The following is a 60,948-nucleotide window of genomic DNA, read 5'->3' as shown; positions in this document are numbered from 1 at the left end:
GCGCCTCACCCTCGCCGGGTCTTTGTGCAGGGCGCCGGCGGCCATTGTGTCCGTGCGGGGAATGGAGGACCCGGCAATCCCCCACCGCCACCGCCACGACCAGGGCCTTTGGGGAATTCAAAGAAAGCCAGCGGCGTTTCTGGGGGGTCTCCGGCTTTCAGCCTCCCAGAAAGGCCCGGGGATGGCCTTTCCAAACTCAGACCGCAGATCCAAGGCAGTGTTCCCCTCCCTCTGTTTCTCATCGAAACCTTGAGCCCCATCGAGAAGTCCCTTCAAGGTTTCTTCGGAAGCCTCACCCAGGGCTGATACTGAAATAGAAAAAAAAAAACACAAAAACTAAAGCTCACACCAGCCACCTCCGAGAGAGTTCTCCTAGCTCCCAGTAGGAGGCGGAGAGCCAAGGGGCGTGCAAGAGCGAGGGGGCTGGGCTCCCGGGTGGCAGGAGGCCGCGGCAGCGGCCGCCCTCGATCGGGGCGATGGAGGAGGAAGCAAGCGAGGGGGCCGGTTCTTGAGCTTCGTAATTCCTGTGTCGCCTCCTGAGCTCTCAGTCCGCCGGGTCGCATGATCCCTCCAGCCGGAGCTGCTTTTTTTGCCAGCCGCCGCCGCGAGGCCGGTTGACTTACCGGCATCCCCGCTGCCACCTCCTCTCCCACCTATGATACAAAAGATCTTCCGGGGGCTGCACCTGCCTGCCGTCGCCTGAGACGGATTTGAATGTAGGTGGTGAGGGGTTATGGGGGTGGGGGGCAGACTGCCCATGGGGGTGACTTTTCGAGGAAGATATTTCAGAGAAAAGGGGGTGGCTGGGATAAAAGGGGAGGAAAAAAAGGCCGGTGTGATGATTCAGAGCCCACTGGTGCTTTCAAATTGACTTCATCGAAGTACCTGGGAAGCTAGACCCAGATCTTCAGAAGAGCGGCAAAGAACCCAGTTCAAGTACCTGGAGTGGGGAATGGGATATTGTAGGTAAATGGCTTGCATATTCATTTTTTCCCCCCTGAAGCTCTTTCTCTCCCTTCAGAACCTTGTCTTGGCTTTGGATCTTCGAAGAGAACCACTAAGCAGAGACCAGACCCAGTGAGTGAGCAGGTGTTTTGGACAATGGACTGGTGGAGCCCATCCTTATTATAAAAATGTCTCAGAGCAACCGGGAGCTGGTGGTTGACTTTCTCTCTTACAAGCTTTCCCAGAAGGGATACAGCTGGAGTCAGTTTAGTGATGTGGAAGAGAACAGAACTGAGGCCCCAGAAGGAACAGAATCAGATATGGAAACCCCCAGTGCCATCAATGGCAACCCATCTTGGCACCTGGCGGATAGCCCTGCGGTGAATGGAGCCACTGGCCACAGCAGAAGCTTGGATGCCCGGGAAGTGATCCCCATGGCAGCGGTGAAGCAAGCCCTGAGGGAGGCAGGCGATGAGTTTGAACTGAGGTACCGACGGGCGTTCAGCGACCTGACGTCCCAGCTCCACATCACCCCAGGGACAGCATATCAGAGCTTTGAACAAGTAGTGAATGAACTCTTCCGGGACGGGGTGAACTGGGGTCGCATTGTGGCCTTTTTCTCCTTCGGTGGGGCACTGTGCGTGGAAAGCGTAGACAAGGAGATGCAGGTATTGGTGAGTCGGATCGCAACTTGGATGGCCACTTACCTGAATGACCACCTAGAGCCTTGGATCCAGGAGAACGGCGGCTGGGTAAGAACCACGCCCCTTATGTATTCCTTTTCCTTGGCTTCTGGTCAAATCCCCAACCTTTCCCCTGTGTCTGTTGTGCTGGGTGATTATTATTGTTTGTTAGGGAGACGTAACTGGCCTCATTGTATACAGAGGTTAACTTCTGAAATATAGATGACCTAGTTCTGTGAGGACCAGACATCTTCATTCTGGTCTTCCTCGTGACCCTGCTCTGTCATACTTGTGTTCCAGTTTCTCTGCAGAAGATAACATAGCCTGTGTGTTCATTTGGCCCCAAACCTTTGAGAATGCAAAGGTAACAGGTTACCCTGACATAATGGCTCACAATGTTAAGGGGTGATGAGTGGAATGCCTGGAGAAGATAGTGAATATCAGTGACCCACCAGCCCCTTCAGTCTTACTCCCTTGAGCTGTCAATCCTGTCCTGGGCTTCCCTCCTCCAAACCAAGTTCCCTTTATTTCAGAGTTTGCATGGCCTGGCTTTGCATCCCTCTGGCTTGGATGGCTGAGGATTGTCTGATTTTAGGTTGTAAGCTGCGCCAATGGGCCAGTTGTGTTTGTGCTATGCCCCATATCTATTGGCTCTAAAGTATGCGACTTTTCTGTGTGGTTGGCCAGTTTGCGGAGCGCTTACTATCAGCCCAGGGACTTTGCACCTCACTGCCTGGGTTGGTTGGGGAGCTCCAGCTGTTATGCTTGTCACTTTTCTGCCATGGCCCTGGGGCCTCTTCACTGAGCACTGTTTGCTGGCAATGCAAGAACCTGATCTTTGGGGCTCCTTGGGACATTGAGATTCAGTGACAGACTTCAGAAACAAACTGACACGGATGTGAGTCCCAGCCCTGTCACTTAACTAGGTGTGTGACCTTGGACAGGCCAGTTTACCTTGAGCCTCAGGTTCTTCCACTAAAAAAATGTGGCCAACCCTCTTGCCTTGCAGTCCTTGTAAATCTTGGAGCTGATGTGAGCATAGTGACAGGAAGTTTGCTCTAGTAGTTATTGTCGGATCCAGGTACACTTTCTGAACCTGAGTCGTGTCTCATTCCTTTGTCAGGGAAGAGAATTCTCTTGCCCTGATATCACCAAGTCAGAATGAGCTGGTGTGGAGGGATTCTTTACCTGTGGTCACTGTCAGCAGCTTTTGCTCTCTTGCAGTGAACTCAGTCATATCTCCTCACTTATCTCCCTGCCTCAGGGAGGTGAAGGGCTTAAGAGAGGTATTCATTCTGTCCTTCAGAAAATTGAGCAGGCTGTGGAAAATAAGTCATCTATTGAAGGAGCTGAGGTGGAAAGGGCCACGCACCATGGACTCAGGAATGTTAAGAATGCAATTATCCAGAGGCTGGGCCTAGGGTGTGGCAGCCACTTCAGTTTACCACTGAGCAAGGGACCTCCAGGTACACCACCCCCTGTCTTATTTCCCATTTCTTTGCAACTTCATCAACTCTTCCCACTGCCAGTTCTTGTAAAGAGCAGAGTAGAGGTCAGATGACCGGGGTGGGGCTGGGAAGGTAAAGGTGGAGGGCTTTCTTTGGCTCAGACTGACCCAACTTGAAAGCCTTTCAGTAAATGAACTCCCCGGGGGAATAAATGATTAAATAGTTCCTGTTGGTTTGTGTGATGACCTCTCTTTTTCCCTCCTGCTTTGATTTTCTTTAGGGGCAAATATTTGTTTAACTTACTACAGGAGGGACAGGATTCCAGTGTTTCTGACACACCCTCTGAGGCCTAAGTAGAGACTTGGGCCATTTGCCCCTCACTGTTATCTCTGGCTGGTGGTCCTAATTCCATGTGGGTTGTGGCCAGCTGTTAACAAAAGGCAACATGGGAGAGGTTCCTGGCCTGCCAGCCAGTTGTCTAAGAGGGCCACCTGGACCAGAGAGTTGTTAGTCACCCAGTGTTGCGTGTGGAAAGAGGTCTTTGACACAGCAACACTGGGCAAGATCATTAGATCACCACTGGATTGACATTCCATCTTCTGCTGTCTCTTTGCCCAACAGCATACCATGTGTTACTTCCTCTTGGTGGACAGAGGGGATGTGTGCTGAAGAGCCAGTTATATCAGAACCATTTCTGGGCATGTGTTCTTCCCGAGGCCAGGAGATAGAGAACATGTGACACTGGGATCCTTTGGGTAGAAGGTACCCGCCCACTTCCTCTCAGGGACCATTCTGTTTGAGCTGCACACTGGCTGCTGCAGTGGCATCTCATAACCTTCCTGGAGGCTGTGCCTGGGGGATCCATGAATGTAAGAATTACGGGCCATTCCACTCGGAGATGCTCTAAATTTAGCATCCTGGCAGGAAAGGAAAAGGAAATGTGCTCATACGGAGTATATCTTATGCGTGAGGCATTGTATTAGGTCTTTTACTTATGCAGCCAAAATTCACTGAGCATCTTCTGTGAAGCAGGCATGTGCTGGGTATTGGCTATAAGCCAGATATGGTACTTTATCTCATGGCAATGACATGCTATTTCATATACTCCACACAATAACTTTCTAAGATAGGTAGGTTTATTCTCAGTTTATATGTGAAGCTCCTGGTAGCTTAAATGACTGGCCCCAGGTATTCCTCAGCCAGTTAAGTGACTGAGTGAGAATTTACCCCAGGTGGGCCTGATTCCAAAGCCTATAATCTCTTCCCCTCCACATCACATTGTCTTAGGAGTAATAATGTGAGCCAGAGATGCTGTTGGGCCAAGCAAAACATGCCTGTGGAGGTGCACTTGAGTCTGTGATGCTGGCCTTGTTCAGGAACTGCAGGAAGAACAGCACCAGTGTTGGCAGTAGCAGGCTGCCAGAGGCATGTATGTAGCCTCTAGATTCTGTCACTGGTAAAACTCAAGTCAGTATCAGGATTTTGCCCAGTGAGAGTGGGCTTCTTGTTAATTTTTTGTTAAAACCTTCTCTGGCTCTCCCGGCAGGTAAGAATTGTGTGCATAAAGGGAGAAGATGGCCTGCTCCAGGTGTGTGTACTTGATTGTGGGGGATGCCCCAAGGACTGGCGTTCCTCATCTATACAGCCACACCACTGCCTGCCTAGAGTCCCCTGGCAGGATGCTGAACCTGTTTGTCTCTCTTGTCCATTCATCCCTCCCACCTGTAAAATGAACTAATGATAGCCACCTGCCATAGCTTGACTCTAGTAAATGATGTAGAACAAAGGCTCTCCTGGGCCTTAATTGTATGGTGGAGGCACTTCTTTTAATGAGTGGGCTACCTGCCTCCAAAAACTGAACTTTGCCCCCAGAGTTTCTTGAGACACAAAGCCAGTCCTTGAGATACCCCACCAGAATAGTAGAGACTGAATGTTTCGGGGGCTTTCCGGTGGGAATGTGTACAGTTAGGTGGGAGGACCCAGGTGGGCCAGGCCATTTTGGGATCACTGTCCCTGGGAAACCCCTTTGCTTGATGGAAACACCATTGTTGAACAGTTTTGGGGGGGTGGGGGGAAGAAAACATCATTTGGCCTTTCCCCAGGCTGCATGGCTCTGTGGTCTTCTAGTTTCTGTAGGTTTCTTCTTGACTGTTCTGCCTTCATTGGCACTGATGTATGCTTTGCTGAAGCACCTCAGCGACCTTTGCAGATCTCAGCAGCTGTTGGCAATTCTGCGGTTTTCTTGGGGAAACCCCATTAGAAACCCCAAACGTGGAAATTTTTAGTAATCTCATTCAGGTCCCAAAGTGAGGTAGAAGTGTCTCAGGGGCTCCCCGTCAAAACACCCGGTTCTTCTGGAGGTACATTTGAAGTTGCCCTTAAAACTCCATCACCATCACAGGGTTTTCCAGGCTTCCTAGGATTGATTTCCGCAGTAGCCCCACAGAGCCCTTCAGCTTCTGTAGAAAATCACCCCAGGTTTTTTTCAGGGGCCTTCAATGGAACCTGCAGGGTTTTCTTGGTTTTTGTGTGGGCTACCGGAAGGCACAGTTATTAGTTGTCCCTTCCCCAGCAGGTTATCTGTCCTGAGGCTACAGGCTTGAGCATCCTTCCTGTTTTTTTCTGGTGCCCTCAGCCTTCCATCACAGGGCTTGCTTTCAGTAGCCATGATTTTGTCTGGGTTTACCATGGATAGATTTAGGGATAATTCCCAGTGAGCTGTTCTTCTACGGAAACATAATCTCCTACTGCCTTAATTAGCAGGGCTCTGTCCCCACCCCCAACCTCCAGCCTGATTCCGTGGAGTCCTCCCCAAGGACTCCCTCTTTTCTTTGAAGGAGGCAGTCTGCTCCTGGATCCGCTTCTCTTCTGTCTCCCTGGCCAACAGTCTGTTCCCAGATGGCAGATCTGAGTCAGACAGTCCCAGTGGGTTTTTTTGTTTAGCCTGGGGACAAGAAGACCCAGGAGACCATGATCACTGGTTTCAAATATCTGCAGGAAGAGGGGCTAAGCTTTTTTTATTAGTATATTACAGGAGAACTTGGATGGGTTAATCACATTGATAGAGTTTAAAGTAGTATAAAGACATTTCTAACACTACCATGCCTCTATTAGGTTTAGGAGTTTCCTGAGAGTAGAGTTCCACGTGTTGTCAATACTTGTTTAATTGGCATGGAGCAGAGGCCTTAGGCATAGCAGGTATGTAATGAAAGAGAAGCCCACTACATTTCTGAAACAGACAGTTATCAAACCAGAATAATAGTAATAGGAATTGTCCTTTATCTAATTATTCATGCATTGATTCAGATAGCATTAATTGAGCTCCTATTGTGTGTCAGGCTGTCCTAGGCACTCGTGGCACAGCATTAAATAAAATTACGTTTCTGTGTCGGGAGCTCATATTCTAATGGGGAGAAACAGACAACATGTAATTGTTACTGTTTAGTCTCTAAGCTGTGTCCAACTCTTTGCGACTCTGTGGACTGTAACCCTCCAGGCTCCCCTGTCCATGGGATTTCCCAGGCAAGAATACTGGAGTGGGTTGCCATTTCCTTCTCCAGGGTGTCTTCCTAACCCAGGGATCCAACCCAGATCCCCTGCATTGGCAGGCAGATTCTTTACTTCTCAGCTACCTGGGAAGCCGCAATTATATACATATGTAACATATATCGGTTGAGACTAAGTGCTATGAAGAAAATAAAGTACATTGAGGTACAAGGCATGCCTAGCAAAGGAGATAAGGCTGCAGTTTTAAAAGAGTGCCTAGGGAAGGCATCACTGAAAGGTAATATTTGAACCAAGACTTGAAGAAGGTAAGTTGGTGGTTGATGTGGGTACCTTTAGAGAGTGTGTTATAAGCAGAGGGAGTGTGCTGGCCAGGCTCAGGGATGAAAGAGAAGGCCAGTGCAGCTAGAGAGGATATAGCAAGAGGGCGAGTGGTCAGAGGTGAGGGGAGAGCGGGTGGAATTGAGGGGGCAGAGTAGCCAGGGCCCAATCTCATAGCGTATTACAGGCTGTGATGAGGGCTCGACTTTGGTTGACTGAGAGGCTAGGAAAAGATAGGCGCAGAGCTGAGTTCCACAAGTTCTGAATTCCACAGGGGAGCCCAGCGAAGAGGCTGGCGCAGCAAAGTGAGAAAGAAGAGTGGCTTGAATCAGGAGATAGAGGTGGAAATGGTGAAAAGGGTCTAAGGAACAGGACCAGACTCACATGGCGCACTGATGGGTCCGACCACCTTGAAAGCCACATTTTTCAACCACTTAGCTTAGCAATCATAGAATCAGGTTTAAGTATGCTAGATATTCTTTGGAGATAGCCTCTTCAAATATGGTATCCTGAATGGTCCTTCCCTCTAGCACTCTTGCTTCTGAATAAGTGCATCGTGTCTGGATTGAGGTCCCAAATCACCTGTGTCTAGCTCTGTGACCTTGGGCAAGCTTCTTGAACTCTCTGAACCTTAGGGCAGGTATTACCTGCTTCACAAAGACCTAATGAGATCTGCCTGAGATGCATAGAGTCTGGCAGTAGTTGGTATCGTAATTCTGACCATCCTTGCACAGAGCTCATGTCAGAGACCTATTCACAGAATCTATAGTATCTGTTCTCCCTTGTTTGGACTCCACAGTGACCTTCTGGCACACACTTAGGGCAGGCAGGCAGGCCTGGCAGTGTTCCTGTCCTGCCAGGAGCTCTGTAGTGCTCCTTTGCCATGTTAGTCAAATGCTGGCCTTTGTTAGGATCCCAGTTCTGGTCTCAAATCTGCCTCAGCTCACTGTTTCACCTCGGCCACATCACTTCTAGGCGCCCCCGTCTATAAGATGGAGGTTTGAAGTTGAGTCTAGGAATCCCGCTTCTCAGTGGCCCTAGGCCTTGTGGTGGGTTCCACCATTGTGGCATATTTCATGATAGTTACGCTATAGGATGGCTCTTTCCAGGGATCGAACCCATGCCCCCTGCGGTGGAAGCTCGGGGTCCTAACCACTGGACTGCCAGTAATTCCCCCCACCTTGCTTTTTTGATGCTTATAACCAACAACCCGGGAGGTGAGCAGAGGGAAATCAGGCTGAGAAAGATGAAGTGACCTGCCCATCAGGAGGAAGATGCAGGGTTTGGGCTTTCAGATCTAGATTTGACCATTTGTGTGCTGCGTGACCTAGGGCAAGTCTTTTACCTTGTAAACGGCTGTAATAATGGTGCCTTGTTCTGAAGAGTCAGTGAGTTAATTCCTGTCGTATGGCTCTGCTTAGTGACGGTTAGTATCAGCAGTCACATCCTAGGGTTCCTTCAGTCATATCACCTGGCTTCCCATTTATTACATACTGATTTTTGTAAATAGTATTTTTGCAGAAAGAAACTGCCTTTGGGACCTTCTGCTACATGGTTTCACCCCTGATGAGACTCAGGCCAAGCCAGAGCTTTGAGACTGGCTCCACGCTACAGGACTTTTTGGTCAGACTCCAGAGCTCCCCTCGGAACTAGAGGTTTTTTTCTCCCTCTTCAGGAAATGCCATTGCAGTGACTTCCATGGACTGCTTCCTGTCCCAGCCCTGCAGCCGGATTCTTGCTGGCTAGAGTGTGGAAATTGGAAAGTAATATTCCTAAAGTCTCTCCCCATGCACAGACTCCTTTTTTGCCCATGTCTCTCCCTTTCCTCTTGTCAGTTTCTTTGTTCCCTCCCCTTTGACCCTTTACCTGTCTTCTCTCTCCAGCTCATGATCATCCCTTTTGGATTTAGAAAATGCATTTCCACTGAGTTCTGTCACACCTTTCCACCCACCCTACAAGGGAGGTTGTCCAAACTCCTGGATTCTCTCCTGGCTCCACACTAGCAGTTTTAGTCTTGGACTTCCCCTAGAGGGACATGAAACCTGTCACTTGCGGTGCCCTCTGTCATCCATTAACCCTCAGGGGTCCCCACCCCACCCCCTGCACAGGCCTGGGACTCCTCAGAGGTTTGGCATGTAGAAATCCTACCTCTTAGAGACGATTGATAGAGGGTCGAGTGGAGCCTGCCACCCCCTCCCCGCGGTCACCTTTCAGGAGGAAACTAAAAGATTGAAAACCTTGTTGGACAATCATCTGAGGAATGGGAGCTAGCCTGGGAGGGAATTGGAACGCACTCAACTATGCCTCAGATCCTTTGTTCCGCTCTTGAAAGGGAAACATTCCCCTCCCTCCTCCCTGGCCACACACACGTGCCTTTGTTCCCCCGAGTCAGGCGGGGCCGGGAACACTGTGTCCTTCCAAGGAGCCTGACTGGCCTCCCCAGAGGCTGGCCTCTTGGTCAGCAGGACTGAAGTTTTTGCTCAGGAACCCTCAGCCTCATGTCCTTTCTATAGAAGTCTTTCTGCCAGAGGCTGAGAACTTGCCTACAAACAGCTGCCCAGGGACTTCCCTGGAACTCTTCCACAGGATGCCCGTGTCCCAGGAATATACAGTCCCTCCCTCTTGTTCCACTTGGTGATTAATATTATTGTTAATGTTACTATTAATAGCACCTAACATTTATCAAGTGCTTATTGTATGCCAGGCATTGTTCACAATGCTTTACACATATTAATTTATTCTATTCGTAGACAATATTCTGAAGTTGTTGCTATTATTATCCCTGTTTTTCAAACAAGGCAACTGAGGTACAGAGATGTTAAGCAGCTTATGCGGGTAGCACGGTTAGTAAGTGGCAGAGCCTGTGAGGGTAACTTCCAAGCTCCCCCTTTTAAACACTACACTGCACCCCCTTCCCCGAGTGCGTCTGAATGGTTGTTGGCATTTATCCAGTGCTTACTATGTGGCAGGGCTTTCCCCAGCTTCATTTTTGTGTTACTGTCCAACAACCTCAGCATTATTGGACAATGAGATTTGAGGGGACTCAGCTAGTAAGAAGCAGAGTTAAGATTTGAAACCACGTCTGTCTTACTCCAAGCCTGCGTTCTTTATCTCTGCTGCTGCTGCTGCTAAGTCGCTTCAGTTGTGTCCGACTCTGTGTGACCCCATAGACGGAAGCCCACCAGGCTCCCCCGTCCCTGGGATTCTCCAGGCAAGAACACTGGAGTGGGTTGCCATTTCCTTCTCCAATGCATGAAAGTGAAAAGTGAAAGTGAAGTCGCTCAGTCGTGTCCGACCGACTCTTCGCGACCCCATGAACTGCAGCCTACCAGGCTCCTCCGCCCATGGGATTTTCCAGGCAAGAGTACTGGAGTGGGGTGCCATTGCCTTCTCCGGTTCTTTATCTCTAAACCATCTTAAAAACCCTGCAAGGTAGGTGGTGTCATCTTCATGGTAGAGTCGAGAAGACTGAGTCTCAGAGAAAAGTGGCATGCTTGGAGCCTCGCAGACTAGTACCAGGACGACCCGGGATTCAAACCTGAGGTGCTTGTCTTCACGACACTGTACTGCCTTAGTGGTCTGTAGCATGATGACAACTGTTTTTATGTGCATGATAACACTTTATAATTTACATCTTTATACACATCATTTCATAATGAACTGAGTGATGTGGGTGTGTTCAGTCCCATTTCAGGGAGGAAACTACGGCAGGGGTCTTATCCCACAGTAAATGGCTTAGAATTCTTTTAACTCACTCTTAGCGGTGTTGCTTTTAGAAAGTCTGGATTCATTGCTCAGAGCTGTCCTGAGTCTTGTTTCATTTGTTAAATCAGCAAATACTGGTGCCTGCTTTATTTGTGCTGAGTGCTGGGGATGCTGTGGGTACTGCAGTGAGGGGGCCTGGGTGCCCTTCCTCAATGATCTGTTTCCATGCCCCACACCTTGGGCCGTGCTGGTGTTCTTCTGCCATCTGAGTCAGGCTGTGTGCAGCGCCCAGCCATTCCCTCAGCTCCCAGACACACCAGGCAAGGCTCGTTACAGGATGTATTAATCACTTTCTACAAAACCTTAGATAAAACTCTGCACTCAGATTTGAAGCGTAGCTTAATTTCTCACTGGTGATGCTGCTGCACTATGCGAATCAGCTTTCAGCCTCAGCCACATATCTGAGAGAATAGTACCAGCCCCGCAGAGTAAGCAAAGCTCAAATGAGAAAGTGAAACGCAAAAGTGTTCCTTAGTAATAACGACAGATGCTGTGTGTTGAGTGCTTGCTCTGTGCCAGGTGCTATGTTTATGTCCCTGACATAATCATCCTCTTTGGTCCTCACAACTGCTTTGGCGTGAAGATGGAGAATTCAGAGCTTCAAGAGGCTCTGTAACATGTCCAAAGTGACACACCTTGTAAGAGGCAGAGCTGGGTCTTGCACTCAGCTGTATCTGATACCAAAGCCTACCCTCAAACCACAGCATCATTGTTTCTTTGCAGGCCCAGACTGGCTTATTTCACCCCGAGTACCTGGCACAGGGCCTAGGGTTGGGCACAAGCTCGGCCAGGATTTGCTCAATGAACATGAAGGGTTGTTATTATTAGATGCAGGTTAGGCTACAAACGGAGAAGGCAATGGCAACCCACTCCAGTACTCTTGCCTGGAAAATCCCATGGACGGTAGGCTGCAGTCCATGGGGTCGCTAGGAGTCAGACACGACTGAGCAGCTTCACTTTCCTTTTTCATTTTCATTCATTGGAGAAGGAAATGGCAACCCACTCCAGTGTTCTTGCCTGGAGAATCCCAGGGACGGGGGAGCCTGGTAGGCTGCCATCTATGGGGTCGCACAGAGTCGGACACGACTGAAGCGACTTAGCAACAGGCTATAAAAATGTCTCTGTCCTTAAGGGAGCAAACTCATTTAAAGCAGTAGGAATGTACTCATAGCCCTTGGAGAACGGCTCCAGGCAAACTGTGCCAAACCTGTAGTGTAGACTGCAGAAATGGAAGAGGACAGACCTGCTGGCCATATTCCACGGGTACCCGGACCTCTGCCAAACCAGCCCACTTCCACCATCAGCTACTCAGTTGGTGCCTCGGCCCAGTGGCCTCCACCCTCAGCCTGCATCATCCTGTGCACCTTCTCCGTCGCCAGCTGCACCGCCAGCTCAGACCCTCTTCTGTGCCAGTAGTGGAAACTGTCAGGAAGGAGAAAGTTCACTAGAGGCTTGAATGATAGCTTTCCCAGCAGTAGGGCTTTTGTGCAGTTCACACCAAGTCCTCAATTTCCTCATCCATAAAATGAAAGGTAGTAGTCATCCCTTCGGAGAAGGCAATGGCACCCCACTCCAGTACTCTTGCCTAGAAAATCCCATGGATGGAGGAGCCTGGTGGGCTGCAGTCCATGGGGTCGCTAAGAGTTGGACACGACTGAGTGAATTCACTTTCACTTTTCACTTTCATGCATTGGAGAAGGAAATGGCAACCCACTCCAGTGTTCTTGCCTGGAGAATCCCAGGGATGGGGGAGCCTGGTGGGCTTCCGTCTATGGGGTCGCACAGAGTCAGACACAACTGAAACGACTTAGCAGCAGCAGCAGCAGTCATCCCTTAATGAAGATAGCATTGGTGATCTTTTTTGTTTAGGCTTGTGTGGATCACTCTTTCCCTAGATCTGATCAGGGCTGTCTTAGCATTTAGGTCTCAACTCAAATATCACCTCTCCAGAGGCCACCTGTGTTTACCTCCTTACTGTCTCTCCTTTTGTAAAACCTAAGCTACCAGAGTGCAGGAGTTTTGTCTCATGTTTCCTTCATCCCCAGCATCTCTCATAATGCTTGGCACAGGGGATCCACTCAGCAAATTCTTACTGAAGGAGTGACTGACTCTAGCTCACCTAGTACGGTGCCCGAATACAGTATGCTCAGTTAGGCATCATTACTACCTCCGAGGAAGATGTGGAGCATGAAGGCTTACAGTCGGTGAAAAGAATGTGGCAAGGGCAGCTTTGGTAGGTAAGAGCAGTCCAGACAGAGCTGGAGGCTGAAATGTGTAGGAAGCATTTGGGCCACAGTGAGGGGGCAGACCAGCAGAAGAGGGTCTGGGTTGTCCTAAAGCCGGTCAGGGAGAAGGGAATGGTGACTGATGGTGGGGGCCTGTGGACAGAGGGACGGGATAGTTGGCAGTAGAGGTGGGCCAGCTGGGGAGAGGCCCAGCACCAGAGTGATGCAGCCAGGTCCCTAGTCATCACTGGAACAGGATCCCTTGCCATCCAGGGCTCAGCAGACAGAGCTGCAGGGAGAGAAAAAGCCAGAGGCACCTGCGACCTGTGGATCAGGTAGGCAGTGCTGGTTGTTATTTTGGGGCTCTGGGCCAGGTGCGGATTCAAAGGCTTGATTGAAGCCTTTTGGCAACTCTGGTCTTAGAAGGGTAAACATCACCTGTCTTCTGCCACCTGTGGCAGCAATGCCAGGAACCCTGGGCAGGCCCAAAGGGGCCCAGCTTTCTTACTGCCCTTGTGGCGTAAGAAATCCCCCCCAGGAGAGGCCACTCCTTCCCTGCCCCATAGCTTCCTTTCCGAAGGGCTCAGGTAGCAATAAGGTACCTCCTGTCCAAGAGGCCCCTGTGGTTCCGGCCCCTGGAAGGCAGGGGTGGGGCATTGGGAGCCGTTGACAGCTGGGCCCAGCTGGGGGGAGGGGTCAGTTTGGGAGCAGGTGCAGATTTCAGGGAGGGTGGGGCCTGAAGGGAAGTAGGGATCTTGGTAGGCTGCAAAATTTCCCTCCCATCCCCCACCTCCCAGTCACAGCTGGCTTCTCCAGGAACCTGATGACCTAGTTACAATGCTTAGAAATTGTTAGCTTAGCTTGCAGTTCAGAGCTGTGCCAGTCTCTCCTCTCTGAGGCTTCTTGGGTCCAAAAGGTACCCTGGCATTTCCCCTGAGGGGTGTCCATGTGCAAGACATGCACCATATCATGTGTGCAGACTTCTTGTCCAGGAGAGGAAAGAACCAGTCAGGCCTCTTCCCAGGTGGGCCTCACCCCTCCCCAAGCCAGGGGAAAGACTCCCCTGCCCCTTCCTCCCCACCACCTCTGCTTCTGTCTCTCTCTCAGGGGTTAGTGGGTGGCAAATGAAGGTCACAGACTTCTTCCCTGGAGGTTCAGCAGAGACTCTTGTTGCCCTAGGGATAGCTTGGGCATACCTAACCGTTGCCTCCTTACCTTTCCTCCTCGTGCTGATGTTCAGACCTGATAAGAGGGTGAGGAAGAATCTGTTGGGGGTTCTTGAGGCCCCAGCCCTTCTAGAAGCAGCTGCTCTTGGTATTCTTGACGTTTGCCTTTCCAGTGCTTCCCTAGGAGAAATTCTATCCCTGTTAAGAGCCAGATACAACATTTGACAAACCAGTGCTGCATCCTACTTGCTCTGTAATGAGTTACCCTTGGACAAATTACTTAATCTCTCTCAGCCTTAGTTTTTTCATCTATAAAGAGGCTAAAATAATGTAGTACTTTTCTTGAAAGACTCTTTTGATCATGAAAGTATGTGATAAGATACATGGAGCACTTAGCATGGAGCCTAGCAAGCGTAGTTAACTCAGTATGACAGCTACTATTACAGCTGTTACTAGCAGATTGCCATCACAGGTGATCAAAAAGTTGTGATTACAATTGGAGCTACTCTCCAAGAGCAAACTTTTAGGCTAACAGAGTGTGTGGATATGCTTTGAACCAAGAGCTTGGAGATTTTAAGGTTCCTGAAGCTGGGGACTGCAGCTCCTAACCTTATCCCTCATATCCTCCACAAGGGCCCCTAGTCATGCTGTGTGTGACCCCCCACAACTCTGGGGGTTTGGCCAGTGTTGCTGACTGGGCATTTGGTAATGGGGCTTATTTCCTTCGATCTTTGCCGAGTATCTCCAGGAAGGCAGGGATCTCCTCCTCTGCTTTATCTGCTGCTCTGTCCCTAGATCCTGCCACAGAACCTGAAACATAGGAGACAGGCATCTGTTGACTGAGGCAAGACTTAATGAGTTGAATATTTAAAGAGCATAGGAGCATGCCTAGCACACAGTAGGTGCCTGGCTTGCGTCTGAATGATTAAACAGTGTTGTGGGGACTCTGGCATTTTCCAGAATGGCCTCACTCCTTGTTTGCTGTGTGGTTGTAAGCCTGTTGCCTCATCTGCTAGAGAAAGATAACAGCCACCCTGCCTCACTCTCGTGCTAGCTGAGAGGCCCAAGGAGATGATAGATGAAAAAGCACTTTGAGAACTATAAATGTTTGGTCTTGTTGCTGCTCCTTCCTTGACTGAGGTCAAACCATGACTGTCATTCATTCATTCATTCAACCACCCAAGCACTTTTTGGATGGAAGCAATATCCTAGCTGTTTGGCTTATCTAGCTTCATGAATTTGGACAAGTTACTTTACTTCTTTAAGCTTGGACATCTATAAAGTAGAATTAATAATCATTTCACAGGATTGTTGGGAGAAAGATTAAGCCAGGTACTCTGAGCTGATTGAGGGTGGAAACCACATCCCATTCACCGCCATCAGCTACTGCCAGGCTGAGTGTTTAGTGTCCAAGTTGATGAACATTCCCAATGATAAACGGTGTATGTAAAGTGCCCTGGCGCAGAGCCTGGTGTGGAGTAAAAGCTCCCCAAATACAGGCTCTTTCCTTTTCCTCTCACTGTGATGTTTGGTCATCCATTGAGTCAGCCATTGGTTGCCTTCTGCAGTCTAACTACCCAGCAAGGCCAGACCTCTGAGTAATACTCAAATGGGAATGACTACTAACTCCTCACCCCTGGATGTCCTCACCCACCTTGGCCAGACTGCTGAGTGGGAACTCTGACTGGCCAGGATCAGTACTGCTTAAGTATAAAACTGGGAGGCACCAGTGGGCCTCACCCCACGCTCACCTCTGATTCAAAACAAGAACAACCACCTCTTGTTCTACCCACTCCCTGTCTGCTACTCAGTGAGAAAAAATTTCCCTTTGCTCACAACACCCACATTCATATGGAACCCTAGGGATTACCATATCAAGGAAGTCCCCAGGGAGTCACTGAGAAATGGCCCTTCGGGGCAGGGTCCCCTGGGACTGAGTCCAGCAGCAGGTGCAGGCAGGAGGCCCCAGGCTGGTGGCTAAGTGATGAAACTGAGACAAGTAGGGCCAGACAAGAAGTCAGCCCAGAGGAAACTGCCTGCCTGTCCATGCAGGTGTCCAGGCACCTGGGAGCAGTTTCTGGGTGTGATTTAGTGGTGGAAGATAGGGTTCCAAATTAGTACCCCAAGCTTCAGTATGGAGAACCCATACAACTCCAGAGCAAAGTCTACACTTGGCCCCCAGGTCAGTGTCCTTTGAGCCCTTCTCAAACCCCTTCAAGGTGAAAGAAGTGCTTCCGCTGGGCATCACAGCACCTCCTGCTGGAAGATCTTCAGGAACGATGGAATGGTAACCAGAGACCTCTGCTATGTTTGGGGCACAGTACTGTGCTGGGGGCTTTTGAAGAGAGAGAGATCATTTCATTATCGGAAGTATGGGCTCTAGAGTGGGACAGAGGCTGAGTTTGAATCTGGCTTCTTCAGATAACAGCTGTTTGATTTTGGACTCATTCTTTCTGAGCCTCAGTTCCCCTGTCTCAACAATGGAGACGATAATACCTGACTTGTGGGGTTTTTGTAGGATGAAATGAGATCATACATGTTGAGCTGGGCACAGATGTTATAGTAATTTTAATAATGAAAAAGTGAAAGTCGCTCAGTAGTGTCTGACTCTCTGCGACCCCGTCGACTGTAGCCCTCCAGGCGCCTCTGGCTATGGAATTCTCTAGGCAAGAATACTGGAGTGAATAGCCCCTTCTCCAGGGGATCTTCCCAACCCAATGATCAAACCCAGGTCTTCTGCATTGCAGGCAGTTTCTTTACCATCTGAGCCACCAGGGAAGCCCAATTTTAATAATAGCTAACATTTACAGAGCACTTATCCTTAAGTGTTTCATATGTATTCATTGAATTCTCAAACAATACCATTGAAGTAGGCATTCTTACTATAATTCTCATTTTACAGAAGAGAAGAGTGAGACATGGGGAAGTTGAGGGGTTTGTAGAAAGATGCTAGGTTGGTAAGTGGTGATTGGAACTTCTGTCTGGCTCCAGAGCCCAGTGTTTTACTTCTGGATAAAGAGGGCCTCATCAGTGTTGCTGCTGTTACTGTTGTATCCAGCATTGTAGCTGTCTGTGGTTTTTGGTCCATCTGCTGAATTCTGAACTCAGTGAAGGCAAGAAACTCATCTTAATCACCTTGTATCCCCAGAGACCCAACATAGTACTCATAATACTCATTAATATTTGCCTAATGGCTGGGAATATTCTCTTTCATCATTAATCAATCAGTAGCTCTTTATCGACCATTTCCTGTAGGCTAGATTTGAGCTAAATCCTGGGAGGAATGCAAAGTACAATTCTGGCCTCTGTAAACGGAAGATTGGGTGTGGGGGGGTGGAGAGAGCATTCCACAGCACTGTGTCATTGGGCAGAAACTTCCACACAGGAGGCAGAAACAATACAGGTGGCTTGTCGATGCTGTTTTCCAAGCTGGGATTCCCACCCCTCCCGATTGGGCCACTCCCTCCATCTTCGGAACAAGGTGACACATATTCTTTGCTTCTGCCCCAGGGCTGAAACTGCTCCTTCTTTGTTGAGGAGAATCAGGCAACCAATTCGAGGGAGCCTAGAATGACAGGGGAATCAGATATTGGAGCTAAAAGAGTACCTTAAAAAAAGCATTTCTTCCCAAACACTGCAGGCAGAATGGTCTTTTGGAAACCAAATTCAGATCTTGTCACATTCTTGCTTACAACCCTCCACCCACTTGGAATAAAACCCAGAGTCCTTACTGAGGCCTTCCCAAGGCCTGCACGGTCTGATACTGGCTGCCTCTCCATCCTCTACCACTTCTTTTCCCTCTCTGTACTCCTCGCTTAAGGGCTCCTGCTGTTCCAGGCTCACCTGTCCCTGCTGGAGGGTCTTTGTAGTTGCAAGTGCCTTGCCCTTGGTGTTTGCCTTGCTAGTTCTTTCAGTTGACTCAGCTCACAGGTCACCTCCTCCGAGCGGTTCTCTTTGACCTTTGATCTAAAGTAGCCAAGCTATTGTACTACTTAGTTACTCTCTAGTCTTTTACCTTCTTGTATTTTTATCACAACACCAGCCTCTATCTGAAATTTTCTTTTTGTTTACTTGATTTTTTGTCACCCTTCTACTAGACTATAAGCCCCATGAACACAAGGACTTTAGTTTGGTCATCATTTTATCTCTAGTACCTAGAACTGTTCCTTATAGGTAGTAAGCATTCAGCGAATGATTTTGGAAAAAATGATTGAACAAATGAACAAACCTAAGACATTGTTTTTATTTTACACATGAGAAAACTGAGTCAGCCCAGAGAAAAGAAGCTAGTAAGAATTGTGAGGTTCTTTCAGCTTAACCTTTTGAATGCTCGCTAAGTGCCAAGCACTCTACTTGGTAATTCATACATTATTTTTGTCACTGATCTGTGTCACAGTGGCGTGTTGGGGATGTTGTTTTTGTGTACCATTGTAGCATTTAAAAGAGAAATGGACCAAGTCATATTTTATTGGAGCCTTACTTTGTTTTACAAAAAGTTGGAAACTTAGTTGGCAACTTAGGAAAATTCATGTGATCAAAAGGATAAAATAGTGAGTGGAGTCAAGGGAAAGGAAAGTATGGGTAAAGTATGGGCCAGGACTAAGCTTAGTTCACAGAAGCAGAGACCACTAAGTCCTTGGAACTGAGCAGAGTTTTTCTATCATTCTTTATGATTGGTAAGTAAATTATGCCCAGACTTGTGAAAACGATGGTGTATTTTAAAAGTCCTGTCATGTGCACGACCTTGGGATCATCCCAGACTCCATGTGATTGTCTGGGGTGTATTGGCTCCCTCAGTCCTGGGCTGAGGTGGCATGATGGTCTCTTCCACTTCCTTCACCAGAGGGGCCCGGCCAGCAGGGAGCAGCCTGGCCCACTCCCCCAAGCCTTGCTGGACCCAGCCAGCTTTGTTTCAAAAAGAGGCTTTTCCCCAGATTTATTAATTGAGATATCACCATTTGAAGAGCCAGTTCTGCCCTTGAAGTACTTCCAGTTGAATTAGAAAAGATGTTATGAACATGACAGAGATCTTGAGAAAACCAATAATAAATGCTGAACACCAAATAAGAGCAATACTTCACAGAAGAGGTGAGTTTTGTGCAGGGACTTACTGCAGAGACAGGGGAAAAAGGGGCTGGTGCTCCACATGACCTCAGTTGTGCAAATTGGGATGGACTCTCAAGGAGGGAGAGACCCATATGGGTGGCAGTCTGTTTTGGAGTATGTCTGGAAGGGTCGCTTATTAGGTAATAAGGACTGAAAGGTCAGCTGAAGCCAGACTTGCAGGAGAGTCTGAGGCCCTCCTCAGCAGTCCTGGTATCCCAGTATATGAGTTATTGCCAGGTATGGATGCCCATCCTGGCCACCTGTTGGTCCACTCACTGATTCCCAGGTAACAACACCAGCATCTGGAATGAGAGCCAGGACCTGACAGCAGAGGAGTAAGTGTGGGGTCCTTGTCAGTTTAGCCCTTGGCCATTGCAGGTGCATTCATTCATTTGTTGATTCAGCAGATCTTTATTGAGCACCAGTACATGCCAGACCTGTGCTAAGGGCCAGGGATGCTGTGATGAACAGGACAGTCAAGGACACTGCTTTCACAGAACCTACTATATTACCTGGGAAGCCAGCTACCCCAAGAAACAAATAAGATGATTTCAGGTGAAAATGAGACTGAGGAATGCAGTCTCAGGGAATCTAGGGAAGCAACATTAGATGAGGAGGTCAAGAAGGCCTCTCTGAGAAGGTAACTTTTGACCGGAGTGTAGATGAAGGAGAAAGCCAGACTGAGAAGATCTGAAGCAAAGATGTTTGCAAACAGAAAAGCAAGGCAGGTTAAACTTGGCTCATCCAGGCTTTGGGCCCATGCATATATTTGGCTCTCACACTGGTGGGCCCAGTGTGGGCATTGGTTTCCCTTTGTGGTGTTGGTATTTCACTCCGACCCAAAGGGAGTAATGGCGACCACCACTTACTGAGCACCTTTCCCCAATCAGACACTCTTTGTCCATTGTCTCGTTTGTTCTCCTACCCGGCCTGTGTGATGAGTGGGCTGTTAGCCCCTGTTTCTTTTCCATGAGGAAGTTGAGGTTGAGAGAGATGAAGTTCCATGCCCAGGGTCCTGCAGCTTGGACATGGTGGAACCTGGGTTCAGCTCCAGCATGGTCTGGCTCCAAATCCAGACTTCTTTCCAGGGCTCCACCCTCGAATAAGTGAAGCATTGTTAGTTCGGGATGTGCAGAAAGCTGCTGAGCCAAAGGAGAGTTAGGGCAGTATCCTGGCATGACGGTCTTGAAGGACACCTACTATCCTGTCATCTGTGAGGACTCTTTTTGCTCAACTGCAGGAGGATGCCTCCAGAGCCTGGGGTTACTGTTGGCCTTTGCCAGAGGCATGTTCGGGCTTAGCCAGCTGAGTAGCCTCCAGTTTCCTGCTTTTACCATCTCAGCTGCTGGTCAGGAGGTTTGGGAAGGTGACATCATCTAGCTGAATCAGCTGCTGCTTCTAGACACATTAAAGGGAACTGAAAGTCATTGCCCCTTCCTTCCCACTCCGCAAGTCTCTTCAGAACAAGACTGGGGTACGGACATTCCACCTGTCTGCAGGGTGTTAGCTGAAACAGTGCTCTCCATAAAGAGTTGGAAGGTGCATTTTTCTGGACAAAAGTGTCCTCAAGGCTCCTCAAGCTAAAGGAACTGTGCCGTCGAGGTGTAGGATTCATAGAAGGGCCCCTCTCCTCCATCTTCATTTAGCCCTGTGACTTTGACAAGAACTCCTGATCCTTCTCCTCTCCTTTGCCCAAGTCCAAGGCTCAGGTCCAGTGCTGTAGGATGGGCAAATAAATGTTATTTGTGGACTTTGACCTTAAGGCATTTAACATCAGGTCAAGGGGACAAAAGACAGCTGATACTTTAGAGCAGAGCATCCACCATACTATGATCTGTTGGGTATCTTCCATTGACCCAGTGACTGAAAAGGAAGAAAATAGAGAAAAAGAAAAATAACAAAAAGATGGCTCAGTGGCAGGTGAGTAGGACAGTAAGCTTACTTGTTCTGTGACTTTTGCCTCTCTCAGCTTCGCTGTCCTCATGTGTAAAGTGGAAGCTACCAGGGTATGTGACTCCTTTGATCATTGGAATATTACATAACACCGGTACAGCGTTCAGCAGTGCATTTAGCGCCCAGTGAATGGTAGCCCTGTAGACGAGTCCTCAAAAGAAGGCCATTGAGCAAGTTTGGAAACTGGGCTTTGGAGTCTGGCTAGGCTATGGATGGATGCTAGCTGGAAGCAGACTGCTGTAAAATCTTGACAGGTGACTTCACCTCTTCGTGCCTTCGTTTTCTTCTCTGTAAAACTTGGGTATCGCTAGAACCTGCTTTACTAGGACTGTTGGGGGGTTAATGAGGTGCTTTATGCATAAGGTAAATTGCCGAGGAAGTCCCCAGCGTGTGCGGTCACTGTTTCTCATTTGGCAGGAGAACTTAGCCTGGTTAAAGGCTGGCAGTGGGAGGTGAGAGGGCAGAGCTATTGCTCATTCCCTCTCCCACCTGGACAGCTCTACAGCCGCCTCCCTGCTTCTGCCCTGTGTTTCCCCCACCCCCTCAACCATCTATTATCCAAATAGCAGCCACGATCCTTCTAAAGTAGAGATCAGATCCTGTCATTCTTCAGTTCAGAATCCTCCATTCTGAACCGATGAGTGACTCTTCATTCATGAGAATAAAAACCACCATGTATATAGAGCAGGGACAGTCCCCTAGACACATCCCTAATCAGAAGTAGCTCTTTTCCAGCTCTGTGTCCCAGTGTGTATGTGCATGTGTGCAGGCACAAGTAGATGACACAGCGGTGATGCTCTGCACCCAGGACATTTCATAATAGGGAAGGACATTGACCACTACCTCGGGGTACCAAAGGTCATCTTGGCTGAGAAAACCAAGGACACTCAGGCCTTCCTCCCTTCTGAATCTGAGTCATTTCCTGAGAGATGTTGCTCATTCATTCATTTGTTCATTAATAAATATTTTTGAGTGGCTGCCATGTGTTAGGCATAGAGTAATAGGTTGGGCATACGGCATTAAACAAACCGAAGTCCCTGTGTTCACTATATGAGCAAGAGTGGGAGCGTGAGACCAGTGAAAAGCTGGGCAGGTGATGAGGGTGGTTTGTACGAGTGTAGAGATGTGGTCAAAGCGTGAGCTGTGGTCAGTGTGTCAGTATAATTGGAAAGTCAGGTCCACTGGATCTGCTAATGATTGGATAAGGGGTGTGTGAGAGAGAGAAGAGTCTGGGTTTTTGGCCTGAGCAACGGGAAGAAGCTTGCTGCCGTTCATTGAGAAGGCGAAGATGTCATTATGGCCAGTAGTTTCTTGTGAGGGCTACCTGCATGCAAGGCCTCATTTGTTTACTATTTGACTTTGGCATATAGTAGGGCCTCAGTAAGAGCTCTGATCATTATTATTGTGGAAGACAGGGAATCCCATGACCAAGCAGGCATCAGCTCCCACCCCACCTCCACCACCCTCTCAAGGAGCCCACCCTCCAAAAGACAGCTCAGACACCATCTGTCCAGCAGAGAAAAGCCACAGGGAGACAGCTTTTTTTGGGGGGGGAGGGGGGGTGGGCATTAGAGAGATGAGCCCATCCCAAGAAACCTAATCTCATTCTCAGCAGGTGCTAATCCCACAGCCTCCAGTGATATCTGAACCCAGCCCACCAAGTTCCTTGCCCACCCCCACCCTGAATCCCAGACCCTCGTCCCGTCCTCACCAGCATCTTTCTGAACTGCCACCAGCGTACTTTCTTACCAGATGGAGGGGCTCCTAAAGGAGGAGGAGGCTACCGTCCCTCTAACTGGGCCCAGGACATGTCATCAAGGGCTTCAGGTGCCACCTGTCCGGAGGCAGCCCCCCACCCCCACCCCACACACACACACACAGGTGCCAGTTCCTGGGCGTGGTGCTTGATCCAAGCAGATCTAGGCTGGAGCCAGCTGGAGCCAGGGACTCCCACTGTGCCCCAGCTGCTGCCTGCCCTCCCACTGGCAGGCCAGAAACAGGCTTAACTCTTTAGACACCACACATGTAGCCAGAGCGAATGGTTGCGGTTCTGACTCCAAATATTGCACTGTTTGGACATACCATTTTTCTTTTTTAAAATAGAAATTTATCATAAATACAACAGAGAATATCTTATGCATATGTAAAGTTTCAGTAGGAAAATGATCACCTGTAAACTTGTAACTGAGTTTAAGAAATCAAACTTTTATGAGTACCTCAAAAGCTCCCTCCAGTTACAGCTACACCCTGCCCATTCTCCTGAGATTTGTGTTTACCATTCCCTTGCCTTTTTTTAAAGTTTTAATGTGTATGTGTGTGTGTGTATGCTTCTGAATGCTTTTAAATTTCATTTAAATGTCATACTGTGTGTATTCATCTGCAGTTTACTCTTTTCATTCAATACTGTGAGATCTGTCAATGTTATGTGTATAGCTGTAGTTCATTTATTTTCATGTCCCTTTGTATGATTATGTCTCAAATTATCCATTCTATTGTCAGTGGTTATTTGGGTTGTTCCCTTGTTTTTGCAATTTCAAACAGTGTGATTTTGAACAACATCTGTGTGTGTCTCCCCCTCACATGCACGTGTTCAAGCATCTCTCTTGGGCAGTGGTTCCTACCCCTCAGTTCAGTTGAGTTCAGTCGCGGAGATCTAACCAGTCCGTTCTAAAGGAGATCAGCCCTGGGTGTTCTTTGGAAGGAATGATGCTAAAGCTGAAACTCCAGTACTTTGGCACCCTCATGCGAAGAGTTGACTCATTGGAAAAGACTCTGATGCTGGGGGGGATTGGGGGCAGGAGGAGAAGGGGACGACAGAGGATGAGATGGCTGGATGGCATCACTGACCCGATAGACATGAATCTGAGTGAACTCCAGAGTTGGTGATGGACAGGGAGGCCTGGCGTGCTGCGATTCATGGGGTCGCAAAGAGTTGGACGCGACTGAGCCTTAGCTGCTCATCAGAGTCAACTGGAGGGCTTGTTAAACCACAGATTGCTGAACTCCACCCCTACAGTGTTTCTATCTGTCTGGACTGGGGGCCTGAGAATTTGCATTTCTAACAAGTTCCCAAGCCATACTGCTGCTGTGGGTCTTGGGACCACACTGGGAAACATTGCTGTGAGGAGTGGAATTGCTTGATGGAAGGTAATGCCCAAATGTTTCCCTATGTGTTTGCAAGAATTTATGCTGCAAGCAGAAGCATATGAGTTTCCATTGCTTTACATTTTAATAATACTTGATACGGTCAGACTTTAAAATTTTTATACAACTGGTGGGTGTGAGATGGTATCTTGGGGTTTTAATTTGCATTTCTCAGATTACAGGTGGAGTGGAGAATCTTTCCTTACATCTATTGACCTTTCATGTTTCCTCTTTTGTAAAATATCTATACAGTTCTTTGCTCTGTTTTCTGTTGATATGCCTTTTTCTTATGGATTTGTAGGCATTCTCTACGTATTCGGAACATTAATCTTTTGTCTGCATGTGTTGTGAATGTAGGCTCTTGGTTTTGCATTTTGCCTTTTCACCTTATATGTGGTATCTTTTAATGACTGAAATTTCTTTTTTTTTTTTTTAAGTCTATTGTATTTGTGACAACACTGCTTCTGTTTTGTGTTTTGGTTTGGTTTTTTGGCCCCGAGGCATGTGGGGTCTTAGCTGCCTGACCAGGGATCGAACCTGTACCCTCTGGACTGGAAGATGAAATCTAACCACCATCAGGGCGGCCCCCTAAAATGTCTTAATTTTAGTGTAGTTGAATCTCTTCTTCCACGATTTACACATTTTGTGTTATGTTGAAGAAATCCTTCCTTAATCTGTAGTCCTAAAGACAGTTGTATTTTCTCCTTAAAGTTGTGAAGTTTTGCCTTTCACATTTAAGTCTTTGATAGATCTAGAATTGACTTTCATGTCATCTTAGTATTTTTGTTGGTGGAATACCTTTTTTTCAATAAGCTTTAAACATCTATAAATCTGAATTATTTATAACTTGAGTTGTACCTAGAGCTTATATACACTGCATTAATATTTCATGTTGAACAAAGATGCCCTCTTTGGGAGTTTTGATCACATTTAAAACCCTTCCATGACTTTTGTTGGATTTCTTCAAATTTTAGATATAATAATGGTATTGCAATTACGGAATTTTTTTCCCCTTTTTTAGAAGCACATATTAAACTATGTCTTGAATTTGCTTCAGAATAATACAGGGGTAAGGGAGAGTAGGTTTTCCAGGTGGCGCTAGTGGTAAAGAACCTACCTATCAACTTAGGAGATCCGGACAGGTTTGATCCCTGAGTTGGGAAAATCCTCTGGAGGAGTGCATGGCAGCCCACTCCAGTATTTCTTGCCTGGAGAATCCCATGGACTGAGGAGCCTGGCGGGCTACAGTCCATAAAGTCACAGAGCTGGGCACAACTGAAACAAATAACTTAGCATGCATGCATGCAAGGGAGAGTGGAAACGCATGAAATCAGATTGGTATGAAGCTGGTAATTGTTGAAGCTGAGTGGTGGTGGTTCATTTTATCATTCTGTCTACTTTTGTACACGTTTAGATATTCTCCTAATCAAAAGTTAAAAATATCCAAGGACTGTTTTCAGGGTTACTTATGAAGCAAAGCATCTTTTCTTACATTTTATTAGCCATGTATATTCCAGAGTCATTTGGGTCTCCATTTACTTCTAGGAGTCCCTGATAGAGTGTTTTTTAGCATGCAGGCAGATTGTTAAGGAAAACAGGAGAAGGAGTGGTTGGGGGCTTAGGGGCAGAAAGGTGGGAGGAGGAGGGGGGTTTTCAGCCCTGCTTGCCAGCCCTTCCCCTAGAGCCTGACTGCCCATGTTCCTCCAGAACTAGGTCCCCGCTTTATCCTTTTTTCTCCTGAGACTATCAGGGATAATTTTTACTTTAACTAGAACCTTCTTTCCCTGTTATTCTACCTGGACAAACTTAACCTAGAGGATGGAGAAACATCATGGCTCCTGGTCCTTTCCTGGGGCCAAAGGGTCAGCGATGGGGGCAGCCCCAGTGTAGCTGGTCATACAGTAGTGGTGCTATTTTGGTGTCACAGGACGCAAATACCAGAATTGTCTTTTTTTCCTGATAATGTGATAACTGGCCACAGGGTCTGTCTTTGGGCAGTCTCAACTGCTTCTTAAGGGAGAATTCATTTCTCTTTCTTTTTCTCTTCTATCCTCTCTCAAACCACCCTGCCCTTAACTTTTTATTAGTTTTCTTGGAATAGATAATATATTCATGGAGTTCAAATTTTGAAAGGAACAAATGTCTCCTTCCCACTCTTTTCTCTTAGCTACCCAGTTCCCTTCCTGGGAGAGTGGACTCTGTAGACATAAGCAATCACATATATTTCCCCTGATATACAAACAGTTATGTGCTATAAATACTGTTTGGTACCTTGATTTTTTCACTTAACATTATATCTCAGAGATCATTCCATATCAGTCCATCAAGAACTTTCTCATTCTTAATAGCTGCAGTATATTCCATACACAGTACTGTCCTTTATTGAACCAGTTCCTAGTAGTAGACATTTGGGAGGCAGTTTTTTAGCCCCATTAGGGCTGCTCACTGAGCAGCCCTCTATATTTGTCACTTGGCCCATGTGTGTGACTACAGGGTGTCTGTGGAGGATTAATCCCTTAAAGTGCAGTTGCAGGGTCAAAGGGTGTGTGCTCTTGTGATTTGATAGACATCACCAACATGGGCCAGTAGCAGCAATGCCAGCTCACAGGAGCATCTTCCTCCCTGCACCCTCCCACCGGGGCAGTCAGGGCCTGATTCAGCATACTTACTGAGTGCTTTCCCATGCCAGGCTCTAGATACAAAGATCACACTTTCGTGTATCAAGTGAAATTGTTACCAAGTGCCAGACCCAGTAATACAGCCAGCCAACAAGGAGCATTTTTAGATGAGAAAGTTAAAGCTCAGGAAGGTTTAACAGTGTACTATGGTCAGTGACCCAAGCTATTAGGTTGGTGCAAATGTAATTGTGGTTTTGGACCATGAATTTTAAATCATTATAACTAGGCTCAAACATGTCCTTATTAGTCAAAATAGGAACCATTACCATCAACACATTTTTGCCAGTGAGAAATAACTTTGTTTATTACTGTAGCATAAAAATCCATGCTTTGGAATTGGATGAACTCTTAGAAAGTGTTTTCTGCCTCTTGCTGGTTGCGGAAGCATTTTCCCTGCAAAAAGTTGTCAAGATGCTTGAAGAAGTGGTAGTCAGTTGGTGAGAGGTCAGGTGATTATGGCAGATGAGGCAAAACGTGAGAGCCCAGTTCGTTCAACCTTGGAAGCACTGGTTATGCAGCATGTGATTGGGAGTTGTGGAGAAGAATTGGGCTCTTTCTGTTGACCAGTGCTGGCTGCAGTTGCAATTTTTGGTGCATCTCATCGATTTTCTGAGCATACTTCTCAGATGTAATGGTTTCACTGGGATTCAGAAAGCTGTAGTGGATCAGACCGGCAGCAGAGCATCAGTGACCGTGACCTTTTTTGGTGCAAGTTCGGCTTTGGGAAGTGCTTTGAAGCTTTTTCTCAGTCCAGTCACTGAGCTGGTCATTGTCAGTTGTACAGAATCCACTTTTCGTCACACACCACAATCTGATTAAGAAATGGTTCATTGTTGTTGTGTAGCGTAAGAAAAGACAACACTTAGCTGATGAGGAACCTGCTTATTGAGCTTTTTCACCTTTTCAGTTTGCTTCAAATGTCAAACGACTGTAGAATGGTCAACATTTGAGTTCTTTGGCAACTTCTTATGTGTTATAAGAGGATCAGCCTCAGCGATGCTCTCAGTTATCATTGTCAGCTTCCGATGGTTGGCCACTGTGCTCATCGTCAAGGCTCTCATCTCCTTTGCAAAACTTCTTGAACCACTCCTGCACTGTGCATTCGTTAGCAGTTTCTGGATCAAATATGTTGTTGATGTTTCGAGTTGTCTTCACTGCTTTACAACCCAATTTGAACTCAAGGAAATCACTCAAATTGGCTTTTTGTCTAATATCATTTCCATAGTCTAAAATAAATATAAAATAAATAGCAAGTGATAAATAAGTCTTTAGTGGTCATGGTGGTGGTTTAGTTGCTAAGTCATGTCCCACTCTTGCAACCTCATGGACTAGCCCACCAGGCTCCTCTGTCCTTGGGATTCTCCAGGCAAGAATACTGGAGTGGGTCGCCATTTCCTTCTCCAATAAGTCGTTAGCAAAAAAATAAATAAAGATGTATAACATAACCACATTTATTTAGAATGTATTCCACTATTAAAAGGTAAATTTCCATAATGCAAAAGCCATAGTTACTTTTGCACCAACCTAATAGTAAGTTGCAGAGCTGGGATTCAAACACAGGTTTAAATTCTCTAACACTTGTGCTCTTAAATAATACCCTGACTGCCCCTCAGGAGGAATAACACATGCTCTCAGAGTCTAATACAGATGAGGAATCAGACTCAGAGTAACTGGCCTGAAGAACACACAGCCAGGAAGCTGTGGACCCCAGGGGGGACTCACATATGTCTGAGCTGAGGTCTCTGGTCTGTTTTGAGCTGAGAGTTCTATAGAGTTTCCAAATCTAATCAGGATTCTGTCGAGAGAATTTTCTCCATCCAGAGCTCCAGTTGCTGTAGAGAGCCGTAAGTCTTATTGGTTCTTGGTGTGCAGTCCTTTGGCTGGCAGAGGGGCCCATTGACGTAACCCATCTATGATGAATATGCTAATGAAACATAGTTGCTGACGTTTATTGAGTGCCTGTCATGTGCAGGGTGCTTGAAGGTGCACTGTGTTGTATTTTTAAATTCTCACAGTAATCCTGCTTGGGAAACAAACTGTCCCTGTTGTCCAGATTAGTGAACTGAGAGTAAGACAGGTCAGATGCTGATAAGGATGGAATCCAAGTACAATCTAGTAGACTCGGATACCCTCACTCACTCTAGAGTCCGTGGATATCCCTTGGCTCTCTGCCTCTTCCACTTTTCTGTATTGTTTGATGCCCTCTCAGATGGAGAATCTGGCTTCTCCACCCCACAGTGACTGCTTTAGAGGAGAGGGTCTCCAGCTCCCCTTTACCTCATACTCCCCACCCCTGTCCCCACCATTCAGGACAGGGTGGCAAAGAGTGGGCTGCGGTGTGATGCCCGAGGATTGGTGAGTGGTCGTTGGCGATGGTCTCCCACTGATGTTGCCTCAGAAAGGACCCTTCTCCCAGTCATATAACAGGTGCTCTTTGCACACCTGTGATGTGCTCACTGCTCCCATGGGAGAGAAGAGATGTATAAAGTATAGGTGTACCTCTCAACAACTTAGGTCATGAGATTGTAGGCACCTATAAGTAAGGACCCCAAGACTCAGAGTTTAAGTGACCAGCCCAGAGTGCACAGCAAGTTAGTGTCAGATTCAGGACTCTGAGCCCTTCCACAGCCTCTCAGGGAGAGCACTGTGGGCTCTGTGCTGGGTGGCCTGGAGACTCCAGGTGAAGGGAGTCTGGAAGGATGGACAGATACGGCTAAGAAGAGAGAGGCCAAGGTGTTCAGGACAGAAGACTGAAAAGTGGAGCTGTTGCACCCCTAAGATATTACAGCTGTGCTTTCCGCTCTCCTTCATCCTGTGGGGAATCCCAGGCTTGGGTCACAGTGTAATAGCACAGGGTCATTGACTGAATTTTGTCCAGTGCTGCTTTGCATCCATATATTATCTCACAGGGGCTTCCAGATGGCTCAGCGGTAAACAATCCACCTGCCAATGCAAGAGATGCAGGTTCGATCCCTGAGCCAGGACAATCCCCAGGAGGAGGATATGGCAACCTACTTCAGTATCCTTGCCTGGAAAATTCCACAGACAGAGGAGCCTGGCGGGCTGTAGTGCAAAGGGTCACAATGAGTCAGACACGACTGAGCAACTGAGCGCACTTGCGTTATCTCACTGAGCCTCTGATTGTGCCGGAAGGTATAGAGGAGGTCTTCCTCTCAACCATGAAGGGAACTGAGGTCTTCTGACTCCAAATCCCAAGTCCTTTCCACTATCCATGCCACCTCCACATTTCTGTAGTCGGAGAACACAAGCTCTGCAATCAGATAGAAGGAGGTTAGAGGGGGGTTCTCACAACCCCCTCTGTTTTGTCTCTACGGTCTTTTGATTTGCAGGCTGAGGCAATTACAGGTGAAGAACATGCCCTTTAGGAGGCAGGTGTATGCTAAGGGGTCAGTGACATAAGGGAGGCACAATAACACCGGAGTTCCTCTAGTGCTTTTTTCAACCCACTTCCAAGTCTTTGATTTACATGTGAAAAAAGTGATGTGCCCCCAGAGTTACAGTGACTTGCCCAAGACTACACATTGAGTTAATAAATTGCAACACTGGGTTAGAACTCTGGTCTCTTGTTGCCAAAGAGAGCTTACCTTTTTCTTACACAATGCTGCTCCCCTACCGTAATGGGGGTGGGGTGCAATCCTGCCAAAGGAGGGCCTTGGGGATCGGATCAAAGCACCTTGGAGCGGCAGAGAGAGCCTTAGAGATCCTCTGGTCCCTCCTCCACACTTGACAGATGAGAAGAGCGATGCCAGGGTGCTTAACTGACTTGTCCACAGCCAGATAGGTCTCTGCTCTCCACAGAGCAGTAATAAACCCAGCATCCTGACACTGAGGTCCCAGGTTGTTTTCACACTACCTTGCAAAACTGGATTCCAAATTGCCTTTTTTCTATGCAAACCTAAAGCTTCCATCCAAATCCCAACAGTTTACAGTTAAAACAAATGTTTAGTTTGGGCAGTTTTTTCCCAAATAGAATTTCATTCTCATTTTCTCTTTCTCTCTCAGTTCTTACTAAGAGTGATATACTAGAAGTGGGGGCAGGGAGAGCTTCAGTAGATGACCTTGGTAGAAAAAGTAAAAATTTGATAGATTCTCTGAAAGCTAAGGAGGTCCTCAAAGCCAGGAAAAAATTCAGAGGCCAGCCCCTAGCCTGTCCCAGCCAGCTTACCACTTGTCCCACCCCGCTCACAACAGGCCTTCAAAAGGCCCAGCCTTCCCTTGGCAGCTGCATTGGGTGAACACCAACGGAAATCCCTGGTATTTTTCTTTGCATGACCAACCATGGAGATGTAGGTCAGGCGTTGCTGGCCTGGCAGTTATAACAGCTCTCGATCTACCCCCTGCACCTGCAGCCACATGTGCTCAGCCCTGTGGGGATGGGAAAAGAACGTTCCCCTCCAAACAGGGGTCCAATCCTCAAGGGCCCAGGTAGATGGAGCTGGCTAGGACTTAGGAGGGTGCTGGGAGAGACCATCTGGATGTGGGGACTGGGAGGGTGTCCTTGTCTCTTTCTCCGCTGATGTCTAATGCCTGCTGTGGTTAGTAGTAGCAGGGTTGGCAGTACTCTGCTCAGGGCAGCTTGGCATCATCATCGCTGTTGGAGGAGACTGGGAAGGTCTTGTCTTCCCCCTGGGCTCAGTTGGGCCCCTAGCCCTGCACCCGAACCCCCACGCCTGTCTGGTGTTTACGGGATTGAAGCTACCACCCTTTGGGACTTAGCCTGTTTTCCTTTCTGCTCTCAGCTGTCTGGTCTCCATGGACCTTGCCTACAGGTTTATGCATGCCCGTCCCCCACAGTGCAGCCCCACGAGCCTCCTCTAGCTTGGCCTTTGTTCTCTTCAGCAGAGCTGCCAGTTCCGTGCCTGTCCAAGGGGTGAGCTTTCCTGGCCCCTCAGATAGGCTCCATTGGTCCAGCCTGGCTGTGCCCATCCGAAGATTCAGTCTCTTCGCCTGCACTCTGGAGGGCAGGGCTATGGTTCCAAGCCAGGGAAAGGGCACCTGTGTGGCTGTTCTGAACTGGCCTCTAATTGACTGGCTGATTTCTTCCTGAGCTCTCCGCTGGAGACCTCATGTATCTCCTTTATAAAGATGTGGGACCAGGATCGGTACCAATTATCTTCAAGATAACTTACAGATGATATGCAAATAAACATTAAAAATTTTTAATAGTGTTTTTATTTTATGTTGGTTTTCATTTGTGGCAAATGATATTAGTTTTCTGTTTATATCAATAATAATATGTTGCCTTTTCATTCCAGTTTTTCATTTAGCAAATATGTACTGAGTGTCTGCCTATGCCAGCACCGTTCTAACTACAGGGAGATCTGCCTGCATGGAGTTTTTGCATTCAGAAGAGACAGGGAATGGTGGTTGGGATGGAAAGTGGCTAGGTAACACTTGGTATTTGTTTGTTTTAATAAAGAGTGATTGGGAAAGGCTTCTCTGAGAAAGAGCCATGCGAGCAGGGATCTGCGTGACCCGAGGGAGTAAACCATGTGACAGTCTGTGGTGAGAACATTCTAGACGGAGGGAACAGGTGCAGAAGCCCCAAGGTAAGAAGGGTGTGCTTGGCATGTTTGCGGAAGACCAGAGATGAGTGTGGCTAGAACAGAGTGCACAAAGGAGGGTGGTAGAAGACAGAGGTTTGTGTAAGCCGTGGTGAGACACAGTGGCTCTTCCTCTGAGTGAGATGGGAAGGATAGGCAGCGGAGTGTTTTAAGCAGACAGGTTTGGATCCTACTGCTTTTAGAGGACTCTTTTGCTGGCTCCGGTGTGAAGGACCAGAGAGGGAAGAAACGGAGAAATCAGGAAGGATGTGGTTATAACAACACAGGCAGAAAATGATGTTGGCTCGGACGGTGGGGGTGGTAAGAAATGGTGAAATTCTGGATAAGTTTTAAATATATATTCAGAGGAATTTGCTGACAGATCAGAGCTAGAGAGGATTTAAGGATGACTGCAAGGTGTTCCAGGCTTCCATACCTGGACAGATGAAACCACTGTCATTCAGTAAAAAGAGGAAAGATGCAGAAAGAACAAGCTGCTGCTGCTGCTAAGTCACTTCAGTCGTGTCCGACTCTGTGTGACCCCATAGACGGCAGCCCACCAGGCTCCCCCGTCCCTGGGATTCTCCAGGCAAGAACACTGGAGTGGATTGCCATTTCCTCCTCCAATGCATGAAAGTGAAAAGTGAAAGTGAAGTCGCTCAGTTGTGTCCGACTCTTAGCGACCCCATGGACTGCAGCCTACCAGGCTCCTCTGTCCATGGGATTTTCCAGGCAAGAGTACTGGAGTGGGGTGCCATTGCCTTCTCCAAAGAACAAGCTGGGGAGTAGGTTAAGACTTTACCGTACATCTAAGTGTTTAAAAAGTGAGTCAAACTTGTGGACACAGCGGGGGAAGGAGAGGGTGGAACGAATGGAGAGAGCAGCATGGAAACAAATACACTACCATATGTAAATAGATAAGCAGTGGGAATTTGCTGTATGACTCAAGGAGCTCAAACCGGTGCTATGCGACCACTTAAAGGGGTGGGAGGGAGGTTCAAGACGGAGGGGACATATGTATAGACCTATGGCCGATTCATGTTGATATATGGCAGAAACCAACACAATATTGTGAAGCAGTTATCTCCATTTAAAAAATTTTTTAAAAGAGTGAACTCTAATGAAAATAAAAATAAGAAGTAAGTCAATTAATTAATAGGAAAATGTTCATAATAATCATGACACATAAATAAAACTCAAACAGTGATGGCTAAAATTGTGTTTAGAGGGGGCCAGACATGTCTCTGCTTCCTTCCAGCCCTGAAATTCTACTTTGGTGATTTCAGGTATCTAAGTCTCCCATTCATGAAGAACGGGAACTTGAGACTCAGCCCATGTAATGGATACAAAAGGAAAGCCGGAAGAGGAATCCCTTGGGCCAGGCTTCTTTTGTTAATTTGGAAGGACCTGGAAGGTTCTGGTACACATCCTGGCCTCCCGGCGTTGCCTCATTCACTCACACTGAGCACTTTCTGCCTAGCAGGCCCTAGATACACATAGCACAGCTCTGATGCCCCTCCCCTCCCCTTATCAAAAAGCTATGCCCACCCCTACCTGGGTCTGGCTACTCCATGATCCTGCATGTGCCTGAAGGTCAGGTGAGCAAATGGCTTTGACAGCAGAAGTGGTTTTATCTCATTTTTCCTCCCACAGGGTTCCCATAGTTATCAAGCTGGGAAAAAAATCCTCAAAGGCGTTTTACTCTGCCTTTTGTAGATGAGAAACAGGGCCAGAGAAGCAAGCAACTCGCGTGGTCCATATCCAATCCCTTAGGAAATCCGTTCAGCTTTACTGTTAAGAAATAAATTCTGAATCTGACTGCTTCTCTCCAGCTTCCCTGGCACCATCCTGATTAAGCCACCCTCATGTTCTTCCCGGATGGCTGCATCAGGTCATCACCAGTCCCTTACCCCTGCAGATCTCTACCCAGCAACCAGAGGGCCTTTGTTAAAATCAAAATCAGATCATGTCTCTCCCCTGCTCAAAACCCTGCAGTGTTCACGCAGAGGACAGGCTCAGGTCTTTAAATGGCCGTCAAGGCCCTGCACATTCTGACCCTTGGCCACTACCAGACCCCACGCTGTCATTCTCCCCTCATTCACTCAGCTTCAGCCACACTGACATCTTCCTTGTTCTTGGAGTGCCCCGAGTGTGTTCCTGCCTCGGGGCCTGGCCCTCGCTCTTCCCCTGCCTTTCCTCAGATCCTTGCAGTGCCTGTTTCCTCACTTCATTTAGGACTCTGATCAGATGTCACCTCGTAAGGAAGCTTTCCCTGACCAGGGTTTTAATTCTGCCCTCTTCAATGTTTCTTTTTAACCCCTTCTCTCATTTAGTTTTCTTTTCAGCACTTAACCACCATCTGACATTTGTTTATTTCCTGTCTCGTCCCATTAAATTATAAACTTAGGTAGGTAGGAATTTTCTTCTAATTTAGTCGCTGTTTTATCTCTAGCATTTAACATGGTGCCTGGCATTTAGTGGGCTCTTAATAAAGATTTGTGAAACAAATGAGTGTCCAGAGCTAAGCAGGTAATCCTCCTACAGCCCCACACGTCAACCCACAAAGGGGTCATGGTCTGTCTTGGACCTCAGCTAACAGCTCCACCAAAGCTACTAGGCATGACTTTTGTTTCCAAGATAATGACCAGATGGAGGGAGGAGGTCTCTTCAAGGACTGGCCTTGCAGGGGCTGGGTTAGGAGAAAATAGGGAAGCAGAGCAGCCATCTGCATACTTCTCTTCTTGCCACCAAGAAACCCAGGGCGAGTACCAAGGACATGCCTCTGCCCTGACCTCAAAATGGTCTCTGATCCAAGGCTCAGTATCCTCAGCAAGTAGTGGGCATCGGGTGGGTGAGCGGGGAAGGAAGGAAGAGCTTAGTCACATCCTTCCGCGTCTGTCCTATTGCGCTGGCAGACAACGCGTCCTGGAGTCAGACACCCTCACTGGGTAACCAGATCTCAGACAAAGTTTCCTCACCTCTCTGAGTCTTAGTTTCCTTTTTGGTAAAATGGGGACAACACCTACTTGGAAGATTTTGAGAATTCAAGTAGGGGCCAAGTGAGTATGAGCTGTGGGGGTTTTTTGTTGTTGTTATTTGTTTGTAGCTATAAGTAATGAGACTACAATATAAGAAGCACAAATGGGGCCATTCATTTTTAGCTATAAAAAAACAACAGCTAACAATTATTGAGCACTTTCCGTGGACCTTTTAATCCTTGCCACTAAGGCTGTGATGGCAGTATTCTCACTTTGTAGACAGTACCCTGGGCTTGGAGAGATAAAGGATCTTGCCCCAGGTCCAGCAGTCACAGAGCTGGGGTTAGAACCCACATTGTTGGACTCTAGGAGTCAAGAGGCCTTGCGACGGGAGCGGGGGTCCCTTTGCCTCCTCAGGTCTCATTTTCCCATCTACTTAGAGTAGAGGTTGAACGTGCTGGTGGTGGTGGTCTTCTGCAGTTTGTTGGTGCTGTGGGCATTGACTATGAGCAGGAAACCTCTAGGTGGCCCCTCCCTCAGTATCATGGCTACAGAATCCTCCAGCTTTCCTGACACCCGTCTCAGGCGTCTTGCTATCGTGTGCCTTGAGGGGGTTGGTGGACTGCAATGAAGATGAAGTGGGGAGGCTGCAGCCTGAGGGAACCTTCAACACTGAGGTTTTGGTTACAAGGCTGTACGTGAGGGGCTTCCCTGGTGGTTCAGACAGTAAAGAATCTGCCTGCAGTGTGGGAGACCTGGATTTGATCCCTGGCTTGGGAAGATCCCCTGGAGAAGGGAATGGCTATCCACTCCAGTATTCTTGCCTGGAGAATCCCATGGGCAGAGGAGTCCACAGGGTCGCAAAGTGTCGGACACAACTGAGCAACCTTCACACACTTGTATGTGAGAGCATTCTTATGTGTTGGGGGGCAGGGAGGGGTTGCAGGGATTTGCTCTCGTCCCCAAATCCTCCAGAGCTGTTGCCTTCTGCTGTGGAATGCCAAACATTTCCGATCAGATAAAGGTGGCTGAAAATACCCGGACTTGTCTGGACTAGTTGGAGGCGGTGCTGGGGTGAGGAGGTTGAGGCCACTGGGGCAGAGCCTGGCAAGGTCTGGCCTTCTGAGGAGCTGGCCCTGGTCATAGATATGCCCAATGCCCTTTGCCCTGGAATCTGCGCATTGAACGGCAAGGCTCAGCAGGCTTTGAAGTGGAGGCAACAAGTCCTTCTACTCCAGAATGTTGCCTCACCTTCCACACTAAATGACTGGATCTTTCAAATACCCCTGAGAGAGAACACAGGTAGTCAGTTATTTGCCCATGTGTGAGTTATTTTCATCTTCCTCACGCTGCAGCACTAATGAGAGTCCTTTGAGATGATCGCCTTCACTGTACAGACGAGGAAAGTCCCAGACTTTCCCAGCATCCCAGACAGCGGAATGGACTCACCCCCAAGCAAGCCAGTGACAGCACTGGGACACAAAACCCACGCCTGCTGAGACTCAGCCCATTGCGCTTCACAGCCTGCAGCATTGATCAGTGTCAGAGTAGGGCAGCCCTGGGCAGAAAGGAGGAGGGAGTGGCTGCTTTGGACTGTGGAGTACTTAGAGGCACAGACCCCAGAAGGCAGCAGAGAATTAGGAAGGGGGTTGGCCCCAGAGATTAAACCTCTGTTCCTTATGGATTGCTACCCTAGTCCCTCCTGCCTGTTGTGTCAACACAGTGCAGATGTCTTTTCCAGAACTTTTTCCTGAGCTGGGGAGAACTTGGTGTCTGGGGAGCCCCAGGTACCCTGCCCAGTCAGTCACCTGGTATCTTGGGGCCTCCTAGTTTTTGCAGGCAATGAAGGTGGGGCTTAAGAGAGAGGGAACTGGCCTTCTTTCCTTCCCACCTGTCAGCCTACTTAGCAGCGCCTTCTCTGGGCCCAGCACTGGGCTCTCAGCCTAGGAGACAGAGCTCATGGTAAGAAATGAGCAGCTCAGCAAATGGGTGAGAGAGCCCAAGGAGACTTGGAGCAGGAGAGCAGAAGGCCTCCTTAAGGCCTGCACGTGGAGACCTAAGAGATAAGCAGGAGAGAGCTCAGCATAGGGACCAATGTGAGCAAAGATCCTGAGGCTGACAGATAATGGTGTGTGAGGAGTAAGCAGCCTGGCCCCAGACAAAGCTGAAGAAACCCTGCAGACCATGGAGAAAGACCTAAGACTCAAGCTGAGCCTTGGTCTAATAATACGAACAGTAATAATTACTTAAATTATTGCAAATCTACTAGGTGTCACATATAGTTCTAAGTCCTTTACATGAATTACTGTTGAATTTTCACAATGTTCTTGTGAAATGAGTACATCTTTAATTCCCATATTATTAATGAGGTCCAAAGCTAAACATCTTAGTCTAATTGCAAGACTTATTGGGTCCCTGCGTGCTCTTTGCTGTAGGAGCCCACCTTGGTGGAGAAAAAGAAGATAGCTAGTCACCATCCTTGGCCTCATCTAGATAGCACTGCTATTTTATAAATGAGGAAGCTGATACTCAGAGAGCAGCAGGACCTGGCTCAGGGCCTTAACCTTTTTCTGCTACCCGTGTTACCTTCTTGGTTAGCCCTTGGGAGAGTTGGAAGAGAGCAGCAGAGGAGAGAGAACCAGAACTAAGGCCAGCTAGGACAGGCGGTAGAGGGAAAGAGGCAAAAAGTTTTCCATTAGAGCAGATCAAAGGGAAATGTTTTCCAAAAGAGCTGCTCAAAAATGAAATGATCCACACAGGACGAAGGGAGCCCCTTCTCACAAGAGTGTATGTGGTGGGGTTGTGTCACTAAGTCTCATCCGACTCCTGCGACCCCATGGACTGTAGCCCTCCAGGCTCCTCTGTTCATGGGGTTTCCCAGGCAAGGATGCTGGAGTCGGTTGCCATTCCCTTCTCCAGGGCATCATCCTGACCCAAGGATGGAACCCGCGTCTCCTGCAGTGGCAGGCAGATTCTTTACTGCAAGTGTGTAAGCAGACGATGCCCTGTAGATAACTCCATGGTTCTGGACCATCTGGAGTGAAACAGACCTACTGTGTAATCAGGACACTCCAGCTTTCCTTTTGTTTGTTTTTTTCCTTTCAGTTTTATTGAAATGTATTTGACATATAGCACTGTAAAAGTTTAAGGTTTATAGCATAAAAATTTGATTTCCATACATCATGAAGTGATGACCACAGTAAGTTTAGGGAGCATCTATCATCTCGTAGAGGTACAAAATCAAGTAGAAAAAAGTTTTGTTTCTTATGAGAACTCTTAGGATTTATTCTTTTAAAACCTTTTATATATAACATACAGCAGTGTTAATTATACTTATTTTGTACATTACATCCCTAGTATCAATTTATAACTGGAAGTTTCCACCTTTTAGCCACCTTCTTCCTTCCCACTCCCCCTATCCCCCCAATCCCTGCCTCTGGTAACCACAAATCTGATCTCTTTTTCAAAAAATATTTATTTGGCTGCACTGGGGTACGCAGGATCTTTAGTTGTGGCATGTGGGATCTAATTCCCTGACTAGGGATTGAACCCCAGCCCCACCGTCCTCTACATTAGGAGCATGAAGTCTTGGCCACTGGACCACCAAGGAAGTCCCTGTTTGATTTCTTAAATATAATTGATCTACAGCATTAGGTTAGTTCCTGTTATACAGCATAGTGATTCCATAACTCTATACAATCCAAACTGATCACCACAATACGTGTAGTTAAGGTAAGTCACCATACAAACATGTTACATAATTATTGACTATATTCCCCACACTGTACATTTCATTCTCATGAAGCCTTATATATTTTGCAACTGAAAGTTTATGTCTCTTCATCTCTCTCACCTATTTCTTTTCTGTCCCTACCCCCTCCCTCTGTTAAACACCTGTTTGTTCTCTGTATCTATATTTCTGTTTTTGTTTTGTTTGTTTGTTTTGGATTAGAGTCCACACATATAAGTGAAACCATACTGTATTTGTCTTTCTCTGTCTGACTTATTTCACTAAGCATAATACTCTTTAGGTCCCTCCATGTTGTCACAAATGGCAAGACTTCATCCTTTTTGAATGGCTAGTATTTAGTGTTGTGTATTTGTATCACATTTTCTTTATCCATTCATCTGTTGATGGGCACTTAGGTTGCTTCCGTATCTTTGCTGTTGCAAATAATGCTTCAGTGAACATAGAGGTGCCTTTATCTTTTCTAATTAGCGTGTTTGTTTTCTTCACATAAATATACAGAGAGTGATATTGCTAAATTCTGTGGTGTGTGTGTGCACGCGCACATGCTCAATCATGTCCAACTCTTTGTGACCCCATGGAATGTAGCCCACCAGGCTCCTCTGTCCATGGGATTTTACAGGTGGGAATACTGGAGTGGGTTGCCAAGATCCCTTCTCTCGGGGATCTTCCTGACCCAGAGATCGAACTTACATCCCCTGCATTAGCAGGCAGGCTGGATCATATAATAGTTCTATTTTTAATTTTCTAAGGAATCTCCATGCTATTTCCATAATGGTTGCACCAACTCACATTCCCACCAATAGTACATGAGGATTCCCTTTTTTCCACATCCCCATCAATGATTGTTGTTTGTTGTCTTTTTGATAACAGCCATTCTGACAGGTGTGAGGTGTTAGCTGATTGTGGTTTTGATTTGTCTTTTCCTAATGGCTCAGATCATGAACTCCTTATTACCAAATTCAGAAAAATTGAAGAAAGTAGGGAAAACCACTAGACCATTCAGGTATGACCTAAATCAAATCCCTTATGATTATACAGTGGAAGTGAGAAACAGATTTAAGGGCCTAGATCTGATAGATAGAGTGCCTGATGAACTGTGAACGGAGGTTCGTGACATTGTACAGGAGACAGGGATCAAGACCATCCCCATGGAAAAGAAATGCAAAAAAGCAAAATGGCTGTCTGAGGAGGCCTTACAAATAGCTGTGAAAAGAAGAGAAGTGAAAAGCAAAGGAGAAAAGGAAAGATATAAGCATCTGAATGCAGAGTTCCAAAGAATAGCAGGAAGAGATAAGAAGGCCTTCTTCAGCGATCAGTGCAAAGAAATAGAGGAAAAGAACAGAATGGGAAAAACTAGAGACCTCTTCAAGAAAATTAGAGATACCAAGGGAACATTTCATGCAAAGATGGGCTCAATAAAGGACAGAAATGGTATGGACCTAACAGAAGCAGAAGATATTAAGAAGAGGTGGCAAGAATACACAGAAGAACTGTACAAAAAAGATCTTCACGACCCGGATAATCACGATGGTGTGTTCACTCATCTAGAGCCAGACATCCTGGAATGTGAAGTCAAGTGGGCCTTAGAAAGCATCACTACGAACAAAGCTAGTGGAGGTGATGGAATTCCAGTGGAGCTATTTCAAATCCTGAAAGATGATGCTATAAAAGTGCTGCACTCAATATGCCAGCAAATTTGGAAAACTCAGCAGTGGCCACAGGACTGGAAAAGGTCAGTTTTCATTCCAATCCCAAAGAAAGGCAATAACAAAGAGTGCTCAAACTACCGCACAATTGCACTCATCTCACACGATAGTAAAGTAATGCTCAAAATTCCCCAAGCCAGGCTTCAGCAATACGTGAACTGTGAACTCCCTGATGTTCAAGCTGGTTTTAGAAAAGGCAAAGGAACCAGAGATCAAATTGCCAACATCTGCTGGATCATGGAAAAAGCTAGAGAGTTCTAGAAAAACATCTATTTCTGCTTTATTGACTATGCCAAGGCCTTTGACTGTGTGGATCACAATAAACTGTGGAAAATTCTGAAAGGAATGGGAATACCAGACCACCTGACCTGTCTCTTGAGAAACCTATATGCAGGTCAGGAAGCAACAGTTAGAACTGGACATGGAACAGCAGACTGGTTCCAAATAGGAAAAGGAGTATGTCAAGGCTGTATATTGTCACCCTGCTTATTTAACTTCTATGGAGAGTACATCATGAGAAACGCTGGACTGGAAGAAACACAAGCTGGAATCAAGATTGCCGGGAGAAATATCAATAACCTCAGATATGCAGATGACACCACCCTTATGGCAGAAAGTGAAGAGGAACTCAAAAGCCTCTTGATGAAAGTGAAAGAGGAGAGTGAAAAAGTTGGCTTAAAGCTCAACCTTCAGAAAACGAAGATCATGGCATCTGGTCCCATCACTTCGTGGGAAATAGATGGGGAAACAGTGGAAACAGTGTCACACTTTATTTTGGGGGGCTCCAAAATCACTGCAGATGGTGACTGCAGCCATGAAATTAAAAGACGCTTACTCCTTGGAAGAAAAGTTATGACCAACCTAGATAGCGTATTTAAAAGCAGAGACGTTACTTTGCTGACTAAGGTCCGTCTAGTCCAGGCTATGGTTTTTCCAGTGGTCATGTATGGATGTGAGAGTTCGACTGTGAAGAAGGCTGAGTGCCGAAGAATTGATGGTTTTAAAGTGTGGTGTTGGAGAAGACTGTTGAGAGTCCCTTGGACTGCAAGGAGATCCAACCAGTCCATTCTGAAGTAGATCAGCCCTGGGATTTCTTTGGAAGGAATGTTGCTAAGGCTGAAACTCCAGTACTTTGGCCACCTCATGCAAAGAGTTGACTCATTGGAAAAGACTTTGATGCTGGGAGGGATTGAGGGCAGGAGGAGAAGGGGACGACAGAGGATGAGATGGCTGGATGGCATCACTGACTTGATGGACGTGAATCTGAGTGAACTCCGGGAGTTGGTGATGGACAGGGAGGCCTGGCATGCTGCGATTCATGGGGTGGCAAAGAGTCTAACACGACTGAGCGACTGAACTGAACTGAACTGAATGTTTCTTGATGTTGAGCATCTTTTCATGTACCTGTTGGCTCTCCGTATGTTTTCTTTGGAAAAATGTCTGTTCAGATCTTCTGCCCACTTTGTAATCTGGTTATTTGTTTTTTTGATGTTGCATTGTATGAATTCTTTGTATATGTTGGATATTAACCCATTATCGGCTATATCATTTGCAGATATCTTCTGCCTTTTAGCTTCTAAAAGGCACCTTCTGCCTTTTAGTAGGTGGCCTTTTAGCTTTGTTGATAGTTTCCTTCTCCATGCAAAAGCTTTTTAGTCTAATGTGGTCCCATTTGTTTATTTTTGCTTTTGTTTCTTTTGCCTCTGAAGATGTATCCAAAAAATATCATATTACAAATCAAAGAACATACTGCCTGGGTTTTCTTCTAGGAATTTTATGGTTTTGGGTATTACGTTTAAGCCTTTAATTCATTTAAAATTTATCTTTGTGCGTGCTGTGAGAGAATCATCCAGTTTGATTCTTTTGCATGTAGTTGTCCATGTAAGTGTGGGTTCATTTCTGGTCTCTCTGTTCCATTGATCTATGTGTCTGTTTTTTCTGCTGGTACCAAACTGTTTTGATTACTGTAGCTTTGTAGTATAGTTTCCAATCAGAGAGCATGATACTTCCAGCTTTCGTTTTTTCTCAAGATTATTTTGGCTATTGGAGGTCTTTTGTATTTCCATACAAGTTTCATAATTATTTATTCTAATTCTGTGGAAAATGCCATTGATATTTTGATAGGGATTGTACTGTATCTATAGATTTGTACTCCATCTTTCTGAACCTCAACTGGGAAGTGAGGCTGTTAGGGGTGAGCTTGAGCATCACATGGAAGGTTGGATGGGCATCTTTTAAGGTCACTCTTGAGTCTCTGATTCTGTTTCAAGGCTGAGCCTTGGTCCTTCTCACCCTGGACACTGGGAGAAGAATGAAAGGCTGTGGCCATCTACTCATGAAAGATACGGCGTTCATACTGAAGGCTGCATCCCTGGAGCCCATGAGCCACAACTACTGAGCTTGTGTGCCACAACCTGGAGCCTGTGCTTTGCAGCAAGAGAAGCCACTGCAGTAAGCCCTGTGCACCACAACTAGAGAAAGCCTGCACACAGTGAAGACCCGGAGCAACCAGAAATAAAATAACTAAGTAATAAGTAAAAATACCTAGAAGAGAGTGGATAGGGAGTTAGTTACCAAGGATGAGATAAGGTTGAGATGAGGGGAGTTTTCAGATTTCCAGGGAATGAATGCATATGAGCAGGTAGCATCTGCCCAGGAGCCATTAAGCCTTTGGGCTCTGGAGCCAGACTGCCTGGATTCAGATCCCTGCTCTGTCATTTATGAACTGGATGGCCTTGGGAGGTCACTTGACCTCTCTGTGCCTGTTTCCTCATCTGTAACATGGTGAGTAATGATAGCACTTACTTCATGGGGTTCTTATGAGGCTTCAGTGAATTTACATATACAACAAAGCTCTTGGCACCACACCTGGTGCTTGGTAAGTGCTCAGTAAATCTCAGCCATCACTCCCTGGGAAGGAGATCGAGAGCCCCTAAATGAGCGTCTGTGCCCCCGGTAAAGACTTTTCTGAATTACCTTTATCTGCCTCCAAGACTGGTACCCAGCTTCTGAGCTGAGGCGGTGGAGAGCTTGCACTGCACTGCTGGGCCTGATAGCTTTCTCAATTCCCTAACGGAGGTGTTATCTCCTCCCGGCACAACCACTTCCTTTTCTGAGAAATGAGCACATCTGTCAGGCTTAGCTTCTTAGAACTAATGGAGGGGGGCAGGCGGGGGAGGAGAGGCTGGCAGCTGACAAGGGCAGACTTAAAGAAAGATTACCAAGAAGTTTGCTGTAAGGATGCCTCCAAATAGCCCCGACAGCCCAAATGGCTTGGGCTCCCCATTCCACCCTCTTCTATCACAACACCAAGGTCGCTTTGCTTTACCAAGTGCTTTCATCCCCTTTTCTCACCATCCTGCCTGTGAGGTACAAAGCAGGAGAAACTGAGGTTCAGAAGTAGAGAGGCCTGCTGTGCCACCCACCAACTGGGCTGACTCAGCTGAGGTGTCAGCCCAGCTCTCTAGCCACCCATCTCTTAGTCCCTGCCCCATGGAGCCACCTCTCTGAGTTGCCTACGTCCAGGCCTGTGGTCCCCAGGGTGGAGGAGAGAGGCTGTGTTCCTCTCATTTTGCTGAAGCCCACACACAACCCACCCCCCTGCCTCCCACCCCCCTGGGAAACCCAAGGGAAGTGGATTCCAACCACAAACCTCACTTCTTCCGAGTCTCCGCCTGCAGCTCCCTGCTGAGAGAGTGATAAGGCCTCCTCCTTTGCCCCACTGCCCACTTGCCTGCCATCTCTGTGAGATCTCCTAGCAAAGCCTCATTTGTCTATTCAGTTGGCATTTGTCAGCCTCTCCCTCAGGGAAACTGAGTCCAAGAGCAGAAAGTGACTCATGGCCTGCCTGTGCAGGGCTTTGATGAGGCCGGGTAAGGTACATTCTTGATGTTCCTGGCACTTTCCCTGGGCTGCTAGGAGCCCCTTCCTCTTCTCCACCTACCTCTTTCCAGAAATAACCAAGCAGGAAGGAAGCAGTGGGCCTGGGCCCTCCAGAGTCACACTAGAGGAAGGAAGGGCCCGTCTGGCAGCGGTGCTTGTTCTCCACTAAAGCCCGGACGGAAGGGTTTCACTTTCTCTCCTGGCCTTCGTCACATCCTTTTCCTGTGGCACCCAGTTCCCCTCAGCTGGCTTGGGGCCAGAACTCATTCATTCAGCTGGTGCTTCAGGCCACCTTCCTCCTCCTAGAGCGACCCAGGGCTATAGGCCTTGCCGCAGAATATGAACTGGTTCTTCAGTTACCCACTTGAGACAGGTCTCTCAGTATCTCTGAGCCTCGGCCTACCTGAGCTTAAGAGTGAGGACCTCCTTCAGCAATAGTGCATGCACCTGGCCTATGACGGGACTTTGAGAACAGTTGTCCTTTCGTAAGTGAGCAGAGCACTGGGTAGAGGCTAGGAGCAAAGGTACTGGAGCCAGATTTTGGTGCAGGCAACCCAGTCATGTCACCAGACCGTTGTGTGACCTTGGGCAAGTCACACATTATCTGTGGGCCTCGGGTCTATCAGCTGTTTGGTGGGTTAATAGTAGAACCTACTGGCCCACAGAGCGTAGAGACGGTTTAATGAACCAATCCACAGAAAGGACCAAGGAGAGGGTCTTGCAAGATAAGTGCTCTGGAAATGTCAGCTGCTGCTGCCGCCACTGAGGAGCCTAGTTCTCTCTGGGTGGAGACAGCAGGGACCCAAGATGGCAAGATTGGACCTCAGAATGAGTAAGAGGCCAGAACTCAGACAAATCCCAGTCCTACCACTTGCTGGACAGAGATTATGGAAGCCACCATCTTGACATCTGTAGAATGAGGCTCCAATAAAAATGTTCTGAGGGCTGACTGAACGTAGTCATTCATTTGTTCATTTGTTCATCTCAAATGGATTCATTTAGAACAGCACCTGCTGTGTTCTAGGTGCAGCACCAGCTTCTTCAGGTACAAGTGACAAAAACCACACACAGTCTAGTTGGGGAGACAGGACCAGAAACACTCAGGCGAACGTGACTGTGCATGCGCCAGGGAATACGGCCTCTTCGGAGTGAAGTGCTTCAGTTCAGTGCCTGGAGCAGGCAAAACATTCACGTGTGTGGTATAAAGGTCAGCTGCCATCATAGCAGATTGTGTGTGTGTTTTGTTTTTTTTTTTTTCTTTTTGGCTGCACTGGGTCTTCGTTGCTTTTTCTTAGACTTTCTCCGTTTGTGGTGATCTGGGGCTGCTCTCTAGTTGCAGTGTGCGGGCTTCTCATTGTGGTGGCTTCCCTTGTTGCGGAGCACGGACTCCTGGGTCGCGAGCTTCAGTGGTTGCGGCTCCCAGGCTCTAGAGCACAGGCTCAGTAGTTGCGGCGCATGGGCTTTGTTGCTCCATGCCATGTGGGATCTTCCCGAACCAGAGAGCGAACCCATGTCCCCTGCATTGGCAGGCGGATTTCTATCCCCTGCACCACCAGGGATGTCCCAGATATTATACTGTTATTTAAAAAGTGAGGACACTATGGGCTCAAGAAGCAAAGTAACCTGCTCAAAGCCATGCCACTCGGGAGAAGCGTCGAGATGTGGGAGGTGAGAGGGAAGGGTGAGTAGTGGAGAACTGACTGGGTTCAAGCAGGAAGTGTGTTCTAGCCCCTGGCAGGGCAGGTGGTCCACTGGCACTTGGACTGCTGCTCAAGGACAATGCTGTGCCAGCCTTTCTCCCGACTTCTGCAGGATTGCAGGTGGCTGCAAGGTAACCTTCATCGTGCAGTTGACTTTGTCTGGGCAGAGATCTAGCTGAAGCCAGTCTGTGCCTGTCTGGATGAGCCCCTGGCTTCAGACATGTCAGTCTTGATCCCTGCCTATACCGAGTCCCCGGACTGACAGGCGAGACCACCATACAGAGGGCCTCAACCTGGGGACGCTGCTGCCTCTCCTTCTCACCTCAGGGTCTTGGCACTTGGTACTTCTGCTGGAACATGCTCTTTTTCACCCAAGAGTTTTTTTTTTTTTTTTCTTTGCATTTGGCTTCACTGGGTCTTAGTTGTGGCACGTGGGATCTAGTTCCCCAAACAGGGATCAAACCTGGGCCCCCTGTGTCGGGACTGCAGACTTAGCCACTGGCCCACCCGGGAAGTCTCATCACCCAAGATTTTTGATCCTCCCTTGGCCACTGCCACCTAGTCATTTAGGACTCAGTTTAGACTCCCCACCCTCCCCCAGAGAGACCTCCTCTGACCACTCCACCTGCATCAGTCCACTGGTATTCTTCACCACCTGCCTAGGACTTACTCTCTTCAAAACCCCATCATATCTGAAATTGTCTTGCCTCTTATTCTCTTCGCTTCTCTCTAGGACTGTGTTTCTCAACCTTACTTTCTCCTCACCACTCCCTACTAAGGAGTCTTTTTAGTTTTTAGACATGTTTATCTTAATTGCCCTGGCATAAGTTTGAATAACACAGCTGTGCTGTGTATCTCTCTCTGTGCTATGTCCTCACCCCACCCCCATGGAGAATGCATGGACTAGAACATAAGCTCTGTGAGAGCAGGGACCTTGTTTGTCCTGTTCAGTGCTGGGCCCAAGGCACGGTAGACAGTGAGTAGTTATGGTATGAACGAAGGTCCAAAATCTCTGGGAGTACAAAGAAGATGTTCCTGCTGGAGTTGAAGGAAGGATAAGTAGGGAAGTATGGAAGACAGGACTCCAAAGTGGTCACATAAGCTGGGTAGGGTTGGCTGACTAAGGCGGAGATGGGGAGGGTTACCAGTTAGAGGGCTCAGAGCTGGCCAGGGCTCAGGGGCCTGAAGCACTCTGGGCTGTGTGGCTGTGGCCATCCCACGCAGGTGGCCGGGACTGTTGGAGGCAGGACCTTGAAAGTGGTCCCAGCCTTACTTGTCCTGGGGACCCTGATTCTTGTCTAACCATTCTGAAGGGCCCCAGTGCTAGATGGTAGAGGCCAAGCTCTCCCACAAACTGGCTCTTTGAAACTGTAGAGTGGGTGAGTAGGTGGGCCTTGTTGACTGCGAGTCTGTAGCCTAGGAATCCATGGTTCTCCACCTGTCCCCAGTGGTCCTGAAAACCCCTACATGGATCCCATGGTAGCACTCACAGCTACAAAGAGAAGCTTACCCCGTTTTGCCCTGCCCCACACTGAGAATGCACATAGTCCCTTAGGCTGGGTCTCCTGAAAGCCTCTGGGACCTCCCTGCCGCCCACCTTACATCTGACCCCCTGTCTACCACGGCAGCTCTGGCTCAAACCAGTGGGAGCCACTGAGCAGCAGTGGGGGCTTATCTCTGCTTTTCCAGACCAGGGCAGTTCTGCAATCCTGTTTGTTTATCCAGAGCAGCCGCCTGCTGAGAAAATGGCTGTGTTTGTTTCCAAGTGTGTCGTGTGAACCATGGGCTAAATATACCCACGCCACTGCCTCCCCGGCACCCGCCCTGGAACAGCACGCCCCGCTTTGCTCCTGCTCTCTCTGTGAAAGCAATCCCCAGGATCCTCTCCCCCTCCCTAGGAGGAGCTTCTGAAATGGAGATGAAGATTGTCCAAGCGCGGGTATGCACGGGTGGGGGCTGGGCCGATCAGAGACTTGTCTCCGTGGCACCGACAGGAGAATGTTCCCTCCACCCTGGAATGACTGTTCCTGGACAGTGAGTGCTTTGTGCCCTTGCAGGGACGGGGCCTGTTTATTCCAGCTCAGCCCAGAGCCGAAAATTTCCTGTGGCTGCCAGCCCTCTACTTCAGGAAAGTTCCCATCGAGGGAGCCAGGCCTCTCCCACTTTGGCTGCAGCCCAGTGTCCCTGGTTTCTTGTGGGACATTTGGCCCCTTGGGATAATTTCTGGCCATGGCTCCCTCTCCCATGCTCCTCACAGCCCAGGACTCCCTCATCACAGATCAGTCTTTTTCGTGACTGCACCTGGGGCCTCCTTCACTTAGGACCAGAAAAATTTCAATTCCTGTAAGAATTTTCTGGTCCAACAAGAAACCTAGGGAGGCTAAGCAGGATGAAGGCCAAAGTGTAAGGACTCTGGCTGCTGCCACTGCCCTTCTCTTCCCAGGCGCAAGGCCCCCTCCACCCCAGCCCCCACATAGGGAATATTCCTGCTGTAGCAGCACCCCTTGTGGCTCAGCTGGTAAAGAATTCCCCTGCAATGCGGGAGACCTGGGTTGGGCAGATCCCCTGGAGAAGGGAAAGGCTACCCACTCCAGTATTCTGGCCTGCATAGTTCATGGGGTTGCAGAGAGCGACTTTCACATTCACAGCAGCTCCCAGGTTGGGACCAGGCAGTCCTGGGCTTTGATCCTGGCTCTGCCCCCTGTTAACTGAGTGACCCCAGGCAAGGTCTTTCCGACTCTGTACCTCAGTTGTTTCATCTGTGACATGGGGCTCAGATCGCTACATCTGAGGATTCTGATGAAGGTGACAGGGATGACAGTATCTGGAACTTAGGAGGCATGTAAAACCTTTGTTCTCCTCATGTATTTAGTGATCACTGACTCTGTGCCAGACACTGTTTTGGGTTCTGGGTATATAGAAACAGGACAGCCTCTATGCCTCATCAGGACATGACTACTGCAGGAGATCAGTCAAAACAAAGACCCAAAAGGGCAGGCTCTGCTTCCAGAAAGTGCTAAGAAGAAAAATAGACCAAGGTGAGGGAATAGGTAGCGAGAGATCAGGGTAGGGGGTACTATATTAGACAAGGTGGCCAGGGAAGGCATCCCTGAGGAGATGGCATTTGAACAGAGTTAGGAGTGAAATGAGGGAGCCTGGGGTCGAGTGCTCCAAGCCACAAGGGCAGCAGGTCCTGAGCTCAGCAGATGTTGCAGCAACAGCCCAGGCAGCTAGAGTAGAATGTGCAGTGCGGAGGGGCTGGGGCCTACTGGACCTCATTGGCCTTGGTGAAGACTCGATTCCGTCTGTGATGGGGAGCCTTGGAGAGCTTGAGAGCATGGAGTGACAGGCTCAGTGGTGGGGTTTTCCCCACCTGCCCGCCTTCCCTTCCCAGTGCCTTTTCCCCTTTCTAGAAGGACTCTGCTCTGGCTCACACATCACTGCTGCCTCCCTAATGGCTTAGTAAATATAGAGGATTCTTTGAGTCAAGTTGTCAGTTCAATGTGTATGACCCTCTGCTAGGTACCAGGGACATGAACGGACATGACCCTCATTCTAAGTGCAAGGAAAAGCTGTTGGTGTGCCACACCCTGACCTATGTTTTAAAAAATCTTGGCGTGGAGTGAGGGGGTGTCGTCAAGACTAGAAGTAGGGCCCGGCAGATATCATAGTGAGCAAACTGTCCGGGTGGGATGTGGAAGCCAACCAGAAATGGCAGGCATGGTCTGAGGGGGCCACCCCATGGCTCAGCCACTCTGGCCCAGGTAGAGTGTGGGCCCACAGTGTGAGTTCATGGTGGAGAAGCAAGACCGCAGTCTCTGGAACCAGCCAGTGGTCTGCTCCCTCCCTGGGCAGTCGAAGCACACTGGTCCTAGATGTCAGATGTTTAGATTCCGGTTCCTCCACAAAGCTGGGTGACCTGATCAAGTTCCTCTGCACTCAGAGGCCGGGCTTCCTGGTCTGCCAGTGGGGAGAGACAGCCCGCACTGCAGCATTGTTGAGAGGATTAAAGGACAAACGGGGTGCAAGGTGCCCTCATTAAAGGGCGCTCCAAGCTCCCCTCCGCCTCCCCCACAGATTGGTTCTACCCTAGGCTGGGTCATTCAGCCCGCAGCCCCTCCTTTGTGGTATCATGTGCTTCCCTCCTGACTAGCTTCAGGGCAGAGGACTGTTGCTCACCTCCCCCTGGGCCCCGGGTCCTGCCCCCCTGGGGTGGGGGACAGGGCCTCATGGACCCCGTCCCAGTCCTGCACTGCTGTTGCCCTCTCTATTCCACCCTGCTCTGCCCACCCATCAGCCTGCCCTGGTCAGAGGCTTCCTCCAGACCTGCCCTGCCCCAGAATCACTCTGAGAGTTTCCCCTGTCTCTTTTCACCCCCTTCCTCCCTCTCTCCCTCCTTTAGAGCAGTGGAAAGGCTGAGGCCTGGTAGTTCTGCTCTGCCCTCAGGCTCAACTGCTTCCTCCAGGCTTCCAGACCACAGGTGTTCCAGCTCTCACTCACCCCTTCAGGCTCATCTCCTCCCCTCTCCTCCTCTCCTGCTCCAGCCCCTTGGCCTCCCTCAGTTCCCTGCCCATCTCTTTCCCAGCTCAGGTTCTGAGGGACCACTTCCTAGCTGGCTGACCTTGGACAGAACTCTTCTACTTTGCACCTGTTTTCTCAGCAGTAAAATGGGTTGGTTATCCCCGGCTGAGGGTCAGGAGGAAGAGCCGCCCTTAACCCTTTATCTGGCCCAAAGCTGGCATGGACAGCAGCAGTTTTTCGGCTCAGCAAGGTCATCACACGCCAACCGCCCGCTTTGTCCCATCCAGATTCCTGTTTGAGAACTCACACAGTTCCCTTCTCTTCTGTCCCCCCGCAGGACACGTTTGTGGAACTCTACGGGAACAACGCAGCAGCCGAGAGCCGGAAGGGCCAGGAGCGCTTCAACCGCTGGTTCCTGACGGGCATGACTGTGGCTGGTGTGGTTCTGCTGGGCTCGCTCTTCAGTCGGAAATGACCAGACACTGACCACCAACTCACCGACACACCCCCATCCTGCCCCTACCACATCTCTCCGTCCAGCCACCATTGCCACCAGGAGAACCACTCCATGGAGCCCACAGCCACCCACACATCACAGGGTTGGGCCTAGACCTGGTCCCCCGCAATTAGTTTTCTAGAATTTACATGCTTCTGTGAGAGCTGCGTTCCTCAATTCTCGTGGCATCAAAACCCACAAAATTCCCTAGAACCTGCCCCGGTGGAAGCTAACAGGTGTTGGGGGTTGTGACTGGGGGCTGGAGTGCCCCACCCAATTGGTGGGTCCCCTTCCGCATTTAGGGTCCCTGAGCATGCTTTCTTGCCAGGGAGCTGGAAAGTTTTCTGACCCTTTTCCCCAGAAAGAGAGACAATAGATTGCCTTCATTTTGATGTCTGTGGCCTCAGAATTGATTATTTCCTGTCTCCCCCCTCCTCCCAGCCCTGGGCGCCGCACCCCCCCCTCCATTCATCCCCACCCTCCAAGAGCCACTTAGGGCCCACTTCTGACTAATTAGGGATTCAGGATGCTTGGGATAAAGAAATAAGGACCAGGACCCCCTCCCCCCATCTGACCCAGCCAAAGTCCCTTCCCCCAATCCCAGTGTCCTCTGGAGGTCTCTGGCTGGAGGCCGGCCTCACCCGAGATGGAGGGACTATAGCTGTAGGAAGCACCCCATGCCAGCTCTGGGGTGGCCTTGCAGTTTAGCACCACCCCAGTTCTTCCCCTTCCCTGGCTCCATGACCATGACTGAGGGACCAACTGGGCCTGAGATAGGTGCCGCAGAGCTGTTTATGGCCTCAGCTGCCTCACTTCCTGCAAGAAGATAAGCCTGTGGCGTCTTTGCCTTGGGCTGCTGCCCGTGGGTTTCAGGGGCCATGGTCCAGAGGTGAGGGGGAGCTACGGGGAGCAGCTGTGGGAGCCCTAGGGTCTTCCTACCTCAGGCAGGAAGGGCAGGAAGGAGAGCCTTGTGCGTGGGGTGGAGCTGGGACTGGCCAGAGGGGCCAGCCCTGCCTGGCCTGAACAATTTGTATCCCACCCCCATTCAGCCTGAGCAGCCGGGCTGCCAAGGTCAGGATGGCCTGGCCAGGAGCTCTTCTGACCTCCCTCTCTCCTCTGCTCCACACATGGCCTGTCTCATCCCTGGGGGTGCAGGCCTAGCCCCGGCCACCCCGGGCTCTCTGCTGTACATATTTGAAACTAGTTTTTATTCCTTGTGAAGATGATATACTATTTTTGTTAAGCGTGTCTGTATTTATGTGTGAGGAGGTGCTGGCTTGCAGTGCGTGTGCACGTGGAGAGCTGGTGCCCGGAGATCGAACAGCCTGGTGCTCCCTGCACCCCCACCCCACCCCACCCCCCGCCCTGGTCTGGGGAAGCCAGCCGGGGGTCCTGGCTCCTGAGAGGCACCTGTCCCTCCCCCAACCCCCACCCCACACTTTTTCCAGCTCTTTGAAATAGTCTGTGTGAAAGTGAAGGTGCAGTTCAGTAATAAAATGTGTTCTTCGTGAGCAAAGGGCCTGGGCTCCTGTGTGCTCCGGGAGGGGACGCTGGGCTGGCAGAAGAGGCGCAGGAGAGTCCGGTACCTGTGCTGACTCTGCTGCCCTAACCTTGGACAAGTCCCTTCTTCCTCACTCTGGTCCTAAATTTCTCCACCTGACCCTGGGTCTGCTTTGAGCCCCTGCTGTGTGCTGGGCACTGACTGTGTGTGAACATGACAGACAGTCCCTGCCCTCAGAAGTTGGTATTCTAGTGGGAGGCACAGTCAAGTGCCCACTTGGCTCTGTGTAGGCACAGTCCTGAACAAAAGTGAAAGTGTTACTCAAACTTCATGGACTGTAACCCGCCAGGCTCCTTGTCCATGGAATTCTCCAGGCAAGAATACTGGAATGGGTTGCTGTTCTCTTCTCCAGAGGATCTTCCTGACCCAGGGACTGAACCCAGGTCTCCTGCATTGTAGGCAGATTCTCTACTGTCTCAGGCACCAGACAATCCCAGCCCTAGGCACTGGGAATTCTGCAGAGAAGCCCTTTCCTTTATGGAGCTTCCATTCTGGTCGGGGAGACAGGGAGATGAATATAAGGACGGCTCTGTTGCAGGGCAAAGGTGGAAACAGAATGACTCTGAGGAAGCATGGCAAGACATGAAAGCCCTAGTGGGGAAGGAGATAAGAAGGAGTCAAGATAACATTTTAAAGATAATCCCACAAGATCAGCTGATGGATTGGAGAGAGCTCTAGAGAGAAAGAGGAACCATGGGTGATTCAAGGTTTTGAAATAATGATACCATTATAATCCCAAAGTGAAGCACCCATCTGAGGCCAAGAAGTTCATAGTGAGTGCTCTAACAGCATTTAACATGGAACCTGAGCTTGTCTGGGAGTCAGGGAGGGCTCCCTGGAAGAAATGATATCAGAACCAGAGCCTGAAGAGTCTGTAAGAGTTCTCCAAAAGAAGCGGCGAGGCAGGAAGAGTGGTCCTGCTGAAGAAGCAAATGCAAGGACGAGCAAGAATTTTCTTCAGGCTGAAGGAAAGTTGGCGTGTCTGGGGTCTCCTGGGTCAGTATGACGCCAGAAAGGTGGAATGGGGGTACTGGATTTGATCCTGAGGGCAGTGAGAGCCAGAGGAAAGTTGTTAGGGGGTGATATACCACTTAGACCCCAAAGCGCCCTCTGGCTGCTATGTGAAGAAGGCTCTGGAGGGAGAGCAGAGTGGAGAAGCCATGGCTCGGTTAACGCTCCAGTTCTGAGGGTGGTCAGCCAGGTGTGTATCCTGGGTCGCCATTCCTGGTCTTTGCTCAAGTAACCTAGCCTATGTCCTAGCTTTTCCATCTGTGAAATGGGTAGGATTGCAGTACCCATCTCAAATGATAGTGGTCAAAAGTGAATGAGAGATAACCCAACAAAGCTTGGGTGAACTGGAAGTTGGGGGGAGGGGGGGCAGCGATGACCCTGCCATCAAGAAGACCCTCAAAAGGAAGAAAGAGGTGTTCCTCAGAGAGTTCAACTGGCTGTGGCCGGAGATCCGGGAAGGGTCTGGGAAAAGGAGCATGACTCCAGGGCCAGGCCCTCCAGCTAGGGAGGCGGGCGCTCCAGCTGGGGCCTGGGGGGGTGCTCCTCCCCATCTGCTTTCAAGAGCGAGCTTGACTGCCCCCTGGTGGCCAGGGGTTTCCACCTGAAAGCCACTCCCACCCCAGATGCCTGCTCCCAGTGCTTCAGAGGACCTGTCGTCTCCTGACTGGCCAGCTTTCCCCTGTGTCCCCATCTTCTGCCCTGTTCACAGAAGGACGTCTATACTTCCAACCTTTAGGTGCCAAGTTCATAGCTTTTCACGGCTCCTGGCTCAGGGTCACCATTCTCCAAAGCCTCCAGGCTTCTATATCTTTAGGCCCAGATATACCCGTGGCCGGTAACCTAACCACTCAAGTCCCCTCTCCAGATTCTTGAGATTCTTTCAGAAATGCCTTTTTACATAACTTTGTTGTTGTTGTTGTAAAGTTGCTAAGTCGTGTTCAACTCTTTGCAACTCCATAAACTGTAGCATGCCAGGGTCCTCTGTCCTCCACTATCTCCCAGAGTTTGCTCAAATTCATGTCCCTTGAGTCAGTGATGCTGTCTAACCATCTCATCCTCTGCCACCCTCTTCTCGTTTTGCCATCAATCTTTCCCAGCATCTTTTCCAGTGAGTCACCTCTTCACATCAGGTGGCCAAAATATTGGAGCTTCAGCTTCAGCAACAATCCTTCCAATGAATATTCAGGGTTGATATCCTTTAGGACTGACTGATCTCCTTGCAGTCCTAGGGACTCTCAAAAGAGCCTTCTCCAGCACCACAGTTTGAAAGCATCAATTCTTTCACATAATATGTAACTATATTCTGATCCATTATTTTACACAAAGAGTAACACACATTGTGCCTGGTTTTTTTCTGCCTAGTTTATCTTATAAAAGTTTCCATGTTTATACATGAATCCTTGATTGTTATACAGCTTCAGCAGGTAACTCATGGCAGATTAATTCTTCTTTCTAGCTGTATAATATTCCACAAATGTTTTAACCAGACCCTGAACTCAGTCATTCCAACCTTAAACATATGGTGTGAAAAGTGAAAGTGAAGTCACTCAGTCCTATCTGACTCTTTGTGACCCTATGGACTGTAGCCCACCAGGCTCCTTGGTTCATGGAATTTTCCAGGCAAGAATACTGGAGTGGTTGCCATTTTCTTCTCCAGGGGGTCTTCCTGACCCAGGGATCGATCAGGTCTCCTGCATTGCAGGCAGACTCTTTACCCTCTGAGCCACCAGGGAATCCCAAACATGGCATGGCACACACATAAAATATTGGAATTGCACACTGAGGAAAAGCTGGAAGGGATTTTGGACATCTATGTGGGTCCTGGGGAAAAGTTAATTTCCATATATTTTTATGATGAGAAAAATATAGCAATATAACGTCCTAGGATATGAAGAATTAATTTTGACTACTAATCTAAATATATTATTTAAAATATATTCCTTAAAAAACTTGATCTTGTTCCTGTGAATGCAACTTTTTTTGGTCATTCATTTTTTTAATTTTTTTGCAACTTTTACATATAAGAGATTTTATGATCAAAATGGTTTACACAATTCCTGACCAAGATTAATGATGATCTCTTCAAATTCTTGGTAGTCAGCCCTATAAGACTTTGTCCCCTCAGGTAAGTGAGAAAAGAAAATGTTAAACTATTCCAGAACAATTGAAATTATATTTTTAATGTTCTTATTGTTCTTCCCTTTTTAAAATTGACAAATACAATGTTGTAATCAAGTTAATTTCAAATCCAAATGAACTTTTTCATTCTGGGTATTAAGAAAATAACTGAGTTCTAGAACATAGGAAATGACCTAAAGCTTTCAAAGTCTTTTTTTTTTTAAATTATATAGCTTATTAAAACTGAGCAAGGCTGTACAGCACAAAGGAAGAGAAGGAAGAAAGGGAAAGAAGGAAAGGAAAGCAAATTCTAAACCAATTCACTTAAGAACATGCAAGCCAAAGGTCTAAGTATGATATTAACAAATGGAATCCAACAAAATATAAAAAGAATACCTCATGACCTAGTAGGGCTTATTCCAGGTAAATAAGATTGCCTCAGTATAAGAAATCTTTCAGTGTAATTGTACTGAAGCATTAATAAAGAAAATCCTTATGGTAGCTCAGTTCAGTTCAGTTCAGTTCAGTCACTCAGTTGTGTCCGACTCCCTGCGACCCCATGAATCGCAGCACGCCAGGCCTCCCTGTTCATCACCATCCCCCGGAGTTCACTCAGACTCACGTCCATCGAGTCCGTGATGCCATCCAGCCATCTCATCCTCGGTTGTCCCCTTCTCCTCCTGCCCCATTTCAGTAGCTATCAAAATAATATTTTGTAAAATTCAACACCTATTTATTACTTTAAAAAATCTTTTATCAAGCTAAGAGTTGAAAGTTAGCTTCCACTTTTTTATACCCTTCTGAATTTCTTAGAGTTTAAGATAATGATTGTGTGCTTTGCTTGTGCAATTTTTTAAAGTTAACAAATCTTAGAAAAATCATCAACTTATGATCAAATTCATTACATAATATCCAGCTCTCCATTTTTCTGTCTCCACCATCACAGCCTTTGTCATGAATCAGGGGGAACAAAAAAACAAGGATTTTTTCTTAATCTATAACAAATAATAGAAATGAACATATATGATCCCTACTAATTTGTCTTCTTTGATTTTTTAATAGATATCCATGCACTAATGTTAGACTTCAGAACATATAGAGTATTAATTTCCTCCTAAATTATTTAAACCATCCCATTTCAGTAGGTTCACACGTGAATAATTAACTTGAATAAATTCATGATAAAGTCTTGTGAATTCTTATCAACTTAAATGGTCTTATCACAGAGTTTTAACAACTCCATCTTGAAGTTGGAGGGAGTCAGTCTTAAAACACTAAGGTACCGAGAATATGGACATAAGGAAACAGTCTTGTAAGAGTATAATTTTAAAGTATATAACAGTGTAGTGGCCTCGTCCACTACATCTGTCTTACATGTTTTTCATGGTTTGTAAATTTGCTGCCAAGTGGGAAATGACCAGTGCCCATATCAGCTTGGCTTAAATTGTGCTGGTGTGAAAATGCTGCCCTCAAACCTCAACCCCCTGCACTCGCCCAAGGAAAAGAAAACAGCTGTGCCCCCATCCAGTTGCATTGTAAAAATAATAATAAACAACAACAATAATAAGGCCCTTATCTGCAAACCATTGATACAGTGGAACATCCCCCAGCAGCTACCTGGCCATCACTTTTACAAACAACAATCTCCCCCAGGCTTCATGCCAAGCTGCCTGCGCACCTGGAAAGCAAACTCCTCCGTGCCTCCATGGCCTTTGTGAAGGGTCCTTGTGGAGGTTAGGCGGTCCTCCCAGATGGGTGGTCATGTGCTGTGCAGGTGACCACTGCAGTTAGATCTCCAAGAAGGAAGAGCCCACCCTTGGCCAGGCTCATCTCATTCTGGTGGAGCAGCAGGGGCCGGAGGAGAGACCGGCTATATAGCAGTGAGCAGCAAGACTATAGGAGAAGGCAGTGGCACCCCACTCGAGTACTCTTGCCTGGAAAATCCCATGGATGGAGGAGCCTGGTAGGCTGCAGTCCATGGGGTTGCTAAGTTGGACACGACTGAGTGACTTCACTTTCACTTTTCACTTTCATGCATTGGAGAAGGAAATGGCAACCCACTCCAGTGTTCTTGCCTGGAGAATCCCAGGGACGGGGGAGCCTGGTGGGCTGCCATCTCTGGGGTCACACAGAGTCGGACACAACCAAAGTGACTTAGCAACAGCAGCAGCAAGACTATAAAACCAGACTGCCAGGGCTAGCTGGGAGCCCTGGGACAAGTGACTTAACCTCTCTGTGCCTGAGTTTCCTCATCTGTAAAATGATAATTATACCTATCTGATGGGTAGTTATGCAGATTTTGTGCAAATTTTTATGCTTGTAAAGTGCTTAAGAAGGGTTTCTGGCACCATAAATATTATATAAACTTTATCAGGCTATGTTGTCAGACCTCCCACCCCTTACCACTAGTGCTCTAGGGACTGGTGAGAGGACTAGTCTTGGGGCTAAGCTCTAACCTTATCATAGATACCTCCCAAAGGCAAATCCTATCTGAAATAAGGATTCAGATAGGCTCGGTGGTAAAGGCTCCACCTGCCAATGCAAGAGCCAAAAGAGGCATGGGTTCGATTCCTGGGTCAGGAAGATCCCCTGAAGTAGGAAATGGCAACCCACTCCAATATTCTTGCCGAGATAATCCCTTGGACTTATAGTCCATGGGATTGCAAAAAGTCAGACATGACTGAGCATGCACACTAAGTTAAGTCTAAGTATTTTAAATGGTGATCCCAGGGCAGTGGGGACAGTGAATCGGGGTGATCAGGGAGAGACTTTGGAAATCAACAGAAGATGCAATGATGAGTAACCTGCCACTTCAGGCAATGGGGCTCCTTCTCAGAGGATCCACTGATAGACCCATGGAGCATTCTAGAGGCAAGAACACAAGGTATTTATACACTAACTCCCATCCCTCATCTGCCTAGGGCAGCTCCTAGGTTGGCACTTTCTACCTGCCAAGCATACACCTATGATCAAGAAGACCCAGGCACCTGTTTCTTGAATGAGAACTGTCCACCAAAGCTGCACATGACCTTTCAGGGTAGTCTGAAGGCACATGGTGGGGCACCATCACATCTACCACAACTTATGAAAAACTTGGTAGCGTGTCAGTTGGAAAATTCTGCTTGAGGGAGGCACCACTGGTGGTTCTAATCCAAACCGTACTACAGTGAACAACCTCACGGATCCATCATTTTGTACATGCACGTGCGTAGTAGTAGTGTTAGTGTCTGACTCTTTGCGACCCCATGGACTGTAGCCCCCCAGGCTCGTCTGTCCATGCGATTCTCCAGGCAAGAATACTGGAGTGGGTTGCCATGAACTAACTCCTCCAGGGAATCTTCCTGACCCAGGGATCAAATTCAGGTCTCCTGCACTGCAGGCAGATTCTTTACCATCTGAGCTACCTCACGGATCCATCATTTTGCACACGTGCGTGTATATCCACAGGCCATTTATAGAAGTAGTTTTACCAGGCCTTTTGTCATTTTGATGGAGACACTCAAAACTGGCATCCTGTGAAACTGCCTGTCTTCTGAACCCTTGCCAATATCCTTAACACTCCTTGATCTTTGTCAATCTGGCCAATGGAAAAATAGTATCCCATACTTTAAAATTTCATTTTCAAGCCTCTAATTGAGGTTGACATCTTTTGATAATGTGGAAGCCATCTGTACCCCTAATGAGTTAATGAATCTACACAATGATCAATGAAGGCTGTAAATGGCACACAAAGACGACGAGGCATCATGTGTGCCTCCTGGCAAAAGAACATTCACGAAATACTCTTGCCAAAAAGTTAATTCTGAATCTGACCAAAGCCTCTAAATGTGACCAACCCTGAATGGAAGATACAGGGGACACAGGAACACAGTGAGTGATACATGGGAGGGCAATCAGTAAAATGCAACCTGGAGGACACTCCTCAGGACAGATGACACCTCGTCTATACTTCCACTTCCGGGAAGATGGAGAGGATGCGCTTTCCTCTATTTCTCCTGCTAAGTGAAACTAAGATCCCTGGAAGTTGTATATGCAACAAGCATAAGAAAACCCTTAAAAGTAAAAAGAAGGCAGGCTGGATGGGGACCTGAGAACCTAAGGAACAACACAGTGGTGAGTTCTCTGGGTTTTCTGTCTCAGAGATCCCAGACTTGGGGTTGAAGAAGTTGTAGCAGGCTACTCAAAAAAGCCAGTGGGCACAGAAAGAAAAAACAGCCCCAGCTGAAGCCAGCTCTGTCTATTCAAAGGATTAGGAGAGAAACATCCTAGCAAGATAGAAGTCTGAGACGATTGCAGCTCTACTCCAGCCAAATACCACTGGGAAAAGAAAAAAACAATGAAAATTATGGCCAACAACATCAACAAAGGGTGAGTGGGGACCCTAGGCTTCCTCCCTGATTCAAGGTGCCCCAACTACCCACTATCAATGTGGGGTGTTGTGAGATAAGGCCAAGGGAGCAGGACTTTTCATCTCTACTGGCCAGTTAATGAGCCCTCTCCTACCACCCCTTCTCCCCGCAGTGTCAGTGGAGACCACATTGGGAGCCTGGGATTCCACACCTCCCTGGCAATAATGAAAGTTTTGCAACCCCATGGACTGTAGCCTGCCAGTCTCCTCTGTTCATGGGATTCTCCAAGCAAGTATACTGGAGTGGGTTGCCATGCCCTCCTCCAAGGGATCTTCCCAACCCAGGGATCGAACCGTGTCTCCTGTATTGCAGG

General features: G+C 48.0%; 1 protein-coding gene across 1 annotated transcript; it reads left to right on the top strand.

Moving 5' to 3' along the window:
* The first annotated feature begins 409 nt into the window (after window positions 1-409).
* On the top strand, window positions 410-51,928 carry BCL2L1 (BCL2 like 1). The gene is made up of 3 exons (XM_052650951.1): window positions 410-716; window positions 1,022-1,697; window positions 51,378-51,928. The coding sequence occupies exons 2-3, from the start codon at window positions 1,134-1,136 to the stop codon at window positions 51,513-51,515; spliced, it is 702 nt and encodes a 233-aa protein (XP_052506911.1). The 5' UTR covers window positions 410-716; window positions 1,022-1,133; the 3' UTR covers window positions 51,516-51,928.
* The last annotated feature ends 9,020 nt before the right edge of the window (window positions 51,929-60,948 follow it).

This window comes from Budorcas taxicolor, chromosome 13 (genome assembly GCF_023091745.1).
Source record: "Budorcas taxicolor isolate Tak-1 chromosome 13, Takin1.1, whole genome shotgun sequence".
Taxonomy (NCBI): domain Eukaryota; kingdom Metazoa; phylum Chordata; class Mammalia; order Artiodactyla; family Bovidae; genus Budorcas; species Budorcas taxicolor.
Note: the sequence above shows the minus strand (reverse complement) of the source record. Positions and strands in the feature narration are given on the sequence as shown.

What these genes read in the sequence shown, in the direction of transcription:
- BCL2L1 (XM_052650951.1), top strand. Translation starts at nt 1,134, where the DNA reads ATGTCTCAGAGCAACCGGGAGCTGGTGGTTGACTTTCTCTCTTACAAG. An exon ending in TCCAGGAGAACGGCGGCTGG is followed by an intron (nt 1,698 to 51,377) that starts GTAAGAACCACG and finishes GTCCCCCCGCAG; the next exon opens with GACACGTTTGTGGAACTCTA.